Here is a 60,334-nt window from a genome sequence, read left to right on the forward strand (position 1 = left end):
TTTAACCCTAGGACCCATACCCTGCCTAAATGTTTGGTGTGGGTAAGGCTATACAACATTCCATCAAATTATTGGAACACAGAGACTCTGAAGGAAATTAGCAAAAGCCTCGGATCCTTTATATCAACAGACGAAATCCTGGAAGATGGGATTTGGGGAAGTTTTGTCAGGATATGGGTCAGTGCCAATTAGATCTCAAGTATGCCAAATAAAGTCAGCATCTTGGGTGTTGGGGAGGTGTGGACTCAGAGAATTGACAAAGAGGATCAAATGTTCATATGTCCCAAATGTTTTTCTAAATAACATATAGGTGTGGAGTGTGAGATAACAACAAAAATCTCTAGAGCATATTCATGCACCCAAAATGAGGATCTGCCCTATATAGGAACACTGTCAATGGTCAGATCAAGGATCCCCTCACCAACCAAGGATTGTCAGGATAGATGAATGAAGGAAGGGACTTCATAGGGTCTCAAAGGAAGCTATCGATCGAGGAAATTATGGGAGCCCCTGAGATCCTTCCTAACTCCACCTCTAAGACACATCGGGAGCTGTCACATCAGTGTGGCATAGTTCAAGTTCATCCAAACATATTATTGGAAGGTAATGTAGTAGGCCTACAAGGACTACTTATGGAAGCTAAAACTTTGCAATCGAAGATAGAAATGCAGATGAGGGTTTTTCCAGAATCACATGGAGAGGGTCTGAACTCTCCCCCTATGGGCCTCCAGGGTGATGAAGATGTCGCTAAGGAACCAAGGCAAGTGATGCAGGATATAATTTGTACTCAACCTGAACAACCCCCTTTGACACTCCAGAAAGATGAGCACATCCCTGCAAAACATATTGGGGACATAGGCATAGGTGACTTGGAATCTCAGTCGGAAGCTATTGGGGATGAGGATAAGATCTGAATGGGAAAGGATGATGAAACAAATTTTGATGAACTGGGAGACTGCAGCACAAAGGGGTTTGAGGTTACTGTATCCAAAGTCAACAAGCCCAACATCAAATATAAAGTTAGGAGAAGGCGCAAATCCAACAAAACAATGTTGGAGATAGCAGCAATGGCTACTAGGAAAACTAAACTTTTGACAGGGAAGGGTGCTCCCCATCCCCAAGGGCAATGAGGATCACAAAATGGAATGGCAGGGGCTTAAATGCCCTAGACAAATGGTGCTTGATTAAGAGCCAAATAGATGAGTCAAAAGGAGACATATGGATATTACAAGAAACAAAGTGGAGTAGGGTTGACATTGACAAAAAGATGAGGGTGTGGAGGTAGTGGTCTGGGCAATTTGTCGAAGCTGAAGGGGCATTAGGAGGCATTGGCATCATTTGGAATCTGTTTGCAGTTAAAGGTGAAGTTGTGGGTGAGGGAAAGAATTGGCAACAAGTTAGGATAACTCTTCTAAGCAACAACTATTACTTTTTCATTTTCAATGTGTATGGGCCTATGGCCACCTTTGAAAAAAGGGAGCCCTAGAACCTAATTGCTAGCAAATTGGAAGGCAGTGGCAATGTAAGAAGTATCATAGCAGGGGATTTTAATGCCACTTTGAATGATTGGGAGAATATGGGTGTAATCCAAAGACCCAATTCATTTCAAAGGGATTTTCAGAAGTTTGTGGATCATAATCAGCTTAAGGATATCATCTCCAAGAATGGTTTCTTTACTTGGACAAATAGGAGGGTAGGGTTTACTAATATAGTTGAAAGGCTAGATAGATTCTTGTTGTATAGAGATTGGATATTGCAGAGCCCTTCCTTGGAAACTTTTATCCTCCCCCTTTCAGGATCAGATCACTTTCTTGTTCGGCTAAATGCTACATCATGCCACCTTTGGGGAGGCATCCCTTTCAAGTTTGAGAAAATGTGGAGTAGAGACCCCAAGCTATAGAAGTTGATTGCAGTCTGGTGGGTTGAAGTTGATGTGGGTAATAATTCAAACCTTTACAAATTTTGTAAGAGACTAAAATACATAAAAAAAACTCACAGAATGGAATCAAGATCAATTCAAAAACATTTTTTCAGAAAAAAGAAGAGTGGAGGAGGAACTTGGAAAAATCAATGAGCTTGTGATCTGCAATGGCATGAGTAATTCAAATTTCTGGAGAGAGAATTTTCTTAAGGATGAACTCAATAAAATATTGAAAAGAGAAGAAATCCACTGCAGGCAAAAATCCAGAGAGATATGGCTCAAGGAAGGGGACTGAAACACCAAATTCTTCCATAAATCGGCTATTGCTAACAGAAACAAGAGTAGGATTTCAGAAATTGGGAGACGAGATGGTAGCTTAGCCCAAAACTCAGAAGATGTTTGTAAAAATCAGTAGACTACTTTGAATCAATTTTGAATAGAGGCAATCGGGTGATCAGATTGGCGAGGGACAATATTTTGGAGTCCATCTCAGCCTTAATATCTAAAGAGCAAAATAGGGATTTATTCAAAAGGATTGATGAAGAGGAAGTCAGAGAGGCCACCTTTCAACTCAACCCGGATAAGGACCCTAGGCTTGACGGCTTCTCGACAACCTTCTTTCAATCCTATTGGGACATCATAGAAAATGATCTGCATCTGGCTCTGGAAGAGTCAAGGAGGAAGATGACAATGTTGGGAGCAATCAATCACACCTTTCTAGCTTTAATTCCAAAAAATAGCTACCCCCAAGAGATGGGAGATTTTAGACCGATAGCCCTTTGCAATATAGTGTATAAGTTAGTCACTAAAATTATAGCAAATGGGATGAAACGGGTCATCAATCACATTGTATCTGATGAGCAGAGTGGATTTGCCCCTGGAGATCAATTGTGTAAGGTATCATTTCGGCCCATGAAATATTGCACTCTGTCAGAAAAACCAAGAATGCTTGCATGATTTTAAAACTAGACATTCTGAAGGCATATGATCAGGTGGATAGGGACTTCCTTTTTGAGGTTTTGGAAAGGTTTGGTTTTGGAAGCTATTGGATTAAGTGGGTAAAGAGTTGCTTGTCTACTCCTACGTTTTCTATTTTAGTCAATGGGTCTTCCCATGGCTTCTTCTCCTCCACGCAAGGGATAAGACAAGGGGACCCAATCTCCCCCTTTCTTTTCATCATAATGATTGAAGCTCTCGAAAGGTCGATCTGCAAATTATACCAATATGGGTGTTAGTTGGGGGTGAATGTGGCAAATGAAGTTGAGCACAATACTCATCTCCAATTTGTGGATGACACCATTCTTTTTGGTGTCTTGAGAAAGAGTGAGACAAGAACCATCAAGTCATGTCTAGAAGACTACTACAAAGCATCAGGGAAGAGTATTAACTGGAGTAAATCAGAAGTTTTCTTCATCAATACGCAACCTAGATTGCAAAGAGCTCTGTCCAGGATCTTAGATTTAAAAGTTGCTAACTTCCCAAACAGATTTTTAGGTACACCTCTGTTTATAGGCCTAAACAAGATTAGTTATTAGGACAGGTTGATTGCTAAATGTAAGGGAAAACTTGAAAAATGGAAGGGTAAGTGGTTATCTTTGGCTGGGAGGCTTACTATGATCAAATTAGTGATGGCTGCCATCCCTGTATTCTCAATGGCATGTTTGAAAATCGCTATGGTAGTAGAAGATGAACTCATCTAGATCATAAGAAAGTTCTTGTGGAATGGGGTGGGGGAGCAAAACAAATTTCCATTGGTTGCTTGGAAGAAAGTCAACCAACCTAGGGAATCAGGGGGTGCAGGTATTCGCCAACTATCTATTGACGCGTCTAAAGTCGTATCGCTACAACTCTCTCCAGCCAACACAGAATAGAATTTACTAACTGAGTATCCTATTCTCTCTTGAAATAAGGAAATCCCTAATGCTGCTTGGATTGATCATTTGGGCATAACCCCAATGTTTTGATTGTCGGGTCATGATTGCAGGATAACTCAATGGTATGATGTGCTTTGCTGGATACACAAGGGGGACTTACGGTTAGGTAGAATCGGTTCTGTTCGTACGAGTTCCCTAAAACTCTATGGTTTTGATTCCATCAAATTTTACTTTAAATGATGTTGCTTAGACTCTAATTTTGATAATTAAAAAAAAGGGAAAAAGGAAAGGGAAAGAGAGAGAATGTCTAATTAATCTACCTAAGATAGCATGTTCAGAAAAATAGAGAGAAACCTTTGAAAAACCAGATTTAATAGTATCAACTAACAAAGAACAATGTTGTAAAATCTAGTGCAATCTTCGAAGGGAGTTGGATTTTCATGTTATTAAACATAAATATAAAATCAGACATCCATTCATTTGATGTTTAACAATCGAACAAGAGCATAAAAATTGGTTCAGATTAACCATGCAAGAGGAAATGACAATCACCCAATCCTTAATGGTATGAACACTAAGGTTTCTATCAAATATGATCCTAAAAATACTATCTGAAATCAAAATACATAACAGGAAAATGAAAAGGTGAAGAAGGAGACCATGCACTCACAAGGAAACTAGACAACTTTAATATCCATTAATTCTGCATAAATTTCGCCAGAGTTTCAGCAACAATCTTAAACTTATTATAAAATGAGGGAGAAACCATCCCTTATACAGATTTTCAAAAATCGATGAATGGCCAAGATCTATTCTTACAAGTGGACCAGATCCATCCTACAAAATATGACTGCCCATACCTATTAATGAGGAATAAAATATCACCCACCAACTATTAACTAACTAATAACTACCAACTACCCAATCATAAAACTGCTCCCCAAAAAGTGCATCTGCACGAAGCTCGAAATCTGCAATGACTTTGGCTAGTTGAAAAGAAACTTTACCTTAAAAAAGTGCATTCAGAATTTAAAAGAAACAAATACTTTTTAAGAAAGCACTTTTTCTTTCCCCGAGGCAGACCCTTCCTCCAAAAATTCAACTTCCCTCTGCAAGTAGTCCTTGTAGATGTCTCAACCTGCTGCACGTTCTACCCGAACATAATCCTAGAATCTTATGCACAATTGGAACAATTCCTTGCTGGGAGGAATAGGAGGATTATGCATTTTGTACTGCATACCCTCTCGGTGGCGATCCACATTTTTTAGCTCTTCGCTCCAAACTGATTGACGAGCCTCAAAACCCAATATGTTTGCATGCATCTCACTGGCAAATTCCAGGTCCTCTGTGGAGTACATGGTTTTATCAATTCTCAGTTTATCCTCCCACTGTGATCTTATATCATTTTCTTTCATGCCACTATTCCAACCAGGAACCAACGCACTGAGGATCTTTTCATCAATACTCTTAATGCCAACCAAAGCATCCTCGCATCCCTCCTACTCTTTGTTTATGGTCTCCCTCATATCATTTTTCATGTTGACAATCCAAAACCACTCCTTGAAAGTGTTGATGCTGTGGGGATCTAGGATACTATGCATTGTGGTAATTTGAGTGTGGGTCCAAAATAGGGCCCTCATGATGGGCAAAACTATACCAACCATCTCCTAGATATTGAAACATTCTTTTTTTTACCTCAAACACTTTGATGTGAATGGACTCTCGATTGTCGGCCATTTCGCGCACATCCATAATGATTTTTTCTCCTTTTCTTTTGATGTCTTGGATCCACTTTCTGACAGCCTTGGCGGTGTCATGCACTCCTTCAAATTCAGCTGCAGTATTTTGTGCCAACACCAATGGAGGAATGTGGGAATCAGCAGTATGTTGCAGCGGTCTTAACAGGTGATATATGTATCCCTCGGCTTGCTCAGCATGATCTCAGTACATATCCCTTTCAACAGTTATTTCATCTATCTCTTTGAGCACGTTCTGCACAAAGTCCTTGAATTCTTCCCTCTCCTGCTCTTTAGTTGCTCACCCTATTGGGATGGACATGATGTTATAGTCAGCCAATGCAACCCGATATGCCAGTTTGTCTACGGGTGGGGCGGTGATATGAATCGTCTGATTCATTTGCTCATCCTTGGTAATCCTGGAGTAAGTCTTTGGCTTTTTCTTTCCTTTAGCTTTTATTTCTCCTATCTGAGAGAAGATATCCTCCAGATTAATCAGTGACTTGACAGTCACTTTTTATTGCGCCCGAGCTATCAACCAGTCATGAGGAATGGTCTATCCAGACGTGACTACCAAATCCCCACTTTATTCTTTGGCTGCCTCAGCCGATTCACTTCCTATCCACAACTGATCGGAGATAGAAGGAGGAATGGGGGTAGTATCCAATCCTTTACTCATCGTTGATTTTTCTCCCACTTCACTGAGAAACTGTTGGGTAGCTTATAGTAGTGGTTGATCCTCAGTTCTACTGGGTTCTTGGGCTCTATCTTCTTCCCTTTCTCCCTCAACAGTGGTATCATCTTTATTGCCACCCTCCTCCTACAACAACTCATGTTTTCTCCCTTGCGTGAGCTCTAGTTTATTTGCCTCTTGTTCTAGTGCAATCTCTATGTCCTCAACTTGATTTTTAGAACCCTCCAAACCAATGATGTGTGTCTCTATTTCATGCTCACTTTGTGTTTGCGGATCATTTGCTTCTAATGCAATCGGATCATTTTGTGAAGGTGGATTTGGTAGGTGATCAAGATTGACCACATCATCCTCTAAACTGGGGTCCTTGGATGAGGTAGTAACCTCTGGCCCCCTGATTGGCATCTTTTCCCTTCTTGCCCTTTTTGACGTCTGAGTTCCCCTATTGGCCCTTGCCTTCTTTCTCTTTTTTTTTCAAGTTTCTCAACCTCCTCTTTTGCTACGCTTGATGTCCCTTCGTCTTCTGAAGACCAGGAATCCAGACTACACATCATATTATATGTAAATTGGGTTCCCTCATGGGTTAGCCTTTCTATTTGTTGGGATAGCCAATTATCTGTATATCTTCTTGGACCCTCCATGATAGCCTCAAAGTCTGTAATTGGGTCCTGAGCCCAATCCATGGCTGGCGAGAGGTCCTTGACTACCCCAAACTCCCGAACTTGCAAATAATTCCCATAGTCTGTTACTTGATCTGGGACCTAGCAGTACTCATAAAGTTGCATTTTTTGAACACTCAACCTTGAATATTCCAACCGACAGACTTCAAAGTCATCTAAACAATTGCTCCAGTAATCCTCTATGGATGCCTTGGCCCTATAATGCCTGCCATAGGCCTTCTTTCCCAATTCGACAAGATCAAAGCATTTCTTGGGGAAGTGCTCTTGTAAGCAATATGACACCAGTTCATCAAATGATTCCTCGGCTTGCACCAAATTCTTGAAGTGTACATCAAGGTTACCTATGATCATATGGAATGTGAATCCTGATTGTTTTCTGTCCTTGAGTATGCTGCATGTTGGATGTTCCTGTCTTGCAACCTCCATGAGGACTAATCTGTTTGATGGGTAATGGGAAAGCTGATACAATGTTCCCTCAAAGCCTGATATTATGATGTAGGAGAATCTAGGGAACGAAACGAACCATGCACCGTACTTTTGAATCAAGGTGGTAGCCTGCTTTGATAATCATATGTGTAACCCTCCTTGCATTAATTTGACCATGCACATTGTAAAAGCATCATTTATACGCTCATACTGACCAATTGCATACGCAATGTTGTTATTTTCTCTTTGACCTATGTCATAGTAATGCAGTTGAGGGTAGCAATCATATACTTTCACCTAATTTAACTCATTCCCAATCTCACCCCTTTTGATCAATCCTGGTAGGGGTAGATGTCGAGGAAACATATAGACCACGTAGGAGGTCATAGTGAAGTACTTTTTCTCCTCAAGCTCAACTAGTTGTGTATGAATGTTATCACTGATGATTTGAGCCCAGTCAAACTTAGCTTTCCCACTGAAGACTTGCTCGGTAAAGTAGAACATCCATTCCTCAAATAGGTTGGAGTGTGGAATTCCCATGACCTAGCTAAGCAAAGTAACCATATCACCATACTCATTGTTGAACTGGCTTATGTGGGTCTTTTTGTCAATCCTAGTGCTCGGGGCTCTTCTTTCCTTGAACCATTATTCGTTTATCAGTTTTTTTCACTGAATAGGATTTGTGTCATAAGTGAGTTGGGCCTCGTCAATGGTTACTGCAGTGGCGTGATAAGGAAGTGGGATATCAAATGTTTCTACAATAGTCTCAGGTGTGAATTCGGTCATTACCATCCCTTTTAGCACCACTAATCTGGTTTCCGGCTGATAATGCTTAGTGGCTTCAACCACAAGCTCATAATTATGTACGGTCTATGGGAAACCAACAACCCGAGCAATACGCGTTAGGAGAGTACACCCTATTTCTGAAATCTTGAATGTTTATATGCCCGAGATTTGTATCCCCTATATTGTCCCACACACTTTGCATTTTTGACACTTTGATTACTCCTCCTTGATATTGATATTTCATTTTATCGAGCTTGCGAGGGATGTCAACTCTAGAGGTTCTTGATGTTTCGAGTGTCTTTGAAGACTCTGTCGCCAATTTAGGCATTTATCTTGCACACCCGGACACGAATTATGGAACATACCTTAATGCAAAAATATGGGTTAGCAGTACCAGAAGACGACGTTAGTATAAAAATTGTTAAACAGCCAGACAATTTTGAAATTTGAAAGCGTTTTGAAGAAGCCTTTTAAACAATTTAAATTCTATGCTGGGAATTAAATGTAATCTGGATACTAAAGATTGGTTGGTTCTTTGGTTAGTTGGTTTGAGCAAATTTCAAAATGTTGCTTCCTATGATGTTGACGATTGAAAGTTGCCAATACAATTGGCTTGCGTGAATAAGCGTTTAAATTTTCAATGATCGTGTGTTGATTGCTTTGAATGCGTGCTTCTAAAAGACGACTCTATGTTTGCAGTTTTTGGACCAGAATTGCTAAATTTGCCTATCTGAAGTTTTTGGTGAAAGGTCGATTTTGGTTGAATGCTGCTTTTTGGGTACTAAGCTTTCATAATTAATTTGAATTTTACCTTGCAGATTAACCCTTGGTCAAGCAACATGATAATTTTACACAATTTAAATCATTTGGAGGGTGGAATTTACAATTTACCTAGCAGAGACTGGGAAAGTTTGCTGACGGAGAAGACTATAGGACACAAGCGGTGTGGGGAGATCTTACAATTTTGGCCTTGGAGTAAACTGAGAAAAAAATTACTGGATGAATTTTCCAAATCCTCAAGACTGTTGAATTTGAGCCAAACTTGTATCTTAATGAAGGAATGTGAACTTTGCATACCAAACTTGAAGTTTTTTAGTTATACGCTTGGTAAACAAAACACCTAGAAATCTAGCTTTCCAAGCCGCCAACGAGCTAGGAGAATTTGGCAAAAAAAATGAAAATTGCGATCTCCTTTCTTGGACGCCCTTTATGTGCAGGCTTCAATCTATTTGATGATTTTGCAAGTTTGGCGGATTTCAGCCCATGGGGCTTATTTGCGACTTCAAAATTTTGAAACCTTGTCGACCAAATAAAATCTCTTGCTTGACCCTAGGAATTTCGTTCACCTTTTCAACACACTAGAATGCGGGCCAATGTTACGCGATTTTATATATCCTTTGCACGACCTTAGGAATTTCAGGCCTTAAGGAGATTTTACAAACTTTGAACTTTTTCAACATCTCCCTCTTCCTCACGATTTTTACTTCTAAATATTTTCGGCCTATCTCATCGATTTGGTTTATAAGGCATCCCTTTTGCCTTTTTTGAATTTCAACTAATTGAGTTGATCTCCGTGATTTCATACTCATGTTCTCTCTCTTTTGGCGAGTTTCGGCTCATTAAGTGAGATTGTGCGATTTGTTCTTTCTTTCAAAATGATCGAAAGTGTCGATTTTATTCCCTTTTTGCTTTCAGCCTTTAGCTTTGGACTTTCGGCCTACTAAGGCAATTTGCCAACTTACACTCTCACTTCATTTTCAACTTTGAACACTATTCACGCGAACTTGGTGATTTTTAGCTTGTTAGGACCTTTTGCATGATTTTGACAAACTCTCTCTCATTTCGGCTTAGGAGGCCGATTTGAGAGTTTTAATGATTTTGAATTTTGGGTTAAGGAGCCAATTTTGAGCCTCTATGTTTGAATTTCGGGTCTCAAGGCTGATTTTGTCAATTTGAGCTCGCATTTTGGGCTTTAAGGCTGATTTTAGCCTTTAAATGGCATTCTAACTTGGATTTCAGCCTTAAGAAACATTTTTACAACTTGCAATTTGGCCCTTTGAGGCTAATTTTCCTTTTTGTGTCTCACTTTGGCCTTATAGGTTGAATTTAGCTTTAAAGACCGAATTTTGAGAAATTGGTTTTAAATAACTTGCTCACAAGTCATGTTGCCTTGCCAATACTTGTGATTTTTATTTTAAGGCTCTTTATTCACCTTCCCTCTGCGAAGAGAATCACGATCAACCTTTAAGGTGCGAATCCTGTAGGACTTAGGACTCAAACCTGACTCAATCTTAGGTAGGATCGCCTCCTTATTGCTTAAACTTCTTCAATGTTGCATCTTCTCCCTGTGGATCTACCAAAATTTTCCCTACTAGAGACCTTAGCGAAGATGTGACCAAAAAAAGAAAAAAGGGGGGCCCCTGTCGAAGACGAGGAGGGTGTGAAAGACACAAAACTATCTATAATGAATCTGTCTATGGGTGCAAAACTAGTCTGGGCCTTATGCAATGGTGGTGAGAAAAAATGAGCTAGGATCCTTAAACAGAAATATCTGGACTCAACGGAACCAAAAAGAATTCTCATGGCTCTCAACCCCCCGAAGGGTTCAACAATCTGGAACTATATATTGGAATGAAGGGACATCATTGGAAACCATGTAACTTGGGAAATAGGGAACAAACAAAATGCTTCCTTCTGGAAGGATTCATGGGGGGGAGGAGAGATTTTGAGTTTGCTCCCCAATTTGAATGAAATTAAGGAGGTGACAACTAGAATGTGGGGGTGCAAGGTCAGTGATTTTAGCAAGATAGTTCAACAAAATGGAGTAAGCAAGTGGGTATGGTGGTCCTTGGATAATATAGATGTGGATCAACAACAAAAGGATAGCTTAAGAAAAATTTTGAGCAATCGTATGATCATCCCTTCTGGAGAGGAAGATAGAATTCAATGGTGTGGATTCAAAAATGGGAAATATAAAGTCAATTTGGGCTACTGACTCAAAGAAGTTGCGAGAACCAATCAAGATTCATCATTGAAATTGTTGTGGAACAAGTATTGTCTGTCGAAGGCTGGGGTTTTTGCCTGCCTAGCTATATAGAAGAAAATTCTAACTAGTGACAAACTCATGAAATTTGGTGTGTAGAGACCTAGTAGGAGTGTTCTATGCGGGAAGGAAAAATTCAACTTATGCATGCAAAAGTTGATGATTGGTTCAGGTTGTGGCCACGAAACTCCTCAAAAGCAATTTTTGGGGACTTATGGTTGATCCTTCCTTCCCTTTTGGTTTGGGAATTATGGAAAGAGTGTAATCAAAGAATTTTTCAGGACAAAGTCATGGGCTCTGAAATCCTATGCAGAAGATTGAATCCCAATTGATTGATCTTACAAACAAAGCTGCCAAATCAAAAACATTGAAGAAGAATTCATATACGGGATGGGATTGCAAATTGAAACTCACCTTCCCAAATCTTTATGTTCCCACTCTATTTGGAAGTAACTATTGCAACTGGTCGGTCAAGTCCAGACCTCTGATTCAGTGGTGTGCCCCTAAGCCTGGTTGGGTAAAGATAAATTTTGACGGGGCTTCAATGGGTAACCCGGGTCCTAGCGGCATCAGATGTGTTATTAGGGATGACCATGGTTTTTCTCTGGATGAGGTTTCAGAGCATATTGGTGTTGCCACAAACAATGTGGTGGACTTTTGGGCGACATTGCGTGGCCTCCACGCTGGAGTCATGGATGGGGCACAGAGGATCCATTTGGAGGGTGACTCATTAAATGTGATTAATGCAAGCCGGAAGAAAGAGACCCCAAGATGAACCCTCAACCAATGGCTTCATCCAATTAAATCCATTTTGGATGGATTGGATGATTTTTGCATAAGCCACGTGTATTGGGAAGGTAATGTTGTGGCAGATAGGTTGGAAAAAGTGGCGGTGTTGCAAATTGATGCACAATTCAATTGTACTATGGGTCTCATCATTAAAGCAGTTGGGCATGCTTGATGTTTTTATAATATATTTGTGACACATCCCCCTCACTTTTCTAGACAACTGGATTAATGTATGCATTTCTTGAATGCTCTAGTTACATATGATTTGACACGATTAATGAGAGCCGATTACCAAACTCATTGAAACTACAAGTTGTGGCGACATGGAAATTTTGTGGCACGTAAGATCATTAAGGATGAAGGTGATTTGACAACTCTTTTTCCTCGACAATCATGAGAATACATGTATGAGTCTATTTATAGGCTTTCCGGTTGTCTATTTTTATACTGCATTTGGTTGTTAAGAGCTAGGTTGGAGTGGTTGGGGTGTGTGTTGCAGTATAGCAAGGGATGGATACGTCGATTATGTTGGAGTCTACCAAACTCCAGATGACACTCTTGGAGGAAATTTCCAACAAGCGGCGGCTTGCAGTAATGGCCACGAAGCATCCCCTCATTCTGCATGTTATCAAAATAATTTTGGGAGGGGAATTTCTTAGAGCCTATCACCATTATTAGGTAAACTCAGACATCTTGGCTATATTTGTTGTCATGATGATTTATATGGGGGTGAGAAAGCAGAGAGTTAAGAAGATCACCCAAATGATCTTCAAGCATTGTTTCCTAGAGGAAATTGAGACTGTCTTGGACAATGTCAATGCTAATTTATGAAATCCCCTATCGCAAAATTATTACATGTCCCTTGGTGTGGGTGTTGAGGTTAAATTTTTTTTGGTTGTGCAAGCCCTTGATCAGGAGAGCCTGGTCGTTGAATGGGATGTGAAGTATCGAAATATCTCTTTCCTGCTAAAGGCTATAGGCATTATGCTCGACTTTAGTAAGACTTGGAGGAGGCAGTTTGTGGTGGTGGAGGGTTTATGTGGCAGGCAAGACATTGGCATTTTGGAAAATGGTGAGGAGGACCCTGATAATGAGTGGGGATTTGGTCGTGGAGAGGAGTGGAACTTGAAAGATGATCGTCTCCCAGAAGATATGGCAGACTCTGAAGCTCATGCAGACTGTGGAATGGAGTGCTTGGTTATCTTGAGAGTGGTAATGGTCTATAAATCTAAGGCACTTGAGCAAGATATGGAGGAGGGTGAGGAGAGTGACCCAGATGTCATTGGTCCAGAAGAGGCGGATGTTGGGGTTGTGTAAAGTTATGGTTCGGGTTGGTTTTTTGTATCTCTACAAAGGTGTAACCCTATTTTTTGAAGTGATTGTCTATGTCTATGCTATTTCTGCTTCAGTAGGTTGTATAGTTGGGTTTAGTTGGTGGGTTTGTTTGTTCTAGTAGATTTCGGTATCTCTGTTGGATGTAATGCAAAGTTTGTCGACCCATTTTGTAGCTAGTTGGGTAGTCTAGTGATAGATCATGGAGGTCAGTTTTAATCTTACTATATCAGACTCCAAAGAGTATTGCTATGTAATATCTTTTATATTAATATAAATGGGTGTTGCCCCTTTGTAGCTATTTACTTATCAAAAAATAAATAAATAAAAAATTTCCTAGGAACCACTAGACCAAGATTGGATTAAGGTGAATTTTGATGGTGTCGCGAAAGGGAATCTGAGCCCATCAGGTGCTGGTTGTGTGGCGAGGAATCATCAAGGTCAAATTATTGTTAGGTGCAGCCAACGATTAGGATGGGTAACTAATAATGAAGCAGAGATAAATGTTGTGTTCCTGGCGATTTAAATGGCGAGAAAGTTGGCAGTGGTGAATCTCCACCTTAAGGGAGACTCACAAATTATAGTGCACGCTATATTAAAAGGAAGAATTGATAATTGGAAAATTGATTAAGCTATTCAAAGTATCAAACGACTACTTTCTACCTTCCAAAGATTCAAATTGTTGCATGTGCTAAGGGAAGAAGATTGGTTAGATGACTTGCAAGCTAACATGGCTATCAACCTACAAATAGGTGAAATCAAATGGTTCGATGGGTTTCTTAATGCTTAGAGTGTAGAAGGGATTATGTGAATTCTTAGGGGTGTGGTTCTTACTGTTAGGGTGATGTGGATACAACTCGGCTTAAAGATGTGAGGTGGCATATAATAATAGGCATGGTGAATTAGCAAGGTGGATAGAGGATGAGATGCAACATGATTGACAAATAAACATCATGATGTTGATGAGACCCCAACTTGTGTGAATATTAGAAGGGAGATATGTAGTATAAAATAAGATCATAATTGGAAAGGATTAACTATGGTGGCAATGGATGGAGATATTTTCAAATAAGGTTTAATCTTGAAATTTATGGAAGATGGGACGCCACTCCAACAATTTATTGATTTTGTCATGGGAAACGTGTGGAAGGATTTGGAATGTGGGTCTAATGACTACTTTGCAGTTGGTGAGGTCATAAATAAAGATGCTCATTAATACCTCATTTAATGAGATATTCGGTAGAGTGGATAGTCATAAGGATTATTATGATATGCAAGGGTGTCGACTTGGTATTTGTGTTGGATGCCATTCATTTAACTTCTGAAGTTTCAAGAAGTTGGCAGTGCAATGAGACATTGACGATAGCTCCATGAAGGCAAATTTCTCCCTGCAATCCACCAAATAAATGGTTGCTTTCTAGGGAAAATTTTCGAATGAACGTTTGACTCATGTATTATAAATTGAAGATCAAGACTTTCTCAATAGAGTTAAAATAATATTGGGAAATGAATTTGAAAACGCAATACCGATTTCGAACCAATGTTTACATTGCTTCGGTATTTTTGGCATGGTGCCTAGAGATGGAAATGCGGGATTATGTGAACTAGATAATGAATAATTGTGTGAAGAAGGAATGGTGTTGGGGAATAGAGAAGATAATCAGGATGGTCAGAAATGGAGAAGGTTTTGTGTGGCCTGGTGGTAACTAGCTTCATGTGAGTGAGTTTACTCCTCCGTTGAGGCCATTCCTCCTTTGGAGTGCTAATAGCAATAAGGAGGTGCATAGGGCATCTGCTCAGATTGGGCTTAATGGTGTAAAATAATACTTGAGGATAAGGGAAGAGCGGAGTATCAGAGAAGAGTTATAAAAATGGGGGCCTCGCATAGAGAATATGCAACCAGAGGATGAGGTGTCTCCTCCAAAACGAAAACGTGGGCGTCCAATGGGTTTGACGAAGACAAAGATGGCTCGGCTTCTGCACGGTGGTGAGTCCTCAAGTCACATGGAACTCTCAGGAAAGGAAGACGACATGCAAGCCTAGATTGAGATGATGGACTCCAAGTGTAAAGTTGTTTGGCAAGCAAGTTAGATTATTTGATTCCATAACATAGGTATAGTTTCAAAGTGTTTTGTATTAGGGGATGAGCCCCCTTTTGTATTATGGTGGGTAGATTTGGACGGTTGAATTTTTGTGATAGACTGTTTTTGCAGGCATGCTATTTTTAGGGGTAGCGTCTAGATACTGTTTCATGATATTTCTACAAATCGTGTATGTTTTTATTTGAATTTAATGTAATGCTCCATTAATTAATAAAAATAATAATAATATATATTTTTTTGTCGAAATTAAAATTAAGTATAACAATTTTGATTTTAGAGTGTAATAAATTATGGTTAGGTAATGACAATTTACAGGATAAGTAAAGACAAGAGACTCGTTGATTTATTTTTATTTATTTTTTATCGGTAATGGGTCGAAGCTTAATTTCTTTTGACTGGAGCTATGAACTAGTGAGACCACATTTTTGAGAGGCCTCATCCTCCTCATATTTGTTCGGCATTAACACCCTTATATCTCCTTGTGTCATCCTGTCTTCCACACTCAGACATCACCTTATCTCTCCATTGTCTGTGTGTGGGACACATGGGGCTCAAACAGACTCAAACCCAAGACATCCCATGTAGGAGGCTCATAGCTAACCGTTGTGTTGTGGGGTCATCCCAAGGGACTCATTGTATTATTTTTTAAAGATTTATTTAATAGAAGTAAAGTTTAGATGATTTATTCTTTGTTAATAATGCATAGTATTGTTGATACTTATAGAATAACAATTTTAGAATTTGAACATAATTGATGTTTTCTAAATACAATCGTTAAAATTATTAATGGGTTTTATTTTTGTGTCTAATATGATTGTATTACCGTTTCTTTTATAATTTGGCAATATTGGATTATAAATATTTGTTATGTTCCTAAGAACCTAAAATTTCTAAATATGATCACAAAGAATTTTGAACTTAGGTTGCAAAAAGTATTAAGCAAATAACAAAGAACTTGAAATTATCACTACTAAAGCATTTCAAATTATGGTATTTAGTTAGTGAAGTAACTTGACAAGCATTTATTTTTATTTTTATTTTCGTAGAAAAGCGATTTGCTTGCATATAAAAATGTAAATGATGAGCATGTTTTAATCTAATGATATGTGGTGGCTCTATTGGTTTATTTTAATCTTCTCTTGATGTTTAGTGGGTTGCCTTGATGATGATGCTATGATGCAATAGGTTGCTTGATGGCTTGTTTTGTGTTGTCATTGATGGTAACCATGTTTTTTTAGTCATCTAAGTCTTTTAGTCCAACCAGTAAAGCCTAACCGGTAGAGGAAGCACTTAAATGGTGAACCAGTAAACAGAGATAGTGCTATGTTCAAGCGACCGGTACAGAAGATCGGTGAAGAGTTAAGTGTTGCGGTTTGGAGTGTATGTTCATGATATTGGCAGGAGTCTATGATCGACACCACATCAACATATTCGAAGTTTGGAGCGAGTTATGATGTACTGAGCATTCAGTCAAGAAGAATAGTTAATCGGTAGAGCAGAGTTACTTAGATCGGTAAACCGGTAGACATTTTGTTATATTTTTGAGTTATGAATTATGTGGCCGACATGAATAAAGCGTAATGAGCAAGATTGTCTAGGTATATTGCACCTAGGAAATTGTTCAAGGATTTTAGACGACTTAGCAGAGTTGTTTATAAAAAGGTGAATATTGTGTGATGATGCATAAGACATGAGATCTATAGTGTGAATTTGATTGTGCGGTGAAAGGTGAAGCTCTGTATTGATGTTTAGTCAGTGTTAGAAGAAGAACTAAAGCGGATCTAATCAGGCACATAGGTGCTATATGCAAATCAGTTAAACTTTTTGTTCCCTAATAGTTGCAACAAGACAAAATCCTCTAACAAGATCGCTCCTAACAGGGTGCGGTAGGATCCTCATAGGTCCAAAGGTTTAAATTCTTTAACAAGGTGACAAATTAGCTCATGGTTTCTAAAATCCCATTGCTGGGTAGCTCCTAATAGGGCTAGTCCTAACAGGCCTTATTGTAATAGCTCTTAACCGGGTGTGCTCCTAACAGAGCACTTGTATGACCTTAACTGGTTAGATCTCTATTCTGCAAATAGTTGATCTTGTGGGTACTAATTCCCACTGTGGTTTTTCCCATTTGGGTTTCCACGTGAAAAATTGTGTTATGTGGTGCATGTTTTATTGGGTATTAGCTTATGTGGTTATTTTTCTTGCATGCTTGTTAAGTTTCAAGTTGATTAAAGTGGTGATCATATTTATACTATTTTTGCTTGCACTGATTCACCCCCCCTCTCAGTGCCTTATAAGTTTATCAATTGGTATTAGAGCCTAATTCCCTTAAGGATTAACCGCTTGGGAAGGATTCCTGAGGCTATCATGGGGGACATAATGAGTTACAAAGAGTTGTCTAATAGGCTTGCAAAATCTGAAGAAGACCTGGGTGAATTGAGGGTTAAGTACAAAGCTTCATTGGCTAAGAGGAGAGAGCTACCTGAATAACTGATGGAACATAGTGAAAATAGTTCATCTGAGAAAGCAAACATTGATGCTTTGGCTAATGAGGTAGACAAACTAAATGATGAGAAGTCAAATCTGAGGAGAGAGCTTGAAGCCCTAACCATCAGGATGATTCAAGAGTTGGAAGCCAGGAGGACTATTGAAGACAAGATCAGAGAGAAAGAGCATGAGATCTTTAAACTGAACCAAGCGGTTGGAACCCTGACTGCATATCTTCAAGAGGAAAAAAAAGAAAAAGAAGAAGTAAAGGTTGATCTAGACATGGATATGTCCCTTAGAGAAAGTCTTGTGAAGAAGAATGAAGACCTTATTAAGGATTTGGCTGATGCTAATGAGTTATTGGCTAAATTTAACAAGAGCACTGCTATGCTTGATGAACAAATTCAATCACAGAGGCAGAAAGGAGAGACACATGGCTTGGGATACACAACCTTTGAGAAAGGAGACCCTTTTGATACCAAGGACACCTTGCATGTAGACAAATTTGCACCTAAGACAAAGAAGACCACTAGTAAGAAACTCTACACACCAGTATGCTTTAATTTTCATAAGGTAGGTCATACTACTAATGTTTGTAGAAGCAGATCTAGTTATTTTGATGGTTATAGACCTAATGCTTATGAGGGTTACAAGCCTAGGACTTTTGATGGTTATTGCTACAATTGCAACAAGTTTGGGCATAAAGTTGTTGAGTGCAGGTATGGAATGAACAATCAAAGATCTTACATGAATCAAAGATCTAATGGTAAATGGCAGAGATCTTTTAATGAGTAGAGAAACCCTACTCAGCAAAGACCCTATATAAACCGGTTTAGTCCTTATGAAATGGAGTATAGACAGAATGTGACTTGTTCAATTTGTCACAACTATGGACATGTTGCTATGAATTGTCGAAGAAGAACCGGTAGAGGCAATGTTGGACCCTGGAGAGCATCTGGAATCACATTTTTTCATTATCGCAAACCAAGACACATTGCTAGGTTTTGTGGAGCAAGGATGAACCAACCGGTAAATCAGTCTGCTCACCGGAAAGGTAAGAAGAAAGTTGATGTGGAGGAAGTCAGGAGTGAGATGAACAAGATCTAGAGAAAGAAGAGTGATGAAAAACCATCAAAAGATTCCCATTCTTCACCTAGTGTGGAGAATCCCTCACGGGTAAACTAATTTGTTATAAAGCTTAGGGGGAGCTTATTGTCAGATCTATTTACGGACCCCCTAAAAGACTGTGTGGTATGTTAAATCTGCATACTCAGATGTAATTTGATGTTGTGTAATGATTTTAAGTTGAAACCGTATGTTTGATGTGTTATGGGAATCGATAGCATGTTTTAGGGTTGAATGGTGTTTAGGGTTAGTTCAACCGGGCGTAGCATTTAATGCAACAGGTGATAAGCAAATAAAAGGAAGTTTTTCAGTCTTATTTGACACCTATCATTCTCGAGAGCATTTGGAGAGTGATTGAAGCACTGAAGAGATGTTGATTATTGCCTTAGCTAATTTGATATAGGATTGAGGAGATTTGTGAAGAAGTGAATCAGTGAAAGTTGCTTTCTGACCAGAAACCCTAGCAGTGAAGAAGTTGAAAAGGTATTTATTTGAGAATCTAAGTCTGTGTTTGATATTTTGCAATAGATACACCACACTATGTAGATGTTACTGAAAGGCCTCGACCAAAATTCAAGAGGCATCCACATAAGTCAATTGAAATTGATCATGTTGGAGCCCTATCCAACGTACTATATGGTGTGTTGCATGTTGAAGATGTTAGATCCTACATTCATTGCAAATTGGAAGATTTGAAACCTTTAAGGAGAAATCATTAGAAGTTCATACTGAGTTAGCAAAACTGGTTATTGCAAAGAAAGTCAGAAAAGAGGTTGAACAATTTGTTGTTGAACAAGGATTTACAAAAGAGGCGATTGCAGAGGCTAGAGCAAAATTTGAAGCAAGGAAGGTTGAATCCTCTAGTGCCTCAACCGGTACCATCACCGGTAGACAAACCAAAAGTATAGTTGTGAAGAAGAAGCCTGATCCTACTCCTAAGATTCAGATTATAAGAAAACCTAAGGAAGCTAAGCCTAAAGCACCTAAAGTGAAAGAAGTGTACAAGAAAAGAAAGAAACAACAAGCGTAAAGGACTCTTGAGATTGTTGTTGAGGACATAGAAGAAGACACTGATTCTAAAGGTGAGAAGAAGGAATTAAGAGCCAATGGGAAGAAATCCAAAGTAGTTGGATCTCCTACTGTGAAATTTGTAAAGCAACTGGTATGTAAACTCACTTCAGTTGAAAAGATTTTGGAGAAAATAAGAAAGTATGGTATTTTGGTTGATGTAAAGAGACATTATAAAAATTTTGGTGAAGATGAGCAAATGCAAAATGAAGATACTATTGTTTAGTTTATGAAAAAGTATAAAAAAGCATTGATTGAGCTGCAAGGTTTAATACCCGATTATTTGTATAATAAATTGGAAGCAAGATGGAAGACTGCTATAAAGCAGGACAAATAATTAATTGAGTTTGTATTGATGCACTTGCAACTAGAAACCTTTAGGGAAGATATTCAAGAAATTATTTCTAAGACAAGGGCATTATTTCTTACAAAGAAAAGATTGACAAGGTTATTAGTTGGTGAATCTCAATCTGTAAATGTTGAAACTGAGCAAATTTTGAAGAACTTTTTAGGACTTATTCCTAAAGAAGAAGAACATGAGAGATTAAAGGGAGAAGATCTCCCTGAAAATTTGAATATTAATGACATTATACCGGATGAGATTGTTTTTGCTGACACAAGCACTAAGCAAGATCCAATCATTATCCTTGATGAAGAGACTATGTTACTAGGAGCTACTTCAACCGATACAGGTGAAGTGAACACAGAAGCATATAAGAAAGATGAAGAAAAGATAGATGAAGAAATGACAGAGAAATCGGTGAATGACCAAAAAGATAATGCTCAAACCACTAAGTCAACAGAAGCACAAGAGCCACCGGTGATTACACAAACAAGATGTACAAACCTCTACATCACCGGTGAAGGACAAAGAGAAGGAAGAGGAGAAAGTTGAAGATAAAACATAAGAGAATGTAGAAAAGAAAGCACCAGAGAAGGATATGGAAATGCAGAAGGAAGAAGAAAAGGAGGAAGAGAAGCAAGAACAGAAAGTGACACCCTGATCACTTACATCAAAGAAGATAAATGATGATGATGAGGATGATGACATTGTAAGCATTCAAGGACCAATCAATATGGACATGCTAAGTCCTACTGAGCTAATGGAGATTGCATCTACAATGCAATCTAAGGCACAAAATAAGATTATGAAAGCACAAAGAAAAGAGGCTCAAACTATTCAAAGTGCAATTGATATACTTTCCAGTATACTACTGGAGACTGATATTGGCAGTCTTCGTACACCTATTGACAAACTGGAACATTTGGTTTCATTAGCAGGTGAGCAGATGGAAAGCCTTGAAGAAGCTACAATTAAGAATGTGGAAAAGGAATATGAGAATAGAAGAATTGAACAATTGATGAAGTCTATTGACAGAGATAAAGTTGGTCTTATTGTCAAATTGGATCTAATTAAAGAATCATTACAAACTGGAGGTAAAATCCTTTCCACAATTGCCAATTTTTCATTATTTTGTGATGATCTTGAGAAGAAGCGGGAAGCTCAGTAGGAGCTTAAAGTTTTGAGTTCCATTGAATGATTCTGCAATCAATTTTGGTAGATCGGTGATTGTACTACAACGAAAGCTTAAGGTTTTTGAGGCTGAACAGGTGAAAAGGACAACTTCACTGTAGGAGTTGCAGACTTTATTAGTCCCTAAGATAGAAATTTTGCACAGAGGATATAAGGAGATAGAGGCTATCTTGGCTACACCAGAGATGAGCACTCTTGATGCAATGGAGGAGCTTTCATTTCAAATCAGGACACATATAGAGATCACAGGGACACTTTTGGAGAGTTGGCATAATGATTTGAAACTTTTGAAGTATAATTTTGTAGATGTATTTCTTAAGATAACATTGTAAAAACTGTTGAACTCCTATTTATATATTTGGTAATGCAAATTTTGTTATATATTGCATTTATATTTCCATGTATTTGCTTACCTTTGTTATTGTTGTCAGAGGGGGAGTAGTAGTAGTATGAGTCAAAATTTTGTAACAGGGGAAGTAGTATATATGTTGTAAATTTTTGTAATAGCATGTAATTTCTAAGGGGGAGTTTTTGAGTTTTCATGTTAAGTCATTTTTGTAATGTGACACTCAGACAAAAAAATTCCTAAGTGTTTCCATCAATGCCAAAGGGGGAGATTGTTGGCTTGATGATGATACTATGATGTAATAGGTTGATTGATGACTTGTTTTGTGTTGTCATTGATGGCAACCATGTTTTGTCAGTCATCTAAGTCTTTTAGTCCAATCGGTAAATCTTAACCGGTAGAGGAAGCAGTTAAACAATGAACTGGTAAACATAGACAATGCTATGTTCAAGCGACCGATACAGAAGATCGGTGAAGAGTTAAGTGTTGCGGTTTGGAGTATATGTTCATGACATTGGCTGGAGTCTATGACTGGCACCACATCAGCATACTCAAAGTTTGGAGCGAGTTATGATGTACTAAGTAGTCAGTCAAGAAGAACAGTTGATCAGGAGAGCAAAGTTACTTAGATAGTTAAACTGGTAGACATTTTGTTATATTTTTTAGTTATGAATTATGTGGCTGACATAAATAAAGCGTAGTGAGAAATATTGTCTACATACATTGCACCTAGGAAATTGTTCTAAGGATTTTAGCTGACTTAGTAGAGTTTTTTATAAAAAGGTGAATATTGTGTGATGATGCACAAGACATGAGATCTATAGTGTGAATTTGATTGTGCGGTGAAAGGTGAAGCTCTATATTGATGTTTAGTCAGTGTTAGAAGAAGAATTGAAGTGGATCTAATCAGGCACATAGGTGCTATATATAGATCAGTTAAACTTGTTGTTCCCTAACAGTTGCAACAAGACAAAATCCTCTAACAAGGTCACTCCTAACAAGGTGCGGTAGGATCCTCATAGGTCCAAAGGTTTAAATATTTTAACATGATGACACATTAGCTTGTGTTTTTTAAAATCCCATAGTTGGGTAGCTTATAACAGGGCTAGTCCTAACAAACCTTATTGTAATAGCTCTTAACCGGGCTCAAACACTCTTAACTGGGTGTGCTCCTAACAGAGCAGTTGTATGACCTTAACCGGTCATATCTCTATTCTAGAGATAGTTGATCTTGTGGGTAGTAATTCCCACCATGGTTTTTCCCATTTGGGTTTCCACGTGAAAAAATTGTGTTATGTGGTGCATGTTATATTGGCTATTAGCTTATGTGGTTATTTTTCTTCCATGCTTGTTAAGTTTCGAGCTTATTAAAGTGGTGATCAGATTTATATTGTTTTTGCTTGCACTAATTCACACCCCCCCTCTCAGTGCCTTATAAGTTTATCTTAGTGTCAACATTGCAATCTTATTTTGTTAATTTAAAAGTATTAACATTAAATCCACCAAGTATGATTTATACAAGTGACAATTAAGCATGAATTACATATAAAGTTCCTACTAATTTTGTGTTGAATGTTCTCTTGGTTGATTGATTTTCAATGTGCTCTTGGGTAAGTGTGTACTACTAGAGAGGTTTTATCATGTGTTATTGTCATTATGAATATTATTATGTTATCTTATGAGTACTTAAAAAAGAGCTCATGGACCACTATAACATGCATATCCTAGTTCTTTATCTTTATAAACTCATTCCTACACTAGGTAACAAAGATTTGAGTGTAACTGGTTTAACAATAGGATCACTTTGAGTTCCCATCCACCAATGGGAAACTCATTAAGAAGTTGATTCAATTAATTTCAAAGATAACTTTAAAATCCACACACACAATGAGAGCCAATGTTCATTCAAATACATACATACACTATCTACACAAATTGAATGTCAATATTTTTGAACCTATGATGAATTTCAATGTTCACATATACAAATACATGTACATGTGCATAGATTGAATTATATATTGTTCATTCACATATGCACAGATAACAAATGTCAAAACTAACATCCAAACCCACCCACATGCCCCGTAAGAGCCAATATTCATTCAAACATACACACTAAGAGTCAACATTTATTCAAAAACACACAAAAAAAGTGAACATGATTGAATTTTGAAAATATTTTATGTATAATCATCCCACAACGCAAATGCCAAGATATTTTTATACATAAGCACCACAAAGTGATAGTTGGACATGTTCGTGTAGAAACAAAATCTTAAGTTTTTCAAATGCACACAATGTGTAAAGACCTCATAACTCTAACAAAGTAATTCATAATTAACTCATTTTTAGTGCATCATCAAATATGAGTTATTCTCATTGACTCCATAAATATAAACATGAAAATTACAATTACAAATTATAATGAGTTCAAGGGCTTGTTCTAGGAAAGCACATATGCATAAGTTATGAATACAATGATGATGGCCTACATGCCATGATGATATCAATACAAGTGAAATACAATATACAATAATTCAAGTAAATAGAAAACAATTGTCCTTGCTCACTGCCAACCATATGGAATTTGCTAGCTGAAGATAGGAACATGGCCCAAGTGCTTTTTTGTCCAACAACAAAGCAATTATGCTTCCTTGGAGTTCTTCTTGACATGAAGAACCATCGACCCTACATAAAGAATCTAGCTACCTGGAAACAATGGTAGGATGGAAACCATGGTGTAGCCTGATACATCTACATGCACATATAATAAATGATAATGCAATGACATATTATCAAGACGTGGTAGATAAACATATTAAGTAATTTTTTCTAGGCAATTCATCTATTTCAATGAGCTAAGTTTCGCCAAATCACTTTAAAAATGTTATTCAATGCAATCATTTACAAGACATATTGCACTCATATAAAATCCTAGAGAAAACTTCCTATAATACCTTGCAAATCCCATGAAGCTATAAACTTCACTTACATTTTGTAGTGTCGAACACTCCATTATAGCCTTAATCTTCTTCAGATCCAATACAATCCCCTTTGTTGAGATAATATGACCAAGACAATGCACCTTGATCTGGTAAATGTTACACTTGGATAGTTTATAAAAAAAGTTACACTCTCTTAAGCATTATAAGACTATCCTCAAATGTTTGTCACGCTCCTCTACTATATTTGAGTAGACCAAGATTTCATCTATAATTATCGATATAGAATCATCTAGATAGTCTCAAAAAACACTATTCATCAAGTTCATGAGTGTGGTTGGAGAATTAGCCAACTTGAATGGTACCACAATGAACTCTTAGTGACCATATTGAGTTTGGAAAGCTATTTTTGGGACATCCTCCTTAATTTGTAACTGGTGATAGGTAGATCAGAGATCTATCTGTGAGAATACCATGGTTCTTCTCATCTGATCAGAGAGTTTGTTAATCTTTAGAAGAGGACACCTATTCTTGACCATAGCCTTGATCAACATTTTGTAGTCAATGCATAGGCATAGGGTTCTATACTTCCTTTTAACAAAATATTGTAATGTCCCACTTAGCTTAACCCAAAAAATTTTGTTGGTTGAAAATTTTGTACACTTGGGGAAATATACAAAATTGTGGCTTCAACCACAGTGCGTGAGTATAGACTCTCCTAATTAAGGGAAGGCCTCCCCTATCTATCTAATACTAAAACTAAAATAGGATGGAACAATAGTCTTTCTTATTTTTTCAAGAAAGCCAATATCCTTTTCTCTCCACAGAAAAGTGATAGCAATTTAACGTAAAACAACAATAATAACTTTTAAAATAAAATGAGAGAAAGGAAATGAAGTTTCCTGAAAGCAAAGACTTTTGTCACTTCCTTTGGGACGAGACAACAATATCAAGCTCAAAGTCTTGAATATGTGAAGTCCTATCTACCCTTTTCTATACTAATAATAATAAGAACAAAATATAACAGCACAAAGTCTAAAATAACTTATTCCTTTCTACACAAAACAACAAGAACTAGTGTGAGCTCAAAGTCTCACAACTATTTCCTATTACAAAATCTACCTTTAATCTATCTCAAGAATAAGTATAAGCACAAAGTCTTACAAATTATCTCAATAGAACTTCTATTCTTACTAAAATTAATCTCCAATACTTGTAGCACAAAGTCTACAAATCAAATTTGATTAAGCTCTTTAAGAAACACTTGCAAGAAAGACAATATTGAACACAAACTCAAGAATGCAGCACAAAGTCTCAACACTTGAGCAATCTTCTTCTATTCCTTTCAATTCTTCAATTTACACATAAAAGCTCAAAGACTTCTTTTCTACAAATTTGGCAGAGTTTTTGCTTGCTTTCAAAAAGATAAGGATTACAATATACCCCCTCAAGTATTTATAGGAGAGGAGTCTTGAGAAAGAGGTGGGAGGATTCTAACTAACTTGAGAAATTCTCTCAACCACCAAAACTTATTCAACAACTAACTATGAATTATTCAAAGTTACAAGTCATATTCTAAATTGACTTGTAACTTGTAATTACAAAAGTGCAAGTAATGACTTAACTTGCAATTTACAAAAAAGAAATGTTTACAAGTAAACATGTTAAAAGAGAAACTACAACTAAGAAATTACGTAACTTGAACCTTTTGAGTTTTATCTCCTACATTTCAGTCTCCATGGCTTTGGCTTTGGTAGACGTGATGAGGGAATATCGACCAATCTTCTATGGGTTAGTTGTAGAGATCCCCATCCCAACCTTATGCCTGACAAATTGATGTGCATGAACAACCATGATCTGTCTTCCCAACTCCATAAGAATAATCTTATCAGTTGGGTATCTAGGAAGCATGTACAACTGTCCGCTGGAACATCCAACTCTCATGTAAGTGAAAGTTGGGAATTGAAGGAATAAGCAACCATATTCATTTACTCTTTCCCATGCCTCATCTCATACTCTTCTATTCTTTAGTGTCTTGTCAAACTGACACATAAAATAACCAAAGAATGTGTCCTAAACCCTCATGTAATGCAATCTATTGGGCCTCAAGGGCAATTGATCATAGTACTTCCACATAGATATAAGCGAGCGATCACCCTTGGTAGAAAGACCAGGGAAATGTCTAAGTGATGTTGCTATATACACAAGATATGAGTTCATATAGAACTTCATAGTGGTAGGAATTGTTGCAAGTTGTTCACACAAAGCGTCACTGATTACTTCCCCCCAAGAGATGTGATGGGACTACCTTATGAACATGATAAATTGATACATCCAGGGTTTGAAAACATTAGAATGTTCCAAACCCAACATCCTACTAAGGAGAGTGACAGTGTCCACTTGAAATCACAACGATGCAATTTCTCCCATCTTGTGAGAACTACCTGTGGTTCATGAATCCGCCTGTTAATGTGGCACTTGCAATCCTTTTCCCTTTTGGCATAGTAATTAGTTGCACTACTTTTGGAAATCTCCATGTATAGGGCAGCAAATGGGATTCTAAAAACTTTCTCAATGGTGTCCGCATCAAGATGGATTATGGATTCTCCATCATCATTCTCGATGGTTCTTGTCTCCTTGTTAAAATGGTGAGCACAAGCAAGAATGAACATGGGTTCTAGGGCAACCATCGAAAAAGAAGAAGCATGGTGAATGTGGTTGTCCAACAATCGTTGCATATTGCTATCCTTTGGATCCTCCACCCTTTTGATGAAATTTGACATGTCAACATGCCCTATTTTTGTATCCTTGATATGATCCATAGGAGAGGGGATTTGTGAAGGGGAGACCTCATTCTGGTACTTATCAAATTTGTATTTCATCTTATTTGGAGGGGAAGATGATGATAAATATGACATTGAATAACAACCTGGTATGCTGTGATGAAGACTTAAAATTGTCAAAGCAACATCAAGATCAACTGCAACTAACATCTTTCTTCTTCAAATGAAAAAAAATCTAACTCTTGCATTTCACAACTTTGTGAGAGGAAGATAGGAAATAAATAGGGATGTTTGGAACTTGGCTTTTGACCAATTTCAGTTCTTGGGGAACGTTTTACAAGTATACAAGTGGGGAAGAACAAATGTGCAATCAAGCTTTTGAAACCCAAATGCAAGTATGCTTGTAAAAAGAAAAAAGAAGTAGTGAGTGAAAAATGAGATTTCGACGTGCAGGAAATGGCAGGAATGGTATGTACGGATCGTGGCAATGAATATGAGTGAAAAATAATTGGTCAAATGAAGCTTCCAATCTCCATGTCTAGGTAAGAGAAGCCAAAATGACTTAGGAGAAGGAGTTATCGTGACATTTTCATGAGGTAAATCGTGGCATTTGAAGAACACGTATTTGCTATTTTAACGCCTTTGAACTAGAAAAAATGACTTCCATATGGCACAAAAAGAGTTTCAAAATGGATGAAAATCACTTAGGATTCAAAATGTCTTCCTTCTCCTAAAATCTGTCCACAAAAATCATTTGAATCCTTCAACAAATTTGATTTCAATAGCTAGTCGAGTTCTTGGAGAAAGGTAACAAGTTTAAAATTTGCAAAGAACATATGAAATCGTGTTTCTAAAACCCATTTGCAAGTTTTAACATGTTCACTTTTCATGCATTAAGGCAAAATCGGGTTTGTAAGAGAAAAATACAAGTTTAAAATACATGTAAAAGGGAAATAAAACTCCCTTTACACGTTTTAAACAACTCAACAAAAGACTAGTGAAGGGAAAATAAAATTCCTTTAACAAGTCACAAAAATAACTTAAAAATAAAACTTGTAATAGAGAAATAAAATCCCTATTACAACTTAAAGTGACTTTATAAAACTTGTAATGGAGGAGAAAAACCCCTACCATAACTTAAAATCACTTAAGTGAAACTTTTTAAATAAATTTCAAGTTTTATTTTAACTTTACAATTTAAAGTTCACTTGTAATATGTTAAAAAAGTTCCTACAATGACTAAAAAGACAAAAAAAAACAAGGGGGGAATAAAAAGTAAGTTACAAGTTTCAAAATTACATAAAGTGCACTTGTAATTGACTTAAAATTTCCCTACAACACTAGAACAAGAGAAAAATAAAACTTGCAACTTAAGGAAAATTTCCCACTTGCAGTCAGGAAGGAAAAACCCGAAATTGAAAGAAAAACATAGCAAATGAACTTAGAAAGCGATGAAATTTGAAACATGGATCGAGGATGGACTGAGGATTAAGCTAGTCCAAGGGCGAAGCAAATTTTTACCTCGGGAAGCATGCCTTAGAGTAAATTTTTTTATTTTTTAACAAAAAATTTAAAGGAGCTGTCTATTTTTGTGAATACAAAAATACGGACAACAATCTCACTATTTTTTTTAATTATTTATTTATATATTTGCTTATCTTTGGTTAAATTACATACTCAGGTACTTCTATCCAAACAGGAAATGTATATATCCAATCGAGATAGACATCTAACTATACGGGTTAGGCATCTGTCCATACAAGACAAGAGTTCATCTATCCAATTCGGGATAGGAATCTACCCAAAAGGGGTAGGCATCTATTCATAAGAACAGGGAATGCTCCGGCTAGAGACTTAGACTCATTGGGACCATCCGGGTTCTGAGTCACTATCTAAAGACTACACTCCCCTACTAGGAGTGCACCAAGGTTGTCATCCTTAGGAGTATATGACATAATTAAATAAGCTTGAGTTCCACCTCAAAATTTGTCCTAAAGCCTCGGGAAGACAAGCGAATCCATATGCGATTCTTTTTGAGTATGCATTGAGTTAACTTAATCTTTAATTTGTATTATCTAGATCCCTTTTGATTAAATGACTAGATTACTTCAAAAATCTAACATGTCCTTAACTAGTTCCTAATCTCCATCCCCAAATGCCTGAGTACTAGGGACAACTTTGTACCTAGATTGCCTACATACTCATTTTGGCACAGGATCAATGCGTAAAGTATGTAGTTCTAGTTTCTATCTATGTTTAATGTAAACTATTTGGTGGGTACACAACCCTTTCTAGGGTCAATGTCCTAGACAGTTTCTATGCAGTTGCTACCCACGATGGTAGCTCTATAGAAAAAGGGCTCAAGGTGACCCTCTGCTTATATCCTAATACAACTAAGTATTATTTCCTATTATTTATGTCACCCTTGGCTCATTATCATCTGTGTAATTTTCATCAAGATAGATAATTTCCAAAATTGTCACACACGCCCAAGCCCTAATGGGGTTTTCTAAGGTTTAACTAACGAATATTAGTTCATTTTAAATTTATCTTTTTAGATTATTGATCCAAGGGGGATTACCTACCCCTTGGATTTTAACTTCCAAATAACCATTTCTCCTCGGTGATTTATAGGGACAATGCCACAAATGTCATTGTTGGAACTTTAATAAGCGTTAAGTGTAGTAATTTAACACAAGGACATTACCCATAAGTGTGAGCCAAAGACACCAAAGATACCAAACATTGCTACATTTTTGGTTTCATCCCCTCTTGTTTAGTTGTCTAACTAAGAATTCAACTATAAATTCATGAAAGTTTAAGTAAAGCATTATACTAAAACAACTATGAAAATGAAATTGTTACATGCAAGGAATTATCGCTTGAGAATTAAAACTAAGATATAATTTTTTACATAATTGAAAGGAACATTTGTTGAGAATCAAAATAAACAAATTAACTACTTAGAAAATATTATTTCTCGAAAAGGAAAGACTCTTAAATCTAACTTCCTAAAAGGTAACTTTGCATAAAAAACAACAAATATTTAACTTCTTGAATTGAAGGAAATTTCAACCAAACATTAATTTACATTGTTTGGGATAAATAATTAAAAAAAAAAAACTATGAATCTTAATACATTTACTTGGAATGTTAATTTTTTTAATCCTTAATACTTGTAATAAACGAAGGACACTAAATGGTATTTTTTATGACCAATAACAATAAAGAACTTAAGTGTTTGAAAAGTATTGAATGCCTTGAAGGAAAACTATTTACTACTAGAATTTATTTGAGACTAACTAGTGATACTTGATGAAAAAGAACCAATACTTTGGAATAAGTTCATTTGTTTTAACTTGTGCAAAGCTTCCCAAAGTGCATCATTGCTGCAATTATCATTTTCCTTTCTTTTTTTTCTTAAATCAAGCTAATTTATTCTATAAGGGAATTTATCTATGATATCATCATCCTAAGATAAATTTATTCAACGTAATGGATCTCTTAATGTTTAATTATCCATTTGACTATATGTGTTAATTGATCATTTTGTCCCTTGAAATGCATGTCTTTTCTAACCCAAAAGATTTATTTTCCATCATGAAGAGATAATAAAACTCTCTAAAAAACACATGTTTGAAAAAAGTTTAAATTTCCATTTCCATTAAGAGGACCATTAAAAGGAGTTTAGATTTAATAAATTATAAATAATAAATAATAAAAAATCAAAATAAATCTCTTTTCATAAATAATTTTTTTCCTTTTTTTTTAATCAAAATTTGTTTATAAAACAACTTAAAATATAAATTGAATTATATAAATTTTAATTATTTAAACAAACTCAAAATATAAATTAATTTAAATGAATTTTAATTATTTAAAACAAACTAATTTAAATAAATTTTAATTATTTAAAACAACATCTATAATATAAAATTAATTTAAATAAATTTTTATTATTTAAATCAAAATTTAAATTATAAACTAGTTTTAATAAATTTTTAATTATTTAAAACAACTTTTAAAACATAAAATAGTGGTGTGAGGGGAGGGGGGAGTGAGGGCGGTGGAAGGGTGGGTCCCTCAGACCCCACATCCTTGTGGGGGCCTATGGCCCTATGCTTGTAGGTGTCCACAGGAGGTTGTGTGGCCCCCCTTTCCTTGCATGCACAGGTCTGCAGGGGGGTGGAGTTATGCACCCCATAATTCAATACAAATCGCTTAAAAAACTCAAGACTAAATTTGTCACATAACAATGACCTTCATTTTCAAAAATCTAGCATCCAATATATAGAAAAAAGAGTCATTTCCCTTTTCAAAAGAATTTGATATTTTAGAGAATCTTTGCCCAAAATAATTTTATGCAAAACTATTTTGTCATATTCTATGACATATTCTTTATGACTTGTCCTAGTGGGGTTAACACTTGTCCATTATTTCCTCAAATTTGAATTTGAAATTTATTTTCCCTTGTTGTGCCATGTGTCTTCGCTTCTCTCATTTTGCGTACACCATGTGCTCAATTAATTATTGAGTAATTAAATAATTTCCATTAAATTTATGACCTCATGTGTGTGTCAACAATTATTTTATTTCCTTTTTATTTAAATTTCAACCTTATTCCATTTATTATTTTTAACTAACATTACTCATAAAATTAATAACACTTAGTATAATCAAGGTCTAAAATGAGGGTTATGAAATCGTTCCCCCCTTAAATTGTGCATCGTCTTGATGCACTTATTTAATATAACAATAAGAAAGAGTTTATTGTTTATGATAAGTCTAAAACAAAAAAGGAAATATTTGTTGCATCTTATTTGTGTCTTCCCATGTAGCATTCTTTTCATCATACTGATTCCATTGTACTTTGCATTGATCAACCTCTCTATTATACAATTAGTATTGTTGCCTCTCTAAGACTCTGAATGGATTTATTATTATACCCCCCATTTCTTGGACCTATAAGACATCCCAATTCAAAATATGTTTCTCATCAAGTACATACTTTTGAAGGAGTGACACGTGGAAAACATCATGGATTCGACTCAGCTAGGGAGGTAAGCCACCTGGTACACAAATGGATTAATCTTTTCCAAGTTTTCAAAGGGTCCAACATATCGGGGTGCTAGCTTAGTCCTTTTCCCAAAACTTATGGAACTCTTGTGAGTTATGACCCTTAGGAAGACTCTTTCTCCCACCTCAAACTCCCTTGGTGTCTTGTTCTTGTCTGTATAAATTTTCTGCGTATCTAAAGCTTCCTTTAACCTTTGCCTTTTTTCCTTAGTTTTCCTTTCCATTTATTTCAACATATCTTGACCAATTACTACTCTACCTTCAATATTGTCCCAACTCAAAGGTGCTCAACAAGGTCTACCATATAATACTTCAAAAGGTGAAGTAGTTCTTCTACAATCTGATTTGTCCTTTCGTTTTGGCCATCAATTTTAGAATGGTATGCAATCCTAAAGTTTAATTGTGTTCCAAGAGCTGATTGAAGAGTTGTCCAAAACCTTGATGTGAATCTAGCATCTCTATCTGATATAATTTTCTACAGAATCCTATGTAACCTAAATATTTCCTTAATAAAGTGCATTGCCAAAGTGGGTGCATCACCAGTTAAGTTCCCTGGTATAAAGTGCACCGCCTTGCTGAGTATATCAATTACCACCATTATTGTATCATGTATATAAGGTGGCATGGGTAACCCTTGCACAAATTCCATACTAATGACTTTCATTTGTGATGAGGTACATCATGTGATAGCCTCATCGGATGTCTATGTTATGCTTTTACCCTTTGGCATTCCAAACATTTAGCCACATATTTAACTATGCCTTTTTTCATCCTTGCTAAAAGTATAGCTTATTTAGATCTTAATAAAGTTAATTAACCCGTGGATGTCCTGAATAAGGGGTTTTATGGGCCTCAAATAAAACTACCTTTCTTAAGTCCCTTAAGTTTGGAACATAGATTTTGTTATTGTATCTTAGCAATCCTTCTTCATCTAGCATGTACCCTTCCACCTTAGGATCTCTTGGGTCATATTCTAATGTTAATTTGACTTGCAAATACCATGGATCATGTCCTTGCTCATTAATTACTTCTTAAAATTAGTTTTGAATGTTGTTATGGTCAACAAGTGTCTCCTCCTACTCAGAGCATCGAACACCCTATTTTCCTTTCCCTTAATATATTCTATTTAAAAGTCATATTCGCTTAGAAATTCTAACCACCTTTTTTGTCTAGTATTTAAGTAGGGTTGAGTAAAAATGTACTTAAGTCCTTGATTGTCTGATTTTAACTGAAAGGGCTTCCCAAGTAATAAGTGTCTCCATTTTTATAGGGCATGCATAATAGCTGATAACTCCAAATGGTGGGGTGCATAATTTACTTCACGAGTTTTCAACTTCATAGATTCATAAGGCACTACTCCATCTTGAATAAGTACTCCTCCTAATCCTTTAATAGAAGCATCTGTTACAACTATGAAGTGTCCATTTGGAACTGCAACCCTTAAGATAGGTGTTGTAGTTAATTTTTCCTTCAAAATCTGAAATGCTTTATCAGTTTGTTATGTCCACACGAACCTTTTACCTTTCCTTTGCAACGATGTGATAGGGTTTTCTATCTTAGAGAATACTTCCACAAATCTCCTATAGTACCCCGTTGGTCCCATAAAGCTTCCTATCTTTGAAACATTTTTAGGGATTGGCCATTCTACTATTGCCTTTATCTTTTCTGTATCAACCACTATTCCTTCCTTTGATATGATATGCCAAAGATAGTGAATCTTTTCTTCAAAGAAGGCACATATTGATAATTTCCCATATAACTTATGTTCCCTTAACCTTTGTAAGACTAATTGTAGGTGAGCTAAATGTTCTTCCTAGTTTCTAGAGTATATCAAGATGTCATCCAAAAATACCAAGACAAATTTTCCAAGTATTCATGAAGCACACTATTCATTAGGTTCATAAAAGAAACCAGAGCGTTGGTTACTTCAAAAGGTACTACCGTAAATTCATAATCCCCATATCTAGTCCTAAGGGTTGTCTTTGGAATATATTCTTCCTTAATTCTAAGTTGATTATACCTTGATCAAAGGTTTATCTTTGAAAATATTGTTGCTCCTTTCATTTGATAAAAAAGATCTTCTATTTGAGGTAAGGGGTACCTATTATGTATTGTGACCTTGTTTAACATCCTATAGTCAATGCATAGCCTTAAAGTCCCATCCTTCTTTTTAACAAACAAGACTGGTGCTCCCCATGGGGATACACTTGGCCTTATTATGGCCTTATTAGCCCCTTTTCTAAGGGTTCCACCAATTGCATTTTGAGTTCTTGTAATTCAGTTGAGTTTATTTGGTAAGGTGTCCTTAATATTGGTTCAACTCCTAGTAAAATGTGAATAGAAGTTCAGCTCCTGGTAAAATGTCAATAGAAAAATCAAACTTCCTTTTAGGGGGTAAGCCTGGTAATTCGTCCGGAAATACATCTTTAAATTCTTGTAGGAGGGGATATTTTCAAATGTTGGAGTATCTTACTCTTCCTTTTCATCAATCCAACCATATAGATTAGGTCCCCTTTTGTCCCTTCCTTCTTTAATTACATGGATGATATGGTTTCTATGTTAATAGGTTTAAGCTTTCCTTGTATTTTGACTCTTCTTCCCCCATCATCCATACATTCAACCACTTTGTTGTAGCAATCCATATTATCTTAGGGATCTTTTAGCCAACTCATCCCAATAATTACATCATATAATCCTAGGGGAATCACATAAAGATCTACCCTTGTTTCAAATTATGAAAATTGTACCATTGCTCTTGGTCGCTTCCCTATTTTCCTTATCCCCATACCAAACTGTCCATGATTATTCCATTTTTTTAACTTTTAATGCTAATTTTCTTAGTAATTTTGGTGACATGAAACATTTAAATGATCTAGTGTAAATTAGAATTGAAATTGGTTGTTCAAATAGTGTACTCGTAGTTTCCACAAGAACATTTTGAAATCTTGTCCTTCAGTTCCTAACTGCCGCATGAATCCTTTGTTGGGATCTTTGTTGTGGTTTGTTGGCTCTGATTTGACCTTGCATCCTTGGACATTCTCTAGCAAAATGGTTTCCTCTACACTTAAAACACCCACTTGGTAATCCCCACTTTACTTGATTCCTAGGAGGATCATTCCTTGTTTCATTGAACCTCAGTAGATAAGTTATATCCTATTTCATTGGTCATTTCTATTATAACTACCCTTGTTATTATTGTTTCCAGCCCTCTGATTTTGATAAGGAGGTGGTATTCTTTTAGATGAACTATTCCTTTGATTCTTGTTGAAGTTTGTATTTCCCTTGAATTCCTGCTTTCTTTTGAATGAATGATTCCTGTTAAAATTTTGCCTTGTTGCTACTAGGACTTGAATCTTCCTTTCTTGTTTTAAATATTTCTCAAGTACCTCATTCAAGATTTTAGATCCATGCATGTCAACTTTTTCCCCTATGTTGGTATTTAGCCCCAAATGAACTTCCTAGTTTGACCCTTCTCATCTTTTTGATACATGGGTACATACTTTAGCAATTTGGTGAACTTATCCCAATATTGTTGACCTGTCAAGGTCCCTTGTCAAAGATAATAGAATTTTGCCACCTTCTCATCAAAGAATAATTGTGGTAGTCACCTTTTATGGAAATGGTGAACAAATTGATCCCATGTGATTGTCTCCCTGTTATACCCATTTTGTTCTTTAGTATTAGACCACAAGTTAGCCGCTTCCCCTTGAGTTGATAGAAACCCCATAATGCCATAGTTATTTCTCTAAAGTCCCAAGTAGTTCAAAGTATTTTTCCATTTCATTCAACCAATCTTTAGCTCCTTCACAAATTTAATTTCCATCAAAACTAGGTGGGGTAATCTTCTTCAAATCCTTAGATAGATCCAACATATTATTTTCCCTCTTATTATCCATCTCATTTACTTGATGGTTGCCAAGGTTTCTATTTTCAGTCTTCCTTCTATTTTTGATGTTTTTATGTCTTTCCCTAAGGTCTTGCATTGATTATTCCAAGGAGTTGATCTTATCCCTTTGCTCAATTAACAATTTGATTATAGCTTCAACCCTTATTTCATTATTCCCTTAGTCTTTTTGATTTTCATCATTGCTAGCTTCCCTTTGCCTCCTAGTAGTGGTGGTACGCCTTCCTCTTCAACTTCCCCATGCCATCTAGGTTTTCCTAAAATTTGAATTTCTTAGTTAGTTCTTGGTTTAAGATATAACAATATATTCCTACTACTATCAACTACCTTCAACTACTCTATTAGATTGTATAAGTTAAAGTGAGCTCAAGGCCTAGACTTGAACCTTTGCTCTGATACCACATGTAATGTCCCACTTATCTTAACCCAAAAATATCACTATTTTTTATTTATTTATTTACATATTTACTTATCTTTGGTTCAATAGCATACACATATACTTCTATCCAAATGAGAGAGGAATCCATCCAACCGAGATGGGCATCTAACCATATATGCTAGGCATTTGTCCATATGGGACAAGAGTTCATATATCTAATTTGGGATAGGCATCTACCCAAGCGGGGTACGAATCTATTCATAATAATAGGGAATGCTCTGGCCATAGACTTAGACTCATCGGGACCATCTGGGTCCTAAGTTACTCTCTAAATATTACACTCCCCTATTAGGAGTGCACCGAGGTCGCCATCCTTAGGAGTATATGAAATAATTAAATAAGCTTAAGTCTTGCCTTTGAATTCGACCTAAAGCCTTCGAAAGATAAGAAAATCCATATGGGATTCCTTCCAAGTATGCATCGAGTTAACTTAATCTTTCATTTGTATTATCTAGACCCCTTTTGATTAAATGACTATACTGCTTCCAAAATCTAACAACTCGTCCTTAACCAAATCCTAATCCCCATCCTCGAACACTTGAGTATTATGGACAACTCCATCCCTAGACTGCCTACATACCCGTTTCAACATAGGATCAAGGCGTAAAGTATGTAGTTTTGGTTTCTATCTATGTTTGATGTAAAGTGTTTGGTGGGTACGCAACCCTTTCTAGGGCCAATGTCCTAGACATTTTCTCTATAGTTGCTACCCACGATGGTAATTATATAGAAAAAGGGCTTAAGGTGACCCTCTGCTTATGGCCTATAATAACTAATTCCTATTTCCTATTTCCTATTATTTACACCACCCTTGACCCATTATCATCCATGGAATTTTCATCAAGATAGATAATTTCCAAAATCGTCACACACACCCAAACCCTAATGGAGTTTTCTAAGGTTTAATTGATGAATGTTAGTTCATTTTAAATTTATCTTTTTAGTTTATTGATCTAAGGGTTATTAACCACCCCTTGGATTTTAACTTCCAAATGACCCTTATTTTTACCTAGCGATTTATAGGGACAAAGTCACAGACACCGTTGTTGCAACTTTATTAGGCGTTAAGTGCAGTAATTCAACACAATGACATTACCTGTAAGCGCGACCTAGAGGCACCTTAGATATCGAACACTACTAATTTTTTGGTTTCATCTCCGCTTATTTAGTTCTCTAATTAGGAATTCTACTATAAATTCATGAAAGCTTAAGTAAAGAATTATACTAAAACAAATATGAAAATGAAATCATTACATGCAAAGAATTATTGCTTGAAAATTAAAACTAAGATATAAATTTTTACGTAATTGAAAGGAACATTAATTGAGAATGAAAATAAACAAATCAACTACTTAGAAAATATTATTTCTTGAAAAGGAAAGACTTTTAAATCTAACTTCCTAAAAGGTAACTTTGCATAATAAACAAACAAATATTCAACTTCTTGAATTGAAGGAAATTTCAACTAAACATTAATTCACATCGTTTGGAATACATAAATTGTTTTAAAGAAAACTATGAAACTAAGTACATTTAATTGGAAGGTTAATTCTTTTAATCCTTAATACTTGCACTAAATGAAGGATACTAAATGGTATTTTGGATGACCGATAATAATAAAGAACTTAAGTGTTTTAAAAGTATTGATTGTCTATTGAAAAAAAAGAAGTATTGAATGTCTTGAAGGAAATCTATTTACTATTAGAATTTATTTGAGACTAACTAGTGATACTTGATGAAAAGAACAAATACTTTGGAATAAGTTCATTTGTTTTAACTTGTGCAAAGCTTTCCAAAGTGCATCATTGATGCAATTATCATTTTCCTTTCTTTTTGTTTTCTTAAATCAAACTAATTTATTTTATAAGGAAATTTAACTGTGATATCAATATCCTAAGATAAATTTATTCAAGGTAATGGGTCTCTTAATGTTTAGATTTAAATTTATAAAACAACTTAAAATATAATTTTAATAATGTAGATAAATTCTTCCTTTTTTTTAATTTATCAAAATTTGTTTATAAAGCAACATAAAAATATCAATTTTAATGATATAAATAAAATTTGATTATTGAAAACAACTTACAATATAAATTGAATTTATAATATAAATTAATTTAAATAAATTTTTTGATCAATTAATGGTACTTTTATTAATAGTATCAAAATTACATTTGCAGCATATCAAAAAGCAATGTTCATGACATGCACACAAAATTTATCACAGAGCTTTATTAGAGTCCCCCTCCTTTAACAGATAAATCAAAATGTCAAATATCCCCCATCTACTATATGCTACCGATATATCTATAATAATGTACAATTACAAATACAAAATATTGGTTGCAAGATGAAAAAACAAAATAGAAACAGACCAGGCTATTTTGCATCTACTTTTTCCTTGCCTTTCCCACTTGCATTCCAACCTCCCTCTAGCAGCTCGTCAGGATCATCAATGTTATTGTTGTCTTTAGGTAGACACTTGATCCACAGTGTTCACTGCAACTTCTTCTTCTTTGAGCCCCTCGAGCGGCCACGTTTTCATTTGGATGATGAAGCCCCGTCTGAGATCGGATATTTCATCTCATTTGGGCCCTATTTCTCCATTTTGTGGTTCAACTCATGCCTCTCCCATGCCATCAAGTACTCTTTGACCTCATACATTCCTATTTGTGTAGAGGCTCGATTGACCTCCTTATTTCAATTTGAGCTCCATAAAAGATATGGGCATAGAGGAGGTCAAAATTCACTGACATGGAGCCAAGAGACATTCGAGCATACAAAGCTCGCACCATCACGTGTCATCTTCAAGAAACTGTCAAGGCCTCCACACCACTCCTCATGGATGTAACCATGCACAATCCATTCTACCTTCTCCTTGTCTTCAAGATCGAAACGACAAGCCGCAAACATGGACGCAATATCGGTATTAGTGCAGTATTTGAACTGTGTCCGCAGATATTCCTCTCTGTAATGTGGTGAAAAGGTGATGAGAGGAGATCAAGTGGAAAGCTTAACCCTCCTCAAGAAAGGAGTGAAAGTTTCACAAATGATTCCCTTCAACTTCTCACGCACATTACATTTAAAAGAGGGGTGGTTGAATTCACTAGATCCAATCTCAATGGAAAGAGATTGAATGCTAAATGAATTGATAATGAATTTGGAAAGTAAAGTAACCCTCTTTTAAAATAGACAAGTTGAATTAAGTGAATTGAAACTAAGCATGAAGATGAAAAAGAAATGATTATATCTTAAGATAAAGATGTGGGATGAATATGTGCACTTGGAATTAGAAGTAAAATGTCAAGACAAAGCTCCCCTACAAATTTGAGAAAAAGTTGTCGGGACTGGGTTGAAAGTGTACGCGATCCTCTGAAAAATCCGCGTACCAAAAAGGGTTCTTTTCGCCTCCGAAAACGAAGCCTAAACTTGCAGTTATAGTTGCGCACTTGCAACCACAGAAAAGAGGGGAAATGTTGTTGGGATTGGGGGTTTTCCTTCAAGTCAAACCTCGGTTTGGAATTAACCAAATAATGAAAAATACTTGCAAGTAAGTGAAAGGAAATGTTTGAAGTAGAATTAACCTCAAGAGAGGATGCAATTTAAATGTATAGAGTTGTTTGAAAGGATGTGTGGAATATAATGTCTTGAATGTTGAAAGGGATCTCCTCTTCAATGGTTGAATCCTTGACTTGAATGCAACATATAGCCTTGGAAGGGAGACTTGAGATGCTCAATGGATGCTTGAATGCTTGAATTCTTGCACTTGATTTCTCTTATCATCGACTAACTTGTTAAACTTAATTTCACTTATGCAAACAGGAGGGGAAATGCTCCTTATATACTTGCCAATTAGGGTTTTTTGACTGATTTTCCATCTTAGGCCGACATAGGAAAACATTTTTCCGCTCCCAATTGAAAATCCCAATGCAGGATTAGGTCAAGGGAGGCCCAAAATAGGGCAAGGACAGGGGTGCCATGCCCCTATCCTATCCTAATTTAAGACAGGCGGAGACAAAGAGCAGTGTGGGGTGCAAGTTTTAGGTGTTTTGAGCATGTCTTGGGTCTCCAGTTAGGCTTAGGGATTCATCTGCTAATGCGAAGACCCAAATGCGGTCAAAAATTGCAAGGTCACAATTTTATGACGCTACATTTAGCCCCCACTTTAACGAGAGTATAAGTGTACGCCAATACTACCGGTAAAGTACAAAGAACCGAGATTGAAATACTTTCACCACGTCAAGGAGGCAAGATACACCAAGCCCCCAGTGGACTAGGGATCTTACGACTTCAATTGACAAAGTAAAAGGGAAGATCAAAAGGGAGAGAACCATGATTGAAAGTAGCAAGGTCCCCCTTAGTATGAGTCATGAAAAGCAAGGACAACAAAAATTACAAAATAAAGCCAAGTTCACTAAGTAAATTTAAGTATCAAGAAGGAAAATATGAGCGGAGTGTATGCCCCCATGTTAAAGCGAGTGTGCACGCCTTATTGGGATCGATTTATTTAAGGTAGGATACACCCAAGAGAGAAAGAGTGGGAGCACATTATCGCAAGGATTTAGCCCCTAATCAAGGAATAAACCCAAGGATAATGAACACAAAACACAAAGCATGAGGTGGTTTCGCTTTCCTCGAGGTTAGTATGTTGTATGATAACTCATGTATACGATCTATATATGCATAGAATAGTCGTCATTCCCCAAAGAAAGGAAACCGCCTTGGAAGAAAGGGAACACATGTGTCTTTTGAGTCAACATGAAAGAGCCAAAAGAGATCTCAATGCTTTGCATTGTCCTCAAGTAGACATCACTAGGGACAACAAATAGAAGAACATGGATACAAATAGAAGAATACTCACAAAAGAGAAAGAAAAGAGAGAGAGGTAGAGGATCTACGATGCTAATGTAGCTATTCTAGCATGACATCCACCTCTTGATATTGTTGATCACTATTTCAGAAAGGCGAGAAACACACTAGAGGAGCGACATCGAGCACAACACATGGAGCTATCACAAGATCCAAACAAGGACTATGCTCATGTGCTAAGTCTCTTTGTTCGCTTTGAGGAGCTAGGATTAAGGCTTTTGAAAATTCTACAGATAAATGTGTGTCAACATCAACATATTCATAGTCACTATCAGAAGCATTAGGAGTTGTATTTTCGTCATGAATAACATTTTTCGCTTATTTCTTCATCAAGATTTATAGAAAAAGGAGCTCGAACATGATTAGAAGTAAAACCATCACATTTTTTTTGCAACTTATGATTCGGAGATTTAGGTTCAACATCTTGCTTGGAGAAAAGGGAATCATGTCAAATGTTGGAGTTTTGGGAGATTGAATATTAGCTCGAGCACGACGCTTTCGTCGGTGTTCTCTCGCACAATGATTCCGTCGAGTCTTAGCGGAAGGCTAAGAAGAAGGAGAATATTGGTTGAAGGAGGAATGTTTTCCATCTTTGATAGTTGGAGGTTTAGGTTGAGCAAGAGGAGAGGAAAGTATCTTCTCTCTATAAGAGCAAGGAGGCAAAACTACACCATATAAAGGAGGAACGCTTGGTGTAGGAAGGAGACCAGGTCCATCATGAGGAGGAGGTATAGGTCTAACCTTAGGAGGAACATTATTGTTATTCTTAGGAGAAGGCATAGTTTCATCCATAGGAATAGGTTGGGAATCTTCCTTAGGAGGAAGATTAGTTCTATCCATCAAGGGAAGTGTTATGCCTAGCATATCTATTTCCTCGTTAGTCTCCTTGAGTCAAAATTTGGGTCCCCTTTGTTTTCCTTTTTGTTTTTGACCTCGAAACTCCGGAGTCCCGAGGTCCATTTTTGTTTTTGACCTCGGAACTCCAGAGTCCCGGAGTCTCGAGGTCCCTTTTGTTTTTGACCTCGGAACTCCATAATTCGGGAGTCCCGAGGTCCCTTTTGTTTTTGACCTCGGAACTCTGGAGTTCCAAGGTCCCTTTTGTTTTTGACCTCGGAACTCCAAAGTTCTGAGGTCCCTTTTGTTTTTGACCTTGTAACTCCAGAGTCCTGGAGTCCCGAGGTCCCTCTGCTTTTGACCTTGGAACTCCGGAGTCCCGGAGTCCCGAGGTAGGGGCCTTTTTTTTTTTCTGGCTTTGGAACCCTAGACCCCCGGAGTTCTAGGGTAGGGTGTTCCTTTTGGTCGAGCTTGGAACCTCAGGACCCTGGAGTCCTGAGGTCACGTTTAACGCCTTCGTACGAACGGACTTGGGGGGGGGCTATAAATAGAGATGATGGACTTTTAAAAGTCCATTTGGGCATCCACAGTTTCTCCTCCCTAGCTCCAAGTCGCGAACCTCTGAATTCTCCTTGGCGTTTTCAGGCATCTTGTTTCACCAGGTTGGTGGATTTTATTGCCCTTGTTGTTGGTTTTTAGTTTAGTTTTTCTCCTCGTCTTGTTGTTGGTTTTTGTTTGTTTTTCTTTGCACTTCGTTTGTTTTCGCGTGCCCTAGTTTTTCTTACTCGGAACCCTAGAGTTTCAGGTAGTTGGTTTTTATGTCCCCGGAACCCCAGAGTTCCGAGTGGCTGTTTGACCTAACCACGGACCCCTGGAGTTCCAAGTAGCTCTTAAACCTGGAACCCCGGAGTTCCGAGTAACTCTCAACCTGGAACCCTGGAACCTCAGAGTTTCGGGTGTCTTCTACTTAGGCATAAGCCCAGAACCCTGGACCCCCGAAGTTACAAGATTCCTTTTTGCACCCAACATAAGCCTGGAACCCCGGAGTTCCAGGCCTTCTTCACTTGTGCCTATCCCGGGACCTCGGGACCCCGAAATCCCGAGGTAAATCAACTTTTATGCTTGTTATCAAAAACTGAGGATTTGTGTTCTGCTTGCAGGTTCGAGTGGTTAGATGGACTCATCCTCCAACAAAAAAGGCAAAGAAATTGATATACTCCCAACCACCATGAAATACCATTATCAAGGACAGGTCTATGTTTCAAAGCTAGAGGATCAAATCAGATGGGTCATAGATACTGAAATTGGCGATATAGAAGTTGAAGATATCAAGGCTCAATTGAAAAACCTAGTCTGGAGGCCCTCCATCAGAGAATCAAGAGGTCTGACCTAGTTGAAGCTACTGTCTTCCTGCAGTCAGTACAAGCACCAGAATTCATAATGACCATTGCCCCATTCTATAACCCATAAACTAGAAAGTGTACAGATGCACAAGGAAAGACAGTCATAGACTTGTCTCCAGATATGCTTGGGTTCGTCTTTGGAATCCCAACCAGGGAGGAAGTATTTTTGTTGACCAAAGAAGAGGCCTTGAAGGCATGGAATGACAAGACATTAGCTAGTAAGAGGCATATGAATACAAACAGGTTAGAAGAAGAAAGAAAGATAGGACTCAAGGCAACGAAGATCCTAAGGGCGGACTTCAATGAGCCTCAAAGAGACTTAATCATCATGCTCAATAGGGCCTTTGGCAAGCTGGATTGCAAGCATTTTCATCCCTGGATGTTCCAATTCATGAGCACTATTTTAATAGGAAAACAATATTTTGATTGGTTGCTTGACAATATCTGCAAACAAATGAAAGAAGTTCAACATATTCAAAAGTTCTTTTTCACGTCATATGTCATCTAGGTAGCTGCTAGAGCTAGAAATTTTCTAGGACTACATGCAGAAGGTCAATTGGGAGAGGAGGAAGGACATAAGAAGATATGGGAGTATTATTCCCAACTCACTCTAGCCAATGCAAAGTCACATTTCAAGAGAGTTAATGATGCCCTTGTTTTCCCAATAATAATCAAATTAATAGGGGATGCAGGATACCAGATTAGCCTAGAGGCTATGGCTATCATCCGAGAGTGGGCGTGTTGGTTCACCCAAAACCCACGCTCCACTTACATCAGGGTTAGTGGATTCACAGGGAACCCAATGTTGTTGCCTTGATATTGTAATGATAGGATAATTTTGCTGGAATATGAAAGGCAACTTGAAGGCCTCCAGTCACTTCTGTCATCAAAGCATAAAACAGGTATTGATTTCTCAGTATCTATTGGGTACTTTGCATGTTCTAAGATACAAGTAGAAAAGTTGGCAGGACAAGAGCTTCAAGATTTAAACTTGAAGGAATATGATCATGCTAGGGAATTTTATGATCCCTACGGGAAACTTAAGCAAGTTATGCCTAAGGCATATGAGGGGCACAGGCCCAACTTGGAGGACTTTTGGGCCAACTTGCAAGACAGTTTTGAGGTTAGGGAGAAGAACTATAATAGGTTATCTGTGTCACAGGTGAGAGATTTTGGAATCAAGACTAACCTCCCCAAAGATCTTAGGGATGATGGCGACTTACTTGATCCAGCTTATAGGGAATTAGGGATAGATAAAAGGCCCCTCTCCCCAATAAAATGGTATGCAAGTGAAGACACAAATATGGAGAAGGTCTCTCAAGTGGTCATCAACAGGACCAAGAAATGGTTATGCTAGAGGGTAAGGCCTAGCATCTCAAAGGAGAAAGAAAAGGAACCCACTTCAGGGGTACCTCAGTCAAGGGGCCGTAAGGAGTACGCTCGAAAGACAAGGTTAGCCTCGAGGAAAAATACATCCACTGATCCAGGTGAAGAAGACAAACCTCAAGAAAGCACTGAGGACTTACTGAAGAAACTCCAAGAAAAGATGGAGTCTGAATTATTAAAGAAGGCCGCGAACCTGGGAGTGACCGATGGATTGGGAGTGGTACCACTTGCCAAAGTTCTCCCACCGAGGACCGCTATTGGGAACATTGAAGGAGAGGATACCCAACAACAAGAAGAAAATATAGAAGCTACTGAGGAGATACCCGCTCAACCACCTTCAACAAATGCCCCAAATTCTCTAGGAACCAGTGCCCCTACACCACCACTAGTTAATATATCCGTAGGGTAACCCGAAGTGCAAGGCTCTAGGTCTACCACTGAAGGAATGAAAGTTAGAAACATCAAGTCTGATTTGGATTAGGAGGAAGAGGATCTTGAGCAACAATGACCGCTAGAAGGCGAACAAGAAGGGGATGAGGCAGAAGACATATTGAATGAAAGACTGATTCTAACCCCTCAAGATCAAGAGGACCTTCTTAAGGATATAGCAGTCGGGCAAGGGGAAACAAAGGCAAGTGATGAAGAAATGGAATTTAATGAGAAGGTCAGTGGCAAGCTGGGAGAGTTACACAAGCAACAAGCTCTCCAAACCAATTTAGCTCGTCAAGTTATACCACCTCAAGACCCCGGGCAAACAGAAGTGGAGGAGCAGGCATAGGTTCATGTTATAACTGCGGATATAGTGTCACATCAAGGTGACAAGGATGAAGATATACCACAATGGCTGAAATTTACCTTTGGGAAGAAAAAGAGAAAAGCAGAGCTCCCTAAGGTCACTCTACAACAGGTAATCACTGAGGAGCCACCAAAGGCTAAGAAGCTGAAAACTGTTCATCACCTATCGAAAATTAGTTCCAGTGAAGTGATTGCAGATCTGGCAGTTCCATCTCAGGCCGAGGGACAAGCTTCTCCCAAATACCAAATATCATAGATAAATTTGGGCAAACAAACTAGGTGGGGGAAGTTAGATACTTTGGAGTTAGCCACAAGCGTCGTCAGAGGACGTGTAGAGAAGGAGCATACTTCGAACGTGGAACTCAAAGCACAACTAGGACAATATAAGCAGCTGCTAATTGAAATGAGCAAACCCTTAGACTCATGCAGAACTAATGACTTGCCTTCTACCTCATCGCTGCCAGAAGAAGAAGTAAAAGCGTTAGTGGAGGTGAGGCGAGTGGCAGCTGCAGCCAAGTCATGGGCCCAAGTAAATACGACCAAAATAAGATTATTTTTGCAAGATACTATGGGGATGTATAGTAAGGCGGTACAGACAGGCAGAGCTTTGGCTTCCTGTTCCACATAATGGGAATGGAAGTCGAACATTTTCACCAAACAATTCCAAGTTTTGAAGAAGATATTGCAACTACGTGAAGAGACAGTGGTAAAGGAGGACCTCTTAGGGGGTGACAGCCATAAAAAAATGCAGTCTTATGTATACATCCTGGAGCTGAAGATTGAAATGTTTCAGTAATATATCAAGGATATGACCGAGATTCAAGACCCTCTCCTTAGGGAAATTTTGTCATACGAGAATTTTGTAAAGAATATGCTAGGACCTTTTGGCCTCAGATTAGCTAATATAGGAATAATGGACCAGCGACAAGTTTTGAATCAATGGGATGCATATGAGGCACAACACCTAGGACCCGTAGCCCAGTTTGATGTCACCCTTATGGACAGATACACATATCTGATTACTCAGTGTCAAGAGGTGACACACACAGTGAAAGAGTTGGAGGAGGGGAGAACACATGCAGATGAAGTTTTGAAGAAGTATAAGTTTAGAGTTAAGCATGTAGCAGATCCTCCGGTTTAAGTAGTTGCATGTATAATTGATAATTATAGAGCTTTTATCAAGAAATAAAAGATAAGCACACAATTGCTAAAGATAGCAAATCTTTTTAAATTGTGGCTCCTACTTGAGTTCCAATTTTGAGAGAAATTTTGCATGAATACGAAAACGTGGCTCACCTAGCAAGGTTTTCGTAGTGCTCATCCAGTCCCCATTTCGTAGTTGTTAAGTGGAGTGTCAAGGCAGAAAATTGCAAGTTAACTGTGACTCCTATGTTTAGTTCTTAATTTAGAATAGAGTTATTTCCTATATAGTAGGGTAAAGAACTATAAATTGAGAAGTTGGATTCATTTGTAAGGGCTCCAAATTGATGATTTGTGGCCTACTTAGAGATTTTAGAATATTTTGCAGATTGATTAAGAAGTTTGAGTTATTTTTGTTATACATTCATGGAGATTAATATGAAAAGCAACTTGTAGATTGCTTGATCTACGTTTATAGTCTACCAAATTGTTCTATGTAATCTGGTAACGTCTATTATTTGTAGTTAGCAAGGTGGTTTAATCTTTTTGTCTATCACTTTATGAATCATATTGTGCACGTCAATGGCGTATGAAAATCATTGTGATAGGCCATATTGTTGATGATTTTATTTCCATAGACTTGTGAAATTGATGATTTTGCAGGTTTTTTGGAGGTCCGTTGTTGAGTGCTAACTTGGATAATATTTGATAATTGCTTCGATTGCAGGGAACTAATTGGGTAGTTCATTAAGTTGTCATTATATTTGTCTTTATTATTATTTTCTTGTTTCCCTTTACGCTTCGCATTTTATTTCCTAGAGAATCTTAAACCATAAAAATACAAAAAGAAATGAAGTGCAGTTATCCATAACCAGCGAGATTTAATTCTAACTGACATGCCTCTTTACAGGTATAACCACATCAACCATTGGGCTGCCCATCACCGTCGAGACCTGACTATAGAGACCTTGGAGTAGTGAGTTTTTCTGAACTCGTTACTTTTCAGGAGAGGTGGTGAGTGTTTGCATAAACTACCTGATTATTGGTGAGTGTGTCAAAACACCCGTCAACAGGAAGAACTTCATCTTCAAGAATGATAGGAATATCAAGTGCTAGAGTGTGAGGTTGGCTTAAGGATGAGATCATATCTTTCTTCCATTTTTGATAATATTGAAAGAGAGTATCGCTTCTTGGTGGAAGAGATTTAAATTGTTGAGGCCAAAAGTAATCAATAGGAACACTTGGGCTTCTTTCGGTTGGTCGAAATAAGCTATGGTTAACGGTTATGATTTCTCCATTGTGGGGAAATTTCAAACACTTATAGATTGGAGAAGCAATAACCTTAATGGAAGATAGCCAAGGGTAGCTTAACTTCATACGAAATTGCTCAGATGAAGGAATGATAACAAAGTTGACATCTATAGATTTAGTGTGAACCTCAATAGGGAGTGTGATAGAACCAATGGTAGGACAAGAAAATACATCAAATAACTTAATGACCACATCAGTATCATCATAGATTGGTTTATGCAAGTGTAAAGTATAAAGATATTCCTTAGTGATAACATTAACCATGCAAAAGAGATCGATAAGCACACCACGACAAGGTTTGTCTTGAATCTTTGCAACTATGTATAAGGGGCCATCAGACACTCTAATGGTCTCACTAGGGTCAAATGTGATACATGGATCCTTCGATGTTTCTTGCTTCTCTACCATATTCACCAAATTTTGAGTCGTGGTAGTGAAATCAGAGGGAGAGAAAGAGGTATGTCCAGTCTCAATCACGTTAGAGGTATGAGAGGGCAAAGGATCAGTGAAAATATTAAGATTTTGATTAGGAGGGGCTACTGATTTGTTTCCCTTATCATTCACACATGCCACAGATATAGTATTATTATTATCAATCAGGTCTTGAATCTTACTCTTTAATGCAAAACATTTCTCAGTATCATGACTAGGTTGACGATGAAATTGACAAAAAGAATTATTATCAAAGTAAGGTGAGGCTGCCTTAGAAGGGTCAAATAGTTTTATTGGAGGAAGTTTGATAACATTTCTTTGTAACAACTGAGACATAATGCTATGCAAAGATTTATTCAAAGGAGTAAATTGTCTTTCTCTTTTGAAAAATTTGGAAATAGGAGGCACACTTGTTGTAGCATTCACATTGTTGTTGTTGATGGTGTCATTGAATTTGCTAAAGCCTTTGCCTGGTTTGAACTTTGCAAACAGTTGTTGAGCACTCTCACCCTTATCACTCAGAGCCATAGGAGTAGATTGTTCCAGTTGACTCACAGTCGGTTGATAATTGTGAAGTGTTGCGCATAACTGCAGAAAGGAAGTAAACTGAGAAAGGAGAAGTTTGTCCCTAATGTCGTTTTGCAAATTAGATATGAAAATTATTTGAATATCATTATCAGGCACTGGAAAAGAAATTTGAGAACACAAATGCTTATATCTACCAATGAAATCAGTCACTTTTTCTTTAACACCTTGTTTACAATTCATTAAATCAGTCAAAGTAATTTTAGGACCTATGTTGTTTTGAAATTGTTGAATAAAAGCATTCGCTAATTGTTGAAAAGAAGTAATAGGATAGGAAGGCAAAGAACAATACCATTGTAAAGCCTTATCTCTTAATGTTCTAGTAAACAATTTGGCAAGCAATCTTTGATCATAAGAAAAGTCAGTACACAAAGTTTGGAATATATTGACATGTGTTAAAGGATCACCTTTTCCATTATAGAGTTCCAATTGAGGGACTTCAACATGTTTAGGAGGGACAAATCTAACAATATCAAGAGAAAGTGGGCTTGCAACATCAAATGTGGGCACACTAAACTTGGATTGACTCATAGAATCAATTTGTTGTTGCAATCATCATAGTTTGAGCAAGGTTATTAATGGTTGCTTCGGTTGAAGAATTTATGTTAGACATGTTTGATTGAGAAGGTGGTGTGATGTTATTGAAAGAAGGCATTGATTGAGAATAGGGTGGTGGAACACTATGGTAAGTAGGCATAGGTGATGATTGAGTAGGAAACGGGACATTGAAAGGAGGGATAGAATGATTGGATGAATTTCCCCCTTGTGTTACATTGTTTGGTTGAGAGACAATAAGAATACTCATTGAAGGCATAGATAAAGATGGAAGATTGATTGAGGAAGAGGGATTGCCCCCATTACTAATGGTTGTAGGTATGACATTTTGAGTTGATGTAGCCATGATGTTTGAAGTGAAAGTAGGAATGCTAGTAATTGAAGTGGTCAAAGGAATATAATGATTGATTTGTGTAGAAGGTTGTGAATAACCTAAGTTCTCAGCACAACTCTTTATAGGCATTACATTAGAATCAACAATGTGAGCAATACCACGCAATATATCAATTCCATTCTTATTGTAATGCCCCGCCAGGAAACCCCAAAGGGATAAGCCAAAACACAAACATTAAGATACAACAAGATATCAAAGATTCAGATTACATAGCGGAAGACATCAACTAAAACCTAAAGAGTTTCCCACCGAGATTACTTAAATTTCACAATTCACTTAACTCACACAATTAATCCATTAAGCTGATTATCTTAATAACGAGATAATTCTTAATCGGAATAATTTCTTTCAAAAGATGGAAATATAAATCACAAGCAAAGACTCATCCATTAAGATCTATTCATAATCTTCATTCAAGCTTTTCATTTAAAATTACAAGCCATACATCTAATATCCTAACACACTAGAATTTCATCATAAACATAAGAGATCTTTTCAAGCATACTTAATTTCCTTAACAACAACAACTGAATATATTCCATTACTCTAAGTTACATTCTTTCATATTCCAACTTATTGCATTTAAAAGATGATTGCATACATGCATCTACGATAAATCTCATCTAAACCACTTATGCATTCGATCAAAAAGGCATTCAAGAAAGAACTGCATATAAGCATTTAAAGTTAATTCCATCTTATCCACTTATACATTCTAACGTAAGCTATTCATACATGATAAAGCTGAATAAGGGAAAACATAAGAGAATAACATCACATAACACCATAATGATCTCGGAGTTCACCCCTAAAGGGCTACATCTCCGGTTCTGCTCAACTGCAAGACCCCTCTGATAATTAATAAAGTTAAGAATACAAGAGGTTACACCATTTACAATCCTGCCATCAAGGCGAAATATAAACAATATACAAACGACCACATTGGTCAATAAATACATAAACGATCCCTGAAAAGAACAGGATCCAGCTGAACATAATCAAAGCTAATACAAAGGTCCAGAAGAGCATCCACAAGACTGAGTCATCACCACCCAAGGTCTAACATGAAACCGATACTCACAAGGGCAGAGACAAAAGGATGACCCACAAAGGTACTCCTAACCGGACAAAACGACAACACACTAGCGAACGTAGGGACAAGTGTCATCACACAACCTGGTACGGTTACCATGGTAGGTCTTCATAGGTCCCGACCCCATACATTGGGTTACCCTGGCAACCTAATCCGAGCCTCCGGCCCATCCAAGCCTCATGTGGACCCACACATCCTCTCGTGAAGATGAGGATGATGGTTTGCCATTTCAGGCCTTCTCACAGCATGTCGAGTCTGTGTTAGCACTCGTCCCATGTGTGAGGCACAATTATCTTACTTAGAGATTAACATTCAAATCTACTGATAGGTTATCACTTATTAGACTCACCTTCGACGGGTTACCCAGCAGCCACTTTGGGCGCGGCCCCCAATCGAAAACCACTTTCCCATACGACACTAGACTAAACTCGGACGAACTCAAAAACCAAGGAATAGACATGGTCAGATGAACGGAGTTCAAGAAGGAGGGAACAACCATCCGGTCAAACACGAATCATCATATGACACCCACACAAAGGATAAGACCAATTACGACACACCTACAATACAACAGTCAACTCGGAACCGAGGACTGAAACAGGTACCCCAAGTCAATCCATACGACAGGGACCTATCAAACAAAGCCCGACTTGCCATTTCATAATCAAAAGCGAATACAGGAATTAAACTCGCATAGGCAATAATCGAAAAAGACAATATTTTCTCAAATTGATTTAAGCATAATAGCTGACCCAATTCTCTGATTGATCTAAGTTTTCAAATGCATTGACGGGAAATCACCGTTACGAGGTGAGTACAATACCACAATTAGCAATAGTACCATTGTCTATTTCTCAAACAAAGGGAAAATATAAATTAACCATTCATTTTACTACATGAGCATATCAGTAACTAAACAATTTCCCAAATGATACTAAATTAAATTCCCAAAAGCACATCGTTTAAATTCCTAATGTCCAATGGTTAAATATTCATTTCTAACATCTCCAGATGGCTTATAACATTAAAATCTTCAAACAATATATATTCGTGAATAAAGTATGTTTTAACTCAAAAAGATTCTCCAATATAATAATATTTCATCTTCCCAAAATAAACACAATTAAAATTAAATCTTGCATAATAATCTAACTAAAAATTCATCAACATATATACATTTATGCCACATTACTCATAATTAAAAACTTAATTAAAAATTTCCATTAAATAATATTAAAATATTATATATATATTTTTTTGAATTAAAAAAAATACATAAAAAAAAACATGTTAAAAAAAACTAATTTAAAAAGAACATTTTATATGGGGGGGCGGCGAAAGCTGGGCCCACCTTTCGTCGGGCCCACCTCCCAACGCGGGGGTTGGGCGGGCCAAACCCCAGCCGCAGGGTACCCTTGCGGGCGGCGCCACTGGTGGGGGTCACAGGTTTCGCGGTGCCTTGCGGCCGCCGCGGCCCCTGTGGCCACCGCAGTGAGCCTGCGGCCACCGCGAGCTACCACCAAGCGCTAGGGAGGGGAGGAGGAGGCGGGTGGAGCTCCGCTCCCTGCCCTCCAAACCCCAACAAAAGTCTTATTTTATAATTTATTGCACAGTTCGAAAACTCTTTTAAAAAAAACGCCAAGTCGAGTTTGTTTATAAATTTCGATTTAATATAAGAAAATTCCGGTTCATACACAAAGTGTTTTGGTTTCCTTTTTTTTTTTTTTTTTTTTTTTAAAAGGGTATCCCTCATTCCCAAACATAACTGGGTTTCAAACACCCACAAAAAGGATAAAATCCGAGGAATAACAAAAAAAAACCCCAACAAGCTGAAGAATATCAAATTATAAAAAATTCTTCAACAAAACCCATACTTGGGCAAAATGGGCATTTAAACTAAATAACTCATCCATTCTTCCCAACAACATCTAATTTCTAAAATAGAATTCGAATTTGAGAACACCCAATGGAGATTTAAACAAAAGTTCCTCATGAACAGCCATTTCCAATTGATATCCAATATTTGGTTTTAAAAAAAACAAGAACAATAGAACTAGAAATCAAAAAGATGGATCTGAATCCTACCTTATCTCGCATTCCTAGCAAGATCTGCTGAAGAGCCCCAATTTGCAGCTCAAGGGATCCTTCCCCATCCAAAACCCCCAAATTTCATCCCCAAAATATTTTCCAACCAAACATTTTCCAAAAATATCCCTCCCCCAAATTTCCAAAAAGTCTAGGTTATAAGGAAGAGTTGACCAAAATTCCATTTTTGGAATTAAAATTTTTATTTAAAATAATCTTCCCAAAAATAATTCTTTTCTAACTATAACAACAAATTAAACTTGCCTTTCAATTCAAAATTGATTTTCTCACTCAATTGAAATTTAACCTTTCTATATCAAAAATGCCAAGAAGATAAAATTAAATCTTTCTTTTTCAACAGCATATACAAAATGCATTTAATATTCAAAATCAACCATTTAATTGAACTTACTCCCAATTTAAAACGAGCAATCCAATATCAACGAAAATCGCATAACGAAATCCCGATTAATCTAGTCCATTAATCTTTAATGCACAAACACATATTTAATCAAATTAAATACTAAGGACTAATTAGCCAATTTAACCATTCACACCACGCACGCAAACCAAGAAAGTCAACCAGACAGACGACTCGCAAACCCAAACAAAAAGGGAATACCGACGACGACTGATGATGCTCACTTGAGCATGACTATGGTCAACTAGGGTCTTACGACCACCTAATCCAACTCTAAGGATTAAAAGAGGTACACTCAAACCTGCAAATTCAGGTGAAGACGAACCTCGCACTCATGCGGCGTTGTACCTGAAATCTCCTGCAACCAAGAGTCATACATGCATACATATATAAACTTAATGACAACGTTAGCCCGATATTATTACCACGAAATAGGGACACTAAACAACTTGCATACAACTAGCGTGAAAACCACATCAACAGCTATGCATTAAATCAAACATCTGACTATAACATTATATTGAGATAAACTAACCAAGATTAAACCCAGATTAGAAATTGATTAGGGCAGGGGTACTACACTTATCACTTTGAATCATGCACTTTAGACCTTCAATTAATAAAAAGAGCTTCACTATTAGGATATTATTGGGACATCCATTGTTGGAAATTGTTGAATTGATTGTCCAATTTTGAAAGTTGATCTATGGAAACTCTAGTCAAAGCTTCTTCTTCATCATTGGAATCATCAATTGGGTAGATAGGGATGTTATTAGGATGGGAAGAATTAGCATTATCCTCATTGTAGAAATCACCCAAATTAGGCTCCATCTCTTTAAGAATTTAACCTTGGGAAGCCTTAATTCTAATGCTTTGTCTTACAAGGATAGTATAGGTAGGACTAATAGTTGTAAAACTCATGCATTAGAGGGAAAATTTGAATTTTGAATTTTGGGAACAAAGTTTGCAAAATTGAATAATGTAAAATTCAATTTGAACTTCCAAGAAAATTTATGATGAATAAATTGAAATTTAAAATTAGGGCCAATGGGATACCACTTAATTTGAAAACTGATAAAATTAAGATTTAAAAATCAGGGCAATCAGGGCAGATTATAATTAACCAGTTAATTTTTAAATGTTTCCTTGAAAGTTGTGATGTTGAAATTGGGAAGTATTTTTTGATTTTAGAGGGATGACAACATCAGCTAATTTTATTGATTTAAGCAATTAAATACAATCATAATAGTCTCCCAAAATTTTGGGAAAAAAGGCGAGGACCAAGTTGAAAGTGCACTTGGTCCGCCCAACTTTTTCAAAAAATTTCAGGGATGAAAGCTACGACGATTTTAGAGCTAACCCCAAAAAATTGGTTAATTTTACGAATTTTAGATAGGTGAAACTAAGGATTGAATGTCAAAATAGAACCCTATTAGGGTTTTGAAAAAGATAAGAAATTGAATCGTAAATTTGAAAAAGGTCAAACCTAATTGATAGGGCCACCTTAAATAATATTTAAAAAACTGAAATTGATTGAAATTTACACAAAATCCAAGTAAATTTGAAAATTAGGGTTTTAGGACTTAACCACGGGAATTTTAAATTTTGAATTTTGGAAAAGGGAGGGAAATTGAAAATTTTAATTTTAGGCAAGAAGACCAATATGAAAATAGTTCCAAATCTGAAAATTAAATGTAAATCCAATTTTTGCACAAGTTCAAGTTGATTTTTGAAAATTAGGGTTTTGACAATTAACCACTTAATTTTGTAAATTTGATTTGCAAATTGAACAAGACAATGAAGAAATTGAATTTGACAAGCAATGCAATTCTTAGATCTAAAACGATAGATAGCAATTTTTATAAAATAAATGTTCACTTTCAATTTTAACAACTAGGGTTTGATTGAATTAACCACCAAGTTTTGTAAATTGTAAGAAATTTAAACTTGTAAGAGAAAAATATGCAACAATTTTCAATGTCAAGCATGTAAGACGTCCGGTTCACCAAAAAGTAATGTGATGAAAAGGTGATGAGAAGAGATCAAGTGGAAAGCTTTACCCTCATCAAGAAAGGAGTGAAAGTTTCACAAAGGATTCCCTTCAACTTCTCACGCACATTACATTTAAAAGAGGGGTGGTTGAATTCACTAGATCCAATCTCAATGGAAAGAGATTGAATGCTAAATGAATTGATAATGAATTTGGAAAGTAAAGTAATCCTCTTTTAAAATAGACAAGTTGAATTAAGCGAATTGAAACTAAGCATGAAGATGACAAAGAAATGATTATATCTTGAGATAGAGATGCGGGATGAAGCTGTGCAGTAAAATGTCGAGACAAAGCTCCCCTACAAATTTGAGCAAAATTTGTTGGGACTGGGTTGAAAGTGTACTTGGTCCTCCGAAAAATTTGCACGCCAAAAATGGTTTTTTTGTCTCCGAAAATGAAGCCTAAACCTACAATTGCACCTGCGCACGTGCAACCTGCACACATAAATGAGGGGAAATGTTGTTTGGATTGGGGGTTTTCCTTCAGGTCAAACCCTAGTTTGGAATTAACCAAATAATAAAAAATACTTATAAGTAGGTGAAAGGAAATGTCTGAAGTAGAATTAACCTCAAGAGAGGATGCAATTGAAATGTTGATAGAGTTGTTTGAAAGGATATTGGGAATAGAATGTCTTGAATGTTGAAAGGGATCTCCTCTTTGAATCCTTGACTTGAATGCAACACCTAGCCTTGGAGGGGAGACTTGAGATGCTCAATGGATGCTTGAATGCTTGAATTCTTGCACTTGATTTTGCTTGTGATCAATTTCGCTTATCATTGACTAACTTGTTGAACTTAATTTGGCTTATGCAAATAGGAGGGGAATGCTCCTTATATATTTGCCAATTAGGGTTTTTGATTGATTTTCCATCTTAGGCCGACATAGGAAAACTTTTTCCTGATCGCAATTGACAAGCCCAATGCAGGATTAGGTCAACCCAAAATTGGGCAGGGACAGGGGTGCCACGCCCCTGTGTCACCCTAATTTAGGACAAGAAGAGACAAAAAGCAGTGTGGGGTGCAAGTTTTAGGTGTTCTGAGCATGTCTCGGGTCTCCAGTCAGGCTTAGGGATTCATCTACCAATGTGAAGACCCAAATGCGGTCGGAAAATTGCAAGGTTGCAATTTTATGACGCTACACTCCCCAAGAAAAATCTTAACTCAAGTGATGAAATCCTTCTCCTCAAAATAAAACATGTTCACCAACCTTTTGTCTATAATTTATCCCCAGAATGTCACCATTGGTCTTTCAACTTGCAAGGAGAAATTTGGTTCCATTTGAACTATGGTCTAGGAGCTTTGGGTCGAAGACTTGAAGTGAAGATTAGCAAATATACTCTAATGAAAATGTTTCCTTCTCTCTTAGTGGCTTCACTTATTAAACATTGGCTTGTGTTGCAAGAAAAACACCCCTCCCAATATCATCAACCTTGTCTAGGATGTCATTAATGCGAACAACCTTTCAAATTAGTAGTGCTCAAAGGATATGACACTATTTCAATTTCGCACGCAAATGTTACAAAGGAGCATCGTCTACTTGATCAATCATGACCCATTATTTATTTTATCCAACTCACCTGAGAGATTTAGGGGAGATTTATATTCCTTTGCACACCCATTGCAGTCTATCATCATACTAGCAAGCATTAAAAGATTGTAATTATCCACCTGCTTCCCTGATCATCTCCATTGCATTGGTAAAATACACCAGCGAAAGCATTTTTTGAGGAAAACTTCAAATCACTCCAAGCTTTTGAATTGTAGGTTGGTATCCAGTTTTAATTCACCAACCTACAATTCAAAAGCTTGGTTGGGACACAAATCAACATCCTTATTTCCTTCACGAAGCACATGAGACACTTTGAGACTATGGAAGGAATTAAGAAGATTTTTAATGCATTTAATATCTCTATCAATTTTCCAGTTTTGAGCTTCACCCCTAATAATGGACTACATTATAATTTAAGAGTCTCCTTCTAGATGAAGTATGTCCACACCCGAGGGAAAATAATTTTTTTTTACCCTAGAGATTATGGCGTGCATGCGGGGGTCCCTGAGCTGCCGAGCTAGGGTTTTGTGGCCCTATATCGCGTGTGGGGTGGTTGCAGGTGCAGCGAGGAAGGGTGTTGTAGGGGGTTGGGGGTGCTCAACGGCTGTGGGGGTGGTGCTGGGTGCAGAGGGGGCTGCAGGGGTTTTGGGGGGTGGGGCTTTGGCTGCGCGGGGGCAGGGTTGAGGCTGCGCAGGGGTGGGAGTAGGCTGCGCGAGGGTGGGTTTCAAGCTGCTGGGGTTTTCTTCCCATGGGTTTGGGATGTCGGCAGGCCCTCCTTTCGATGGTGAGGGAGGGAGGGTGCTTCGGGAGCAGTGTTTCCTTGTGTGGCCCCTTTGGGGTGGGGTGCGTGGTCATTGTTTTTATTTTTTGTTGTTCGGATGGCGTTGCTTGGTGGTATGGAATCGCTTGATGCGTCAACTATGAATTTCTGGGCTGCAGTGGGCTCAAAACCCCCACCTCAGAGTATGAAGATTTTCAACAATAATCTCTTTTCATCTGATTCTGGGAATGGGAGTGCTGGCAGTTCAAGCATTTTGAAGATTAATGGATGTTTGGAGAGATGCAGCGAGAGGCTGAAGTTGGTCATTCCTCCTGAGATGATAGTTGAAGACATTGAGTATTTTTCAAAGCACTGCCTTTATTGCAAGTTTTTGGGAATGAGGGTGTCCTTGCAGTTTTTGGAAAATTGGGCGCAGAGGACTTGGGCGCCGAAAGGAGAAATGGACATTATGCTGTTGGCGAATAACTATTTCATGGTTACTTTCAATTGCATGGAGGATCGCTATAGGGTATTTGAAGGAGGCCTGTATTTTTACAACCAAGTGGGTTTGTTCATCAAACCTTGGCATGCAGGGTTTAATCCTTCAGAGGAGCTCCCAAATAGGGTTCCAGTGTGGGTTCAACTACCACATTTTCCTGAGGAATGCTGTCGAGAGGACGTGCTATGAATGCTTGCTGCTCTGTTAGGGAGGCTAGTGGGATGTTCAACGCAAACCCTAGAGAGAAAGGTAATGACCTTTGTGCACATTTGTGTTGAAATTGATCTCAGTAAACCATTGCCAGATGCTATAGATATGTGCGCAGGTTCTTATTCTTGGACTCAGCAGTTAGATTATGAGACTCTCCCATTTCGGTGTCGTCTGTGTCATGAGTATGGTCATTTACAATGTAAATGTCCTAGATATAAACCGGCGGTACGTCAATCTCAGCAGTCGGACCCAAGCCCAGATAGGGTTGAGAAAGGGAAAGCTACCATGTCGGTCGAGGTTGAGGCTACTGATAGTTTTGTTGCAGTTAAGACAAAAAACAAGAACCAAGGACAAAAGAGGCCCTTACAGGAGAGACAGGGGGAGGATTCCTTCAACAGATTCGAGGTTCTGGATGATCTTAGCCACCAGGAAGTTAATCCGAGGTTTATCCCTCTGGATCAAGGTGCACTAGGGGAGGCACCTGGAAGTTTTATTGAGGACTCTACCTAGACCCTACTTGTGGTTGAAAGCCAACAGATGGAGATGGATCAGATAGTAGGGGTTCAGCTAGGACCCACTCCTGGGTTGGAAGAGAATATGGTTGAGGGGAAGGGTTCCCCATTAGCTTTGAAATTGGACTCAGCTTGGGGGAAAAGTAACAATTCCTCCACCCTCTTGTGTTTGCTTCAGAAAGATATTAAGAAAAGTGCTTCAGAGAAGAGCTCAAAGGCTGGCAGAAAAAAGGATCTGGATAAGATCAAATTGATGGGGGAGAACTTGGTTGAGTTAGGGTCAGTAAAGACCTTGGATATGCATTTTTCCAATCCCCCTAAATGATTGTGCTTTCATGGAATGTGAGGGGCTTGAACAATGGCCCTAG

General features: G+C 37.3%; 1 protein-coding gene across 1 annotated transcript; it reads left to right on the top strand.

The window, feature by feature from the left end:
- The first annotated feature begins 17,993 nt into the window (after window positions 1-17,993).
- On the top strand, window positions 17,994-58,669 carry LOC131860273 (uncharacterized). The gene is made up of 4 exons (XM_059214656.1): window positions 17,994-18,396; window positions 20,429-20,877; window positions 21,080-21,494; window positions 58,545-58,669. The coding sequence occupies exons 1-4, from the start codon at window positions 17,994-17,996 to the stop codon at window positions 58,667-58,669; spliced, it is 1,392 nt and encodes a 463-aa protein (XP_059070639.1).
- Window positions 58,670-60,334: the final 1,665 nt, after the last annotated feature.

This window comes from Cryptomeria japonica, chromosome 11, assembly GCF_030272615.1.
Source record: "Cryptomeria japonica chromosome 11, Sugi_1.0, whole genome shotgun sequence".
NCBI lineage: Eukaryota > Viridiplantae > Streptophyta > Pinopsida > Cupressales > Cupressaceae > Cryptomeria > Cryptomeria japonica.

What these genes read in the sequence shown, in the direction of transcription:
- LOC131860273 (XM_059214656.1), top strand. Translation starts at nt 17,994, where the DNA reads ATGATTCAAGAGTTGGAAGCCAGGAGGACTATTGAAGACAAGATCAGA. An exon ending in TAAGACAAAGAAGACCACTA is followed by an intron (nt 18,397 to 20,428) that starts GTAAGAAACTCT and finishes ACTTGCAACTAG; the next exon opens with AAACCTTTAGGGAAGATATT. An exon ending in CAGAAGCACAAGAGCCACCG is followed by an intron (nt 20,878 to 21,079) that starts GTGATTACACAA and finishes ACATCAAAGAAG; the next exon opens with ATAAATGATGATGATGAGGA.